The sequence below is a fragment of the Acanthochromis polyacanthus genome, chromosome 10, assembly GCF_021347895.1.
Source record: "Acanthochromis polyacanthus isolate Apoly-LR-REF ecotype Palm Island chromosome 10, KAUST_Apoly_ChrSc, whole genome shotgun sequence".
Classification (NCBI taxonomy): Eukaryota; Metazoa; Chordata; class Actinopteri; family Pomacentridae; genus Acanthochromis; species Acanthochromis polyacanthus.
The window spans coordinates 33,338,920-33,411,008 of record NC_067122.1 but is presented as its reverse complement, the minus strand read 5'-3'; the positions used below and the strand labels follow the sequence as shown (position 1 = coordinate 33,411,008).

At 41.5% G+C, this 72,089-nt stretch overlaps 1 protein-coding gene across 3 annotated transcripts; it reads left to right on the top strand.

The window, feature by feature from the left end:
* The first annotated feature begins 33,145 nt into the window (after positions 1 to 33,145).
* pcdh10b (protocadherin 10b) lies at positions 33,146 to 50,857 on the top strand. Of its 3 annotated transcripts, none has more exons than XM_051954051.1 (5): positions 33,146 to 36,181; positions 37,168 to 37,226; positions 37,464 to 37,570; positions 45,415 to 45,765; positions 49,412 to 50,857. In XM_051954051.1, exons 1-5 carry the CDS (start codon positions 33,668 to 33,670, stop codon positions 49,429 to 49,431), a joined length of 3,051 nt encoding a protein of 1,016 aa, XP_051810011.1. In that variant the 5' UTR covers positions 33,146 to 33,667; the 3' UTR covers positions 49,432 to 50,857. The 3 variants fall into 3 exon arrangements, with proteins under 3 accessions (XP_051810011.1, XP_022066789.1, XP_022066788.1); XM_022211097.2 differs by having other exon boundaries at positions 33,147 to 36,016; positions 45,415 to 45,572; XM_022211096.2 differs by having other exon boundaries at positions 33,148 to 36,181; positions 45,415 to 45,572.
* The last annotated feature ends 21,232 nt before the right edge of the window (positions 50,858 to 72,089 follow it).

The following is a 72,089-nucleotide window of genomic DNA, read 5'->3' as shown; positions in this document are numbered from 1 at the left end:
CGTGTTCTTAAGAACTGTGCTGATCAGCTGGCAGACATATTTACTTTCATTTTTTCGTTGTCTCTCCAACTTCATAAGGTCCCATCAATTTGGAAGAATTCCACTATTGTTCCAGTTCCCAAGTCTGCATCCCCCAAAGTACTAAATGATTTTAGACCTGTGGCATTAACTTCTCTTGTAATGAAATCATTTGAAAAAATTGTCAAGGAGATGCTTATGGCCTGTGTTTATGAGAACCTGGACCCACTGCAGTTTGCTTACAGGTCAGGCAGAGGTGTTGAAGATGCATTAGCCACCCTTTTAAATCTTGTTTTAACTCATCTTGAGGGAACCAAGACTTTTGCCCGTCTTTTATTTATTGACTTTTCATCTGCTTTTAACTGTATACAGCCACACATTTTAGCAGAAAGACTAAGGGACTTTCATTGCATTGATCCTGGCCTAATAGCGTGGCTCATGGATTTTTTAACAGAAAGACCACAACGTGTGAGGGTCAACGGTGTTTTGTCAGACACCCTCATCTCCTCCACTGGATCACCTCAGGGCTGTGTCCTTTCTCCTTTACTGTTTGTTTTATACACAAACGAGTGCCGTAGCCAACATGTGGGGCCTCACATCTTGAAGTTTGCGGATGACTCAGTAATTGTTTCCTTGCTGAGTAGTGACGACCCTGACCATGGCCCTGTATTGCAGGAATTCACTGACTGGTGTTCCACTTCCCTTATGCACATCAATGTGTCTAAGACGAAAGAAATGTTTATAGACTTTAGGAAACATCAGTCAGTCTTCCCTGCTCTTGTCATCAAGGATCAAGCCGTCGAGCGGGTCCATACTTATAAATATCTTGGCACTAATATTGATGACAAGCTGTCTTTCGACTTTCATGTCGATGCTGTTTGTAGAAAGGCGCATCAACGCATGTATTTTTTTAGGAAATTGCAGAGTTTTAAGGTTGATAGTACTCTTATGAAAATGTTTTATTCTTGTTTTATTGAGTCTGTTTTAACCTTTTCTTTTATCTGCTGGTACAGCTTACTTACACTTAAAAACAAAAATTACAGAGTATAGTGAGAGTATGCAGCAAAATTGCAGGTATTAACCTCAACAATCTTTCTGATGTACATAAGCTCAGAACCTTAAATAAGGCCCGCACACTCCTCACTGATCAGAGCCACCCCTTGGTTGGTGAGTTTGTGCTGCTCCCGTCAGGCCGCAGGTATATCCTGCCAAGATGCAGGACAAACAGACTTAAACATTCCTTTGTCCCTGCTGCAATTGTCCTGCTAAACAAGTGACTGACTAACCCGTTTGTGCTATCCATTGTTGCTATTATTGTCTGTGCTTGGTACTCTGCGATGTGATTGTTGTTGACTTGCTCTGCTGGCTGTATAGTAATTTGCCCCACGGGGATAATAAAGATTCCTTGAACCTTGAACCTTGAACCTTCTACTGACGGGGCTTTTAACTGAAAGCGAAGCCAAAAGGGCCTGGAAAAACTACTCAGTGGTTAAACAAAAAGCAAACTCTGAACTGTGAACCGTGTACACTTAAGTGTCGACAGGGCTTAATTCTCCGAATTCTCCGGAAGGGGACGCGAAAGGGTGGGAGGTGGTGTCCGTCGTAGGATGCGCTGGGCTGGCGTGCAGTGATCCTCTCTGTGGGTCTTGGCAGGGGTATGCTGATGAGGGCTGAGGTGTCCAAGCAGCAGGCAGCAGGTGCAGGAACAGGGACTGTCAACCCGGTCTCACGGGGATTCGTGAAACTGTGACGTAAGTTTTTGTTTCGGTTTCGTGCGCACCAACACGATGTCGTCATGTTTTTCGTGCAGCTCACCACGAACGAAACCGGCTGTGGTAATCACATCTGAAAGTGGTTTATGCCGGCGGATTCATGACGATCTAAGCTGTCCATCGGCGTTTGCGGCCGTCGCCGCGGCCGCCGCCACCGCCGCAGCCGCCGGACATTCTTTAAATTCCTATGCAAATTCGTCAGATTCATGACGATCTAAGCTGTCCATCGGCGTTTGCGGCCGTCACCGCGGCCGCCGCCGCAGCCGCCGGCCATTCTTTAAATTCCTATGCAAATTCGTCAGATTCATGACGATCTAAGCTGACTATCGGCGTTTGCGGCCGCGGCTGCGGCCGCCGGACATCCGGCCACAGCAGTGGCTGCGGTGGCTGCGGTGGCTGCGGTGGCTGCGGTGGCGGCCGCGGCGGCGGCCGCAACCGCTGATGGACAGCTTAGATCGTCATGAATCCGCCGAATCTAAGCTGTCCATCGGCGTTTGCGGCCGCCGCTGCGGCCGCCGCCGCGGCCACCGCCGCCGGACATCCGCCACAAACGCCAAATGGACAGCTTAGATCGTCATGAATCCGACGAATATGCATAGGAATTTAAAGAATGTCCGGCGGCTGCGGCTGCGGCTGCGGCTGCGGCTGCGGCGGCGGCGGCGGCGGCGGCGGCCGCAAACGCCGATGGACAGCTTAGATCGTCATGAATCCGCCGGTATAAACCACTTTCAGATGTGATTACCACATACACAAAAGCACACTCTTTCAATTTGGCTGTCAAAAGCTTAACCCAAGCCCGTCGTAAAGATGCACAGGTGAATTTTGGAAGCACACACACGGCTATTTAAAAGTCGCACCTACTCATTTAATGTTTTTATTATGTTTTTTCTTTATTTTCATGACTATTTACATTGTAGATTCGCAGTGAAGACATCAACTAAACATGAACACATCTGGAATTAAGTAGTAAACAAAAAAGTAATGTGAAATAATGTGAAATAAGTCAAAACATTTTAGATTCTTCTGAATAGCCACCTTTTGCTTTGATTACTGCTTTGCACACTCCTGACATTCTCTCAATAAGCGTCATGAGGGAGTCACCTGAAATAGTTTTTCCAACAGTCTTAAGATAAGATAAGATAAGATAATCCTTTATTGATCTCCAGAGGGGAAATTCAGGTATTGCAGCAGCACAGGGCAAGTATAAGTACTTGAAGGAGTTCCCAGAGATGCTGAGCACTTGTTGCCCTTTCTGACTTCCTTCTGCAATCCGTCTCATCCCCAGCCATCCGGACTACTAGAACTTTATGTGGCATTTATCTGGGGTCTAATCTGAGGTGTTGTTAACTTGTGATTTCTGAGGCTGGTGACTCCGATGAACTTATCCTCAGGAGCAGAGATGACTTTTGGTATTCCTTTCCTGGGGCGGTCCTTGTGGCCAGTTTCATTGTAGCGCTTGATTGTTCTTGTGTTTTTGCTGCATTTGGGGATACATTCAAAGTTTTTGCAATTTTCTGGACTGACTGACCTTCAGTTCTTAAAGTATTGATGAACTGTCGTTTGTCTTTACTTAGCTGATTGGTTCTTGCTAAAGTATGGATTCTAACAGTTGTCAAACAGGGCTGTCAACTGTGTACCAACCTGACATCTGCACAACACAACTGATGATCCCAACCCCATTAAGATGGCAAAAAAAAAAAAATCCACAAGTTAACCTTGACAAGGCACACCTGTGAAGTGAAAACCATTTCAGGTGACAATGTCATGAAGCTCAGTAAGAGAATGGCAAGACTGTGCAAAGCAGTAATCAAAGCAAATGGTGGCCATTTTGAAGAATCTAAAAAATAAAACATGTTTTGACTAATTTTATGCTTTTCTGTTCACTACATAATTCCATATGTGTTAATTCATAATTTCACGCCTTCAGTGAAAATCTACAATGTAAACAGCCATGAAAATAAATATAAACCATTAAATGAGAAGTTGTGTCCAAACTTTTGATTGGTAGCATATGTCAGTGTAGGTGCTATTTTTCATTGTTTCTATTAAGGTGGCATGGCCATGGCCATGGCCGCGGCGGCTGCGGCTGCAAACGCCGATGGACAGCTTAGATCGTCATGAATCCGTCGGTATAAACCACTTTCAGATGTGATTACCACAGCCGGTTTCGTTCGTGGTGAGCTGCACGAAAAACATGACGACATCGTGTTGGTGCGCACGAAACCGAAACAAAAACTTACATCACAGTTTCATGAATCCCCGTGAGACCGGGTTGGAACTGTAGCATAGGAGAAACGGTGTTACTGAGAGCATACAGAAGTAGAAACTATAGACTATAACGGCTGAGGGATTACTGAGGTAGTGTCACGATCCAGTGCCGGAGTGTGTGTGGCGTCTACTCTTGTAGGACGGGAAGGCAGTGCTGATTGGTTAGGAACACCTGTCGTCAGGGATCCAATCAGCTGATTGCAAGTGTCCACAGCTGAGCGTTGCCACAACACAGAGCACCACCTAGACACAAAGGAGGGAAGGAAGGGGGAGGAGGCACCAGGCAGAGCCGCCAGTGGCTGGCCTGACACATTGTTAACATAGCTGAAATTGAAATCAGTTTAGTTAAATCAATTGTAGATGTTAGTATTCCATTCACTGTTAGCTCTTACTGTATGAAAGTATGTTTTAGTTTGGAAAGGCTTAATAGAAACAATGAAAAATAGCACCGACACTGACATATGCTACCAATCAAAAGTTTGGACACAACTTCTCATTTAATGGTTTATATTTATTTTCATGGCTGTTTACATTGTAGATTTTCACTGAAGGCGTGAAATTATGAATTAACACATATGGAATTATGTAGTGAACAGAAAAGCATAAAATTAGTCAAAACATGTTTTATTTTTTGGTTTCTTCAAAATGGCCACCATTTGCTTTGATTACTGCTTTGCACAGTCTTGCCATTCTCTTACTGAGCTTCATGACATTGTCACCTGAAATGGTTTTCACTTCACAGGTGTGCCTTGTCAAGGTTAACTTGTGGATTTTTTTTTTTTTGCCATCTTAATGGGGTTGGGATCATCAGTTGTGTTGTGCAGATGTCAGGTTGGTACACAGTTGACAGCCCTGTTTGACAACTGTTAGAATCCATACTTTAGCAAGAACCAATCAGCTAAGTAAAGACAAACGACAGTTCATCAATACTTTAAGAACTGAAGGTCAGTCAGTCCAGAAAATTGCAAAAACTTTGAATGTATCCCCAAATGCAGCAAAAACACAAGAACAATCAAGCGCTACAATGAAACTGGCCACAAGGACCGCCCCAGGAAAGGAATACCAAAAGTCATCTCTGCTCCTGAGGATAAGTTCATCGGAGTCACCAGCCTCAGAAATCACAAGTTAACAACACCTCAGATTAGACCCCAGATAAATGCCACATAAAGTTCTAGTAGTCCGGATGGCTGGGGATGAGACGGATTGCAGAAGGAAGTCAGAAAGGGCAACAAGTGCTCAGCATCTCTGGGAACTCCTTCAAGTACTTATACTTGCCCTGTGCTGCTGCAATACCTGAATTTCCCCTCTGGAGATCAATAAAGGATTATCTTATCTTATCTTATCTTAAGACTGTTGGAAAAACTATTTCAGGTGACTCCCTCATGACGCTTATTGAGAGAATGTCAGGAGTGTGCAAAGCAGTAATCAAAGCAAAAGGTGGCTATTCAGAAGAATCTAAAATGTTTTGACTTATTTCACATTACTTTTTTGTTTACTACTTAATTCCAGATGTGTTCATGTTTAGTTGATGTCTTCACTGCGAATCTACAATGTAAATAGTCATGAAAATAAAGAAAAAACATAATAAAAACATTAAATGAGTAGGTGCGACTTTTAAATAGCCGTGTGTGTGCTTCCAAAATTCACCTGTGCATCTTTACGACGGGCTTGGGTTAAGCTTTTGACAGCCAAATTGAAAGAGTGTGCTTTTGTGTATGGCATCCCACATTGTGTCCACACAGAGTTGTGTGATGATGCACACATACTGTACAGAAGAGACAATCATTATCACGAGAAAGGCTGAGGTCATCCATCCGTCCTAATACACAAGTCATCCGAGGAAGACCCCTGGATTCAAACAGGAAATGCTCTTTCACCACCAAGAAGTCACAACTCAACACAGTTTACATTGCGCTGACCTGTCTACAGAGCTGTGTGGGAGACATGGAAGCCATTTGTTTTGCTAGGTATGTCAGAACAAGTAAGTTAATGACGCACTTAAAACGTGGATGTTTTAAGTGCACGTGAGGGGCTGCCACTCGCCGTCACCATCTCGCATCAAGCTAGCAAGTTTCAGCCCAGCCAGGAGGGTTTTGAGTGAGTTTTAATGATTGTGACATTTTACAAATGACTGCAAGTTTAGCCCAAAACTAGTAGCCAAATTGATTGTCGTAAACCAAGGACCCCCTTATACTCTATATCCATGGCTCTCTCCCTTGTGGCCCCACTTACCTCTCCACATGGGTGTGATGGCTATCTCCAAAAATCCAGGTCAATCGCTGATCTCCAATGCCATATCGCCGACCTCTACTGGATCCGAAATGAGGAAAAACTGCTGGACTCTGTAGTCAAACTGGGTGCAGGTCCACCTGCCAACTCAGCTGATTTGGACCTCACCATCCTGGCCACTGACATTGATCCGCCGGCCTCAACAAGTGCTGCCTCGGCCTCCGTCTCCCAGCTTGCCCCGGAGGGACTGATGCTTCATCCAGGCCGATCAGTGGACGTCGCGGTAGCATTAGACCTCCACCACATTCTGCAACACCTGGAGGACAGCAGAACATATGCCAGAATGCTTTTCCTGGACTACAGTTCTGCATTTAGCACCATTCGCTTGGGCAGACTGATCGAGAAGCTGGCAGACCTCGGCATCCCAACCCCCACCCGCAACTGGATTTTGGATTTCCTGACCGGAAGACCACAGGTGGTGAAGATGGGAAGACAGGTGTCAGCTGAGCTCATGATCAGCACAGGATCACCACAGGGATGCTGCCTCAGCCCCAAACTCTTCACCCTGTACACACACGACTGTGTCTCCACCCAGGACAACACCATCATCATCAAATACGCTGATGACATCACCATCCTGGGCCTCATCAAGGGGGAGACGAGTCAGGATACAGGACCCTGGTCAATGACATTCTTGTCTAGGGAGAGGAGAACAACCTCATCCTCAACACAGACAAGACCAAAGAAATAATGATGGATTTCAGGAAGAATCCCCCACTCCCTTCCGCCGCTGACCAGAGAGTCAGACCCGGTGGCTGTTCCTAAGCGGACAGTAAGATAGATGGATGTGTGAGTGTGTGTGTGTGTCTAAAGGTGGATGTGATGTGATGACAAGCAGCCTTGTTGTCAAGATTTTTATGTGTGGGTCTGAGTGTCGACACTAAGGCAGGGATTGGCGGAAAAGCAAATGTGAAAAGGGAGGATGCCCTCTGTCACTTAAGTCCTCTGCTTCATGTCAGATTCCTAATAGATCCAGTCCCAGCTGAAAAACAAAGACGAGCACACCATTCCCAGATTTTTTTTGTGATGCTCTTGCTAATGAAGATGAAATACAGCAGGGGAGAAACTTTGGAGGAATCATCACTATTAAACTTAAGTCTCATCTCTGATCGATAAACACTACTAATGTATAAGATAGGTCAAAAATTATTGGAAATTCTTGAACACTTGACTGGGTGTCCTGGAAAAGTGTGATCAGCATAAAAAATCCAGCAGAGCTCAGTATACAGATAGCGAGAGGGGAAGATAGGAGTTTTTAGAGCTGCAAGTGTTTTTAAAGTAATTTTGTATCTGCTTTGAAGAGCGTTGTAATCCTAAAACAAATACTGATCAAAACACTAAAGCCTTATCGCCTGATTGCTGACCTTATAAGGTTGGCAATAGCTGATGTAGTGTTCATTTGTAGTCACAGTGCCGCTATCTCACGATAATACAGAAATCTTTTTTAAAAATTCATGGATCCAGACTATAAGCTGAATCACTGCCAAAATCTAATGACGTGGTCCTTGTGCCATTTCTGACCTTCCCTGAAAATTTTATCCAAATCCATTTGACCATTTTTGAGTAATGTTTCACAGAAGGACAAACGTACGCCGATCGTCACATAACTCTGCCGCGTTCCTTGGCGGAGTAATAATAGACTGTCTTTTTGAAGAATGGTGTTTATCCCTCAGTTACTCAGTGAATGGCGTCCTTGGTGGCATGACTGGTGTCCACAGTACCGTGGCTGGCAAAAGGTGTGTTCTACAGGAATACTTGGAGAACCAGAAAGTCAGCAGAAGCCAAGGAATCCAGCCAGGTGAGGAACCAGACAGCAGGCAGATGGTGGAAACAGGAGATCCAGGTGACAGAAGCAGGCAAGAGTCAGTTCTAAACAGAGAAAACAGGATTACTGCAAGAACTAGGAAGAAAGGCTCAGACTGAACAGTTCGCAGAACTAACTGGAGGATGTTTCATAGTCCGGCATTGAATGGTCTCTGGCGCAGAGTGGCCTCTGGTTTTGTGGAGGAGCCGGGGTAGATGATTAGATGACTGCCACCTACCCGCGATCTGCTGATTACCAAGCAGCCACAATTGGTGCCAAGCCTCTGTGCCAATGCACACCTAGGAGAAAGAGAGACCAGGGCTGGAGGAGGGGAGAGCAATGTCACTAATCACAGCCTCTGGCTGTGGCCGTGACAATTTTCCTCCTGTAAATTTAGACACAACAAAAGTTATTGAATTTAACCCTCAATACGTCAGAAACAAGCCACTGAAGCAGATAGTTACTCTCAACGGCATTGCCTTGACTCAAAGCACCACTGTAAGAAACCTTTGAATTATTTTTCACCAAGATATGCTGTTTGACTCACGTAGAATATGTCTGTAGGAAGCCTTTTCGCACTTGTGCAAAATTTTCAAAACTACGAGGAACATCCTGTCTCAGTGATGCTGAAAAACTAATCCATGTATTTGCTACTTTTAGGCTGGATATTTCTCCTGTATTAGCTTCTCTTTAATGGCTCCCTGTAAAATACACAAGTCAAAAAATTCTTCTTCTAACATACAAAACTCTTAATGGCCAAGCTCTATCTTATCCTAAGGACCTTATAGTACCATTTTATCTGAAGAGAACATTACATTCTCAGACTGCAGGTTTAATTTTATGGCTCCCAGAGTTTCCAGAAGCAGAATTGGAGGCTGAGCCTTGACAAGAGTCCAGGTGGAGTTATGGCAGTCTGGAGGCAATGCAGGAACCGGACGGAAATCCAAACGGTAGAAGGAGTCCATGAAAGCAGTCTATGGTCTGGCAGGGAATGAATGAGTGAACCAGAGTTACATAGTAGGAGGGGGGATTGTGAACAGGTGAGACTGTGAGCAGGTGAGATGAGTGAACTAATTACTGCAGCTGACTGTCATTGCTGCAGTCAGACTGGGACAGGGAGCAGAGAGACCAGCCCGATGAGCGGCACGAAAAACATGACGAAATCGTGTTGGTGCGCACGAAACCGAAACTAAAACTTACGTGACAGTTTCACGAATCCCCGTGAGACCGGGTTGGAGAGACACAGGAGCAAGAGGAGGGGGTGAGAGAGAGAGAGAAGAGGGAGTGGCAGATGACAGACAGATACGCAGACATAAAGAAGGAGGGAGAAAGTGAAAAAGGAGAAGGACAGGGGCTGGAGCAGGGATTTGATCAGTTTTTGTTTTTGACAACAACTGTGAAGTCTTAGCTTTTGAGGCATAATCAAATCAAGTCTCTGCTTATAAATGCGTAATACACAGCCCCTGTGTAGCTGGATTTATACTTCACATAAAGGGTTAACAGCAATCCCTCCATAGACACCTACACTGCAAGTAATAGTTCCCAACAACATCTGAAACCTTTAGGAAAAACAGAAGCAGCGCAAAGCAGTAAAGTGTGTAGTAACACTAACATCTTAACGCCAATTTATAGGTCCAGTGTAACTTTGACATAAACAAATAAAAAAGATGGCAAATGTCTCTTATTTTTTCAGGCTTACTGGCATGAATGAAAGCACTAGTTTTTATGACAGAATAATACTAATCAAATATATTTTAGAAACATACCATATTTGTCTGTATTTACAATTAATTTTAAAGTTGCAAGACAAAGATTGCACTAACTACAGGTTAGATAGGTAGGTCTCAGCATATTTACACTCAAAATAAATGATTTGTGTATTAAAGCGTTCTCTTTAAATGCAACATTGTGATTTCAACAAATCATCTCCTTCCAGCTCATGCACTACTGAGGCCTACATGGTCTGTGAAAGTTGTTTTCCTCTTCTGTTTTCAGTAGTCAGAGGTGTGCATACTGTTTGATCTCCAGTCAAAACGAGCACCACGAACACAACGAATGCCCTAGTCAAATATCATTCAAATCAGCGGTAGTGGAGCCCAATCTGTGGCTTCACTAAAGCCGCCATTTGGATGAAAAATTTGCAACCTTACCAGTGACCAGTGCTCATGGACTGTCTGTGGTTTCAGACTGAGTTGAGAGTTTATTTCATGTTGAGCTTTACAGACCCTGAAGAGGAGATTCGAGATCTTGCAAAGAACTGAACAAAGCTACAGTATTGCAAAGAGCTACAATAAAGCAATGATACAGACATAGATTTTCTTATTTGGAGCTAAATGTTTTCAATAATGTCACATATTAGGAGTAAGAAATGGTGAGTTAAACTTTCAGTAAAAGTATAACAACACAAAAATAAACTGAGACCGAATTGCAAACTTAGTGCTCAGTCAAAGCTCCTTGCAGTGAATAATTATTGATGCATGAGTGGCATACAAAGCAGCTGCCTTGAACCAACTTACAAATGGAAAGATATGACCTGGGAATGGCAAGGGCATCCAAATAAAGCCTTACACTTCTAGTGTGACCTGCCTCTTCAATGTTTTTCAACCATTCTACTTTGCTGAAAAAGCTTTTTTTTAAATTACTATGTAGACGGCAAACTCATACACATTAGGCATTTACAGTACCTATATAGAGTTTTTTCCCTTTTATTCCTTTTCCACATTGAATAATGGTAATATTGTTTTGCTTAAAAAAGACTCTTAAGTCAAAGTGAAAGAGTAGTAATGTAAAATGAAAAGAATTAGCTGCATACGCATTCACAGGTCCACAGGGGCATTTTTACATGAGAGGCAACATGTTGCTTCTCAAGGTCACATGCTTGGTGGGTGTGTCACTACCGGGCCACTAGGTGGTCACATGACAAGCGCTTTACTTTCAGTACAGTGGAGACATTGATCCAATACGGTGGCACTGTCGTAAAATTTCTCTTTTGCTATGAAAACAGCTCAATAGGAAGTATTTCTGAAAACATTTGAGGTGAGAAATAAGCTATGCAGTTGCTGAATCTGTCTTTGATTTAGTTTAAAAATGGCTAAATTAGAGGTTTTACGAAAGCTTCATGAAGCGTCAGATCTCTGCTCAATGCACCTCAGTTGCATACACTTGCTAGCTGCCTGCTGAAAATGAGGTGCCGGCAGCTAGCTAGCAAAATGTGCCCTGTTGCTGGAAAGGCGACGTGACGCTACCAGATTGCAATGCAGAGCATTTCACATAGACAATGAATGGTAAGTGTTAAACTGACCAATTTTTATGGACACGAACCATGAAGTGACTCACTTAATTCAACACAGGTGCAACCAATTTGTCCAAGAAGTTCCCTAATTAGTGAAAGAAAGATTGAAAGAGTGCAGTGACTGTGTCTGAAATATCCAGTCATTGGTGAATCAGTACACCTGGCTAAAAATATATTATGGAGACAAAAGAACACTCCAAGTAACTCTGTGAAAAGGATACTGTATAATAGTATGTTAACTCATATTAGATCTCGGCTAGCGTTAGCCGAAGAGCATGTGGGGAACTCTATAGTCAACTGGAAGAAGATTCTTTTGTCTGATGATTTACCTTTTTGGCCATTCAGACCTGATACTATGTTTAACAGACACCACTGCACATCATCACAAGCACATCACCCCCTCTGTGAAGCATGGTGGCAGCAGCATCACAATGTGGAAATGCCTCTCTGCAACAGGACTTGGAAGGCTTATAAATGTAGAAGGTAAAATGAATACAGCAAAGTACAGGGAAATCCTGCCACAGCAAACTGGTTATGTCCTCTGGCATATTATCCATCCATCCATTCTCTATACACCGCTTTATCCTCATTAGGGTCGCAGGGGGTGCTGGAGTCTATCCCAGCTGACTCTGGTGAAGGCAGGGGACACCCTGGACAGGTCACCAGTCTGTCACAGGGCTACATATACAGACACACAATCACACTCACATTCACACCTACGGACAATTTAGAGTTACTAATTAACCTCAGCATGTTTTTGGACTGTGGGAGGAAGCCGGAGTACCCGGAGAAAACCCACGCATGCACAGGGAGAACATGCAAACTCCATGCAGAAAGATCCCAGGCCCAGGCCGGGATTTGAACCGGGGATGTCCTTGCTGCAAGGCGAAAGTGCTAACCACTAGACCACTGTGCAGCCCCTCTGGCATATTATGCGAGTGCAAAAAGTCATCCATAACTAACTCAGTATGCTATGGACGTCTGATCAGAAGATTGTGTCAACTCCAGGTGGGATGTGCACAACTAAAAGCTGCTGCATCTGTGCACACCACCATCTTGTTGCAATTTGATTGTGGATATTCAATGCAACAGAGTTAAACTTAGCATCTTAAGTTTTTAGGGACATCAAACACTATTTTGTGAGTCGTTCAATTCTGTCTGCTGCACTCTACTTCCCATCTAGTCTTAAAATTGAAGTGAATTATGAAGTCACACAAATCTCCTGAAACTGAAATAAATTTTTCTTGTTTAAATATAAAGTCTTTAAGTTAAAATGTCTAATTAGATAGAAGTGAAGTAACACTGTCTTTATTATTTTTGGTGTTATTTCTGTTTTGAGGTCAGTGTAATACATTTACTATTAGGAAAAAGTCCATTCTCCTTTGTAAGTGCTAATGGGACACCCGAGGCCTCAGTCTACAATACAGTACATATACATATACATAGCGTAATCAGCACAATTTGTACATACTGTATATATTCACAAAATAATACAACTGTTGACATTCTCTAGGGTTTACTTTTATGAACATCTTCCATTGATGCTAATACTTTGTAGCCATTAATGTGTTATCAATGTTACTTGTCTACTCTTATAATTTAAAGTTTTAAACCTTTAAAATCTAAATGTAATTAACAGTACAATTTATTTTGGTGAAACATAGTGTTGAAGCCAATAATTTAGCACACAGTATTGTGTGGTATCATATATATTATGTTTTACCTGTCTTCAGCTACAAAATGAATCACTTTCTCTCTTTTGCCACACTGCTGTTTGCATCGCTGCGCACCAAAGAAGACCTGAGAGCAAAGTCTTCTAAAATATGTGCCTGACAAAGAATTCATAATGGAGGTTAGGTTTCCTGGTAATAAAGTGTGTGCAGTGAAGGTGGTAATAACTCCTGACCTTATTAAATTAATTAAGCCACAGCTTATCATAATGGAGAAATGGAGAGAGAGATGGGGAAAAAATGAGTGTGGTGGTAGTCCCTCTGAAAGCCTCTCACTGATGAGGCTGGAGGAAAGGCACACCGACCAAATGCGTAACTTATTAAATTAGTGTTGGTCTCCATGGAATACATAATAATTGTCCTCCATGTCATTAAATTCAGCCTGCTTTTGGCTGTACCCCACAGACTTCTTTAGCAAGCCACGTGCCAGCATCCACAGCCTCAGTTGTGTGTGTGTGTGTGTGTGTGTGTGAGAGAGGGGGGGGGGGGGGGGGGGAGAGGCATTATTGTAATTTTGTGGTTTAAGTAATGTACTCACCAGCTATGTTTATGTCTATCTGTAGCTGCGTTTCCATTACTCTTAGATATGCGCAAAATGTAAATAGTGAAATAAAAAACTGGTAATGGAAACACCTGAATTTCGATAAAGGACTAAAATATCGCAAAAAAGTTTTTACGCTCTCATGAGGTGGTTTTTCAGACGTTTCGATATTGAAAAATATCGCAAAAGCGCAATGGAAACACTTTTTCTGCAATTATACGTCACCGGACGTGACGTACCTGGTCACATGACCAGTTCTCTCGGAGTAAACATGGCGCGGTACGTGTGGACAGAAGAGGAGGCCGAGACTTTTCTTGCCATTATTCTTGAGAAAAAACATCACTGCCATACTAGACAGCAAATAGCAGAGGAATGCAGAGTGTTAGAAGGAGATAGAAGCGTCCATCTTCCTGCAGTGAAATCTCGCGGGATGATATTTTACGAGAGTTACGATGCTTCTGCCCAGAACAAGCTTCAATGGAAACACGTTCAAAGCGCAAATATACTTTGTCGAAATTTTAGAAATATCGCTTTTATTTTGCGAAAAACTGTAATGGAAACCCAGCTTTTGTCTTGCAGGGCATCCTTGTCACTGTGCCAATGAGGGATGTTTGAATGAAGATGAAAGCCTTGTGTCTGTTAGGTAGAAAGGCTTTCCACATGCACCTGTTATCCTACACATTCCAGTAACTCACAGATTAAATTAATAATGTTGATTCCCTCAGAACAACAGTACCTTTTAAGGTCTGGGATAAAATAGACACGTGTTTTTTGTCGTCAGCTTGTTATGCCCAGTTGACTTGGTGGGAGCATCTTTAAAACAGCAACATATGTTCCTCTGGTCAGTGGTCTTAGTAAAGACAAACCATAAACTGGTTACAGTATGTGGTGGAATAAATCAGTGGCTTATTTGATTTAAATGATCTGCTGCAAACATCTTGCTGGCAGGTACCACAGGGCACCTTCAAAGATCCTGTAGAGGTCCTCAGCAGGTCGGAGCTGTATCAGTGGTACATAAAGGACTAGTAACATATTAGGCAAGTGGTCAAATGTTTTCATATTCTACACTCATTATACATTAACTGAAATATTTCAAGACTTTAATTTATTTTATACATTTTGATCATCACAACTTACAGCTCATCAAGCCCTCCCAAAATAAATCACACAATACTTGACTGTTTCCTAAGATCAACACAAAAATGGAGCTTTAGTGCAGAAAAATCCCAACTCTGAAAAGCATGTTCATGTGTGCTTTGTCAAAATTTGGTTGAAATAACTGTTGCACTGTGGCATGGCATGGAAGTAATCAGTCTGTTGCACTGCTGTGGTGTAATGACAGCTGCCTTCAGCTCTTCCTTAATGTTGGGTCTGGTTCATCCCATTCTCCTCTTCACAATACACCCCCCATTTTCTTAGTTATTGAAATTAATATAATTATATGAGATGCACCTGTATTTTTTGTTTTCCCCATTTAAAAAAAATAAAAAGGCAAAACGAAACAACAAAAAAACAGTTGAACAATAAAAAATTGGGACCAAAAATTGAAGTAACAAGAAGTTTGTGGGTTCACTGGGATCTTTTTTCTATGTGAAGATTGCATGTGCTCTGTGAGGGTTTCCCAAAGTGCTCTTATTTACTTCCATGTTCCAAAGACATACATGCTGAGGTTAACTGATGTTTTTAAATTGTCTCTAGGTGTGAGTGTCAATGTGGATGGTTGTTTGTTTGGTGTTTCAGAAAACAGCGTTCACAAGAAGCAAGGAGTGTGGCTGACATTTCATTCTAAAGTGTCAATGGCATGTCCTATTAACTGCAAGGAGTTTGACTTTAGTGAATTCCATCACCACGCTAATGCCCTCTTTTCTATATTGGGTTTCTTTCTGTTTTTTTTTTTCTTTTTTTGCATGATGAGAAGTAATAGGCTTTGTTAATGGAGGTATTTCGTAGCATTTGCTCAGGGTAGGAAGTTGTATGACTAATTTCAACCCAATTCACTTTCATTTAAATAGCACCAATTCACAACAAATACCATCTCATAGCACTCCACATAAAAAAAAGAGATCTTACAAATAATAAACAGAGAGCCCAATAGTCAAAAGTTCCCTTTGGATTCAAACAGTCAGCAACAGTGAAAATGAAATGTTGTTGTTCTCTGGCTGAGAAACAAAGCTTAGCATTTTTGCTCGATAAATAAGTTCAATCAGTATAATAAAATCTGCAGACTGTTTTAAGGCTGATAAATTCATCAACAAACTAACTAAAGAAGGGGAACAACACTAAGAACAGGTTTCAGATTGTCGCTGATCTTGTTCGATTTGCTAGGAATGACACTGGTCTTCCCACGAGAACTGAAACAAATCAGATGAAGCAGGTAAAATAAATCTGGTATTTATCCAGATCGCTGTGATAACTGCCTGGCTACACCATGAGGCCAGCTTTATTTACTGTTTATGTTTGGACAGTCCAGCAGTAAAGTACAGGTGAGTAATCACACCAAATTCAAACCAATACTGAGCAGGTGAACACACATGCTTTCAGCATGGGAACACACTGAAATACTACTTAAGAGGTTCAGTTCAGTCTTCAGATCAATGCATCTCAAAATTTTTATGCTGCTAGAACACTGCAGAACAGTCTGTAAAACTATAACACAGGATTTTAAATCCATGAAATGTTATCTTATCAACATAATTTAACTGATTAATATTAATAATAATAATAAATTATCATTTTGCTCACAATTGCAAAGTAAACAACTGAAATAAAGCCTTCCTCTTCTACTCCTCAGTTTACTGCACAAAGGTGGAATGAGTGCTGTCTCTCTAAAACAAGTCAATGTCAAAACACAAAGAGAAACACTCGGGTAGCGAGAGATCAAACCATGAAGTCATGTGAGAGGGAAGAAATGATTGAATGGCAGAAAAATGAGAGGTGTGATAAAGTAATGGTGGCTTGAAAATCATAAAAAGAAAGGTCTGAAAAGGAGACCAAACAGAAGATAACCCAACTAAAGCTCCTAACTGATGCAAAGGAAGAGTGCAATATTTCTATTCAAACAAACAAACCAACAAGAAGCACACAACAAATGTTTCAGAAAGAGTTGGTGGGAGCTGATAGCGATTCTGTAAACAATCGTTGAAACACTTCATGACTTTGATCTGTGACATACACAGAGGAGATACAGACGCATTCTGTTAATTAGCATGGTTAATTAGCTGCAATGAAATAATAATTACTTTAAAAAGAGATATGTAAATTAATTATTGATTACATTAATTAAGTCAAAGGGGGAAGGGGGCGTGGGGGTAATTAAGATAAATGTTAAATGTGAGGATAATTAGCTCAGGATTGAAGGGACGTGATGGTAATGCTGTAACGACACGAGGTTAGGGAGAGCAGCAACAGACTGTCATGTGGCTGCCCAGTTCATCACCAAACCACAAAGAGAAAGAGATGGAGAGTAATGAGTGGTGAGGTGGGACGGGGGGATTTTATTTTTTACTTATTTTACTATTAAGAATATAGGCTGGATTAGCAGGGAATGTGGACCACAACAGACAAAGATTTCAAATGTTGCCCTAATAACTGAGTGAGAGTTTAGTTCATCTGACATGGTGAATGTGTGAAGGTTTCTGTGTGGTCCAGAGTCATCCTCAGCCTCTATTTCCAAAGTAACCTCTAATGGCGCTGTCACACTCTAGCGTATAGAGCCAGTGTATGAGGAACGTATGGACTTTTTGGGGATATGCTGACATACGCTGAAACACGCTAGGGGTATGCTGGAATACGTTTCGACTACGCCGGGGTACGTCGGTGTACGCTGATCTATGCTGATGGCCCAAAATTTTTTGAACATGCACAAAAATTTTCAGCGTATGCCGACGTATGAATTTTACGCTCCTCATACGTTCCTCATACGCTGAACACGCTCGAGGTACGCTGAAGGTATGTTACTCATACGTCGAGTACGCTTCTCATACGTTGAAATTGAGTGGGTCAGGAAACCTCGCGTTAGAGGAGCATATAATGAACGTGTGTCTAAATAATGTCTAACGTTATGATGGTAGTCCTAACAACAGTCTAACGTACTCAACTTATGCCTAACATGTTCCGAGCGTACAGCCAACTTATCCCATGCGTATTACATGCATATTTCCAGCGTATGGGGGGTGTATAAAGTCTCACATTTCCAAATCTGCATCAGTTTGTACCAGCAGTTCAGAGACGGAGGTTGCTGTGCTGCAACATCACCAAGATTTGTTACAGTTGGCAGTTGAGTATGCTAGACACAGAAGAAGAAGGCGTAGAATGAGACGTGCAATCTGGGTGAAACCTTGGATTGGAAGGCGGCGTCAATTTGGCCTTTATGACCAGCTTATGGTTGAATTGAGAAATGAAGATCAGAGAGTCTTCAGGAACTTCCTACGCATGCCTCCAGAAATGTATGATGAACTGCTGGACAGGGTTGGTCCCAACATCACGCTTCTCATACGTTTCTCATACATCGGAGGTAAGCTGATATACGTTACTCATACGTCGGTATACATCCAACTCAAAAACACATCACATCGCATACGCTACTCATACGCTGACGGTACGCTAGGCTCACGTTACTCTAACGGTCATTAACCGAAAATCGACCGCATACGCTGAAAAGTCGTGCGTATAAACAATTTTTCGAAATATTCGATACGTTCCTCATACGCTGGCTCTATACGCTAGAGTGTGACAGCGCCATAACAGGCTTTGTTGCTCTCAAATTAGTTCAGTGGCCACACAGATGAAGCTCATCCACTTGCTCCTGTATTTACTTTTCTGTTTGCATACAGTAATGATGCAGGAATGATCTCTGGCCCTTTACAATGAGAGATGTACTTGTAAAATTAGTTTACAGTAAGAATATTTGTCAGTATTAACAGTTGTCTCTAGTTTCTACTGGTTGTTCACTGGTGGATGAAAAGTGCAATGTTAAAAAAACAAGGAGACAAAATATTACATCTCACCAAAACACTGTGCTTTATAAATGTGTGAAAATAGCAAGGATATTTCTTAACTCTTAGAAAGAACACCAAAATGCATTTGCATGTAATTGTTGATAATTCACTGACATTGTAATTTGCTTAACCAGGTTCAACTTCTTTGACCAATCAGCTGCTGTGATGAGTTTAGCCATCCATCAGCACACCCACTGAGCAGTGTAGGTACTCAACAGTTAATTGACTCATTAAAGATGCAGGGGAATGTCACCACTAGAGCACAAATATAATGAGCAAAAATGAAAGCATTTAAAGAAAGCAAGAGACATTAAAAGGAAAAAATGTACATTAACCACTATTTTCTATGAATTGAGCTTCCCCATCTGCTTAGGAAGAATGTATAATTTGCTCAAAGCTTTAGGACAGCTGCTAAAAGGATAATGGGCAAATAATGCATTGACGTCTGCTGTTTCTGAGGCAAGGAACATTTACCTTTGCCAGGAGTAGACAATCATTAATAGAATTTTTGAAAAAAACAAAAAACAATACAATCACATGGGAGCTGCACAGTGCCGTAGTGGTTAGCACTTTCGCCTTGCAGCAAGAAGATCCCCGGTTCAAATCCCTGCATGGAGTTTGCATGTTCTCCCTGTGCATGCGTGGGTTTTCTCCGGGTACTCCGGCTTCCTCCTACAGTCCAAAAATACATTGAGGTTAATTGGTTACTCTAAATTGTCCGTAGGTGTGAATGTGAGTGTGAGTGTTTGTCTGTATATGTAGCCCTGTGACAGACTGGTGACCTGTCCAGGGTGTCCCCTGCCTTCAGTCAGCTGGGATAGACTCCAGCACCCCCCATGACCCTAGTGAGGATAAAGCGGTGTATAGAGAATGGATGGATGGATGGACAATCAAACGGGGACATATTTTTTAGTGGGAGATTGTGCTCACTCCTCTGGATGCTTTGTATGTACAGGTTTATGAGGTCCCCTCTGATGGAAATGGAAGGTTTCCATTCTCTGATGAGACAGATTCCAAGTGAAAATGAGAACAGAAGGCAGCTTTAAATATGTTGACAAGTCAAATGATAATGTGATGGAGCAAGAGAGACAGTGGAAGTGGGAGAGAGAGGGTGATCAGAACGGATGGGAATAGGGAATAGATATGTGAGGTAACTCAATTAAGGAAGGCAATTTCCACCCTCCTCTCTTGCCCTGAAAGAACTAGAGCAAGTGAAGCCACTTCCAATGGTGTCAGAGGACAAATAGAACACAGAGATGGAGAAAGGCTCATATATTTAAAGAGAGAGAGCATAGAAATTAAGTATGAGTTTGTGCTGAATGTTGGAAATTGAAATGGAATCCAGTGTTGTTGGAGTAAGAAAAGCCCCACAACATGAAAAAGAATGAACAGATTACTATCTATGAGTAACAGCTTAAAAGATATTTTGTAGTCATGGGTTTAGTATCAGTTATTCTTCTTTACCGTTAAGTCCAATTATCATCACACACATTAAGATTTGTTTATTTCAGCAGAGATATTTTGAGTCTGATTGTGGAGGTAAAATGAAGGTCAGCGACAGATGTTTTAGATGTTTGTTTCTGTCGCAACGACGAAAATTTTTCCATTTATTTTTGGAATTGGCAGAATTAGAGGAGCATGATGGCTTGATAAAAAGAAGCTCAGTTCCTGTCATAACTTGATACATATGGCTGCTGGTCAGGATTCTTTTGAACGATATTTGCCTTTAGTCTAATTCTCACACCAGGTAATCCGATAGGCCTGTGTCAGAAATAGACACTATGAGTATGTAGCAGGTGTTCTCAGCTGTTATGGTGGCTCCTTTTTCAAGCAACAAGACGTTTGTCTCGTAACATACGGTTAATGTTGAGAAAGTGTGTATTTTAACTGAAACGATGATCTTTCCCTAAGCCTAACCAAATCATTTTAGTGCCTAAACTTTACCAAACAGTGAATGAAAATAAGACTCAGTACACAATATAATAAAAGTCAGTGACACAATAATACTCCAACATGCCATTAACTTCAGTCTCCTGAGTACATCATGTGACTAACAGCACCACTAGGCCTTTCAATCTCAATATGAAGGGCTTTAAAAGTGAAAAGCTCCTGCATGTCTGTCATTTTCAGATTTTAACACACTTGGCGCATTGAAGGAATATGTGTGCATCCCTGTGTGCATCCCTTTGAATCCAGCAGCTTTGACAGAATGATGGTATTTGACACTTGAGAATGAAAACAAATTGTACATGCTCACAAGTCAGTAGTGACTTCAACACAGTAGGTGTTAGAAAGCATTTAACAATGATTGGCATACATTAAAGAGTAGAGAATTTTCAAAGGCAGAGGACTCACCGGCAGTTTTATTCTGGCCACCAGAGATTCAAGAGGCTGCATCACAAATACCAGGAATATGTTGTATGTGGCCCCTTTACACATAGAATGTTAATCCTGATGCACACAACTCTGATAACAACTACCCAAAGTCTGTATGTCTCCCTTTTCTTTGTCTGTCTTGAATACATGTCAGCTTGTGTTGTACTTGATTTGGATAATTACACATTTGAACAGACATTTGCTTCACCAAATCAGCTCCATTCTGTGGTTCTGGTCATTTAGCAGGACACTCATGTTTACAAATCTAGACCTGTTGTTCATGTTTATATGGTGGCCATATGTTGTAAAGTTTTGTTTTGTCATTGCTTTTAACCAAACAAGCAAACGTCACACCAAAAACCTGAAGAAAAGTGTTATTTTTCCATCATAAAACATCAAAAGTACTTTAAGACTGCAACCACAAGTATTTTTGTTATCGATTGACCAGATGACTATTTTATTTAATAACTGATCTGTTCATTGCATGAAATATCTGAACATAGTAAAACTACCAATATGATATTAATGTCTGTTACTTTCGTGAAAAGAAACAATGAATTCTAAAAATAATCCTTCCTCAAAATAGTGTAAATACATTAAAAAACACAAAAAAGGGAAAAAAAAATACTAATGTGTTTAATTTATGTTTAATAAATAAAACATTATTAGTACTTCTTTTCTTTTTAAAAAAAATCAATATTATCTATTATTACCTATTAGCAAGCTCACACACACATGGACACTCACACCAACACACACACACACACACACACACACACGCACGCACGCACGCACGCACGCACGCACACATACACACACACACACACACACACACACACCTATCTGTTCTTTCTCCTCAGTCTCATTTTCTCCTCTAATTAATGATGCAGCAAAGACAGAATAGAGAATAGGGATACATTTCTGTGGCCTGCCTCACTGGAACATTTTAGCTGGGCATTTCATGTTCTAGTCTAATCCAGCCATGATTCATTAAAATCATCAATTTTGCTCAAAACTTTTGTAATATAAACTACCAGTCAAGGGTTTGGACACACCTTCTCATTCAATGCTTTTTGTTTATTTGTATTATTTTCTACATTGTAGATTAATACTAAAGATTAACACTTTTTGTTCACAACATAATTCCACATATACTCTTTTATAGTTCTGATGAGTTCAGTATTAATCTACAATGTATAAATCAATTAAATAAAAACCATCGAATGAGACGATGTGTCCAGACCATTTTTGATGTGAGGTGACAGTACTAATAACCACTGTGCAGTGGCAGACATTTGAAACTGTATTTAAAAAAATAGATGGAGAGAGAAATTTATTTCAAGACTACATAATATCTGCACCATAAAGTGGTGAGTGGGATTGGATCATGGGAAGGCTGCCAAACAGACCTGGTAAACCCAAATGTGTAGTGAGGGGGAACTGGGATCATCTGGCAGAGGCCTCTGTCCTTTGAGTTTTCAACTCCCACCTCTGCAAGAATTTCTCCAGCATCCCAGGGAAGGCTGGGCTATGTTCAAAGCCTCCATTAAGAGCTGCAGTTAGAAGGTCACTGACTGGTGCGTGTTTCAGTGGCAACCCGAAAACCTGCTAATGGACACCAGCAGTGAAGGAAGCCATCAATCTGAAGGCTGAGGCTTTTCAGGCCTGGTTGGCTCAGGGCTCTCCTGAAGCAGCTGACAGATATTGGTCAGCCAAGAAAGTTGCAGCTGTAGCAGTTGTGGAAGCTGATACTCAGGTGTGGGAGGAGGTCAGAGAAGCTATGAAGAAGAACTTTCAATTTGCCTCGAGGAAGTTCTGGCAAACTGTTTGATGCCTCTTAAAGGGGAGGCAGGGCTTGGCCCAGGCTGTGTACCAGCCCGGTCTCACGGGGATTCGTGAAACTGTCACGTCAGTTTTTGCTTCGGTTTCGTGCGCACCAACACGATGTCGTCATGTTTTTCGTGCCGCTCACCACGAGCGAAACCCGCTGTGGTAATCACATCTGAAAGTGGTTTATACCGGCAGATTCATGACGATCTAAGCTGTCCATCCAACCCGGTCTCACGGGGATTCGTGAAACTGTCACGTAAGTTTTAGTTTCGGTTTCGTGCGCACCAACACGATTTCGTCATGTTTTTCGTGCCGCTCACCACGAAATGTTTTTCGCTGTGGTAATCACATCTGAAAGTGGTTTATACCGGCGGATTCATGACGATCTAAGCTGTCCATCGGCGTATACTGCTTGTGTGATCGCGTTTGCAGCCGCCGGCCGCCGGACATTCTTGAAATTCCTATGCAAATTGGTAAGTGTACCACCGGCTTATGGTTAGGTTATGGTTAGGGTTATGGTTAGGGTTATGTTTAGGGACGATGTCATGCAAAATATAGCGTTGGATTCGCCACGGTTTTACATTAAAAATATAATATACACATTCTTCTGAAATACGTTCTGAGTGGCACGAAATGTCCGCCGTTTAAAATACATTGGTGTGCATTTCGTGGTGAGCGGCACGAAAAACATGACGACATCGTGTTGGTGCGCACGAAACCGAAACAAAAACTGACGTGACAGTTTCACGAATCCCCGTGAGACCGTGTTGTGTGTACAGCTGGATGAGGAAACTGCTGATCTGGACTGGGGAACATTGTTGGGCTGTGGAAAGAACCCTTCCCCTCTAGATTGGGGGGAAGTGCTTCCCCAAGTGAAGGAGTTTAAGTATCTTGGTATCTTGTTCACCAGTGACGGGAAAAAATGGAGCATGAGATGGACAGGTGGCTTGGTGGATATTGTACTGGACCATTATGGTGAAGATAGAGATGGAAGGGGAAGCTTCCAATTTACCAGTCCATCTAGGTTCCAGCCCTCCTATTGAACAGATCTGGGATTTGTTGAATTCACAAATAGATCACACAAAAGATTCACCCAAAACAAGTCACTGGGAACAGCTAGAAACGATTTGAAACTCAATTACAAACAGACTGTTGGAAAGTAAATAAAAACAACGGCAACAAGAATGCAAACTGTTATCAGGGCCAAAGCAGGTCAAACCAAATATATGTGAAAAAGGACTGTTTGGTTGTTCCAGTTTGTCATTTGTCTAATAGATAATAATACATCTTTTAGTTTGAAACAAGATTTTGACAAATTTCTAAAATATTTGTGTTTTCTTTTTTTATGACAGGTGGTCTAATAAATTTGTTAAGCACTGTATATACACCAATGAGGCAAAACATTGTGACCACCGATCTGATATTGTGTTGGTCCCTATTTTGCTGCTAGAACAGCATTGACCCATTGAGGCATGGACTCCACTAGACCCTGAAGGTGTGCTGCGGTATCTGCTGTGGCATCCTTGAAGTCCTGTAAGTTGAAAGATAGGGCTTCCATGGATCACACTTGTTTGTCCAGCACATCCCACAGATGCTCGATTGGATTGAGATCTGGGGAATTTGGAGGACAAGTCAATACCCCAAAGTCATTGGGCTCCTCAAACCATTTCTGAACAATTTTTGCTTTGTGGCACGGCACGTTATCCTTTTGAAAGAGGCAACAGCCAACAGGGAAAACCTTCGACCAGGCAACCTTCTTCCATGCTCTGTGGTCCAGTTCTGATGGTCACATGCCCATTGTTGGCGCTTTTGGTGGTGCACAGGGGTCAGCATGGGCCACCTGACTGGTCTGCAACTATACAGCCCCGTAGACAACAAACTGTGATGCACTGTGTATTCTGACACCTTTCTATCAGAACTAGAATTAACTTCTTCAGCAATTTCAGCAATATGAATGAATGAATGAACTTGCTCTTATATAGCGCTTTACTACTCATCAGAGTACTCAAAACCCTTATACAACAATTGCTTCCATTCAACCATACGCTCACACATTCACACTCTGGTGGGGACGGAAGCGTGGCTGCCAATCCGCGCCTACGGCCCCTCCGACCACCACCAACATTCACATGCATTCATACACCAGTGAAGAGCACTGGAGGCAAGGTGGGTTAAGTGTCTTGCCCAAGGACACAACAGCACATGACTAGGCGAGAGCGGGAATCGAACTGCCGACCCTTCGATCATTGGACGACCCGCTCTACCACCTGAGCCTCAGCCACCCCCAATAGCAATAGTCGCTCGTCTGTTGGATCCGATCACACGGACCAGCCTTCACTCTACATGCCCATCAATGAACTTTGGCCACCCATCATGCTGTCTCCAGTTCACCATTGTTCTTTCTTTGGACCACTTTTGATAGATACTGACCACTGCAGAGCAGGAACACCCCACAAGAGCTGCAGCTTTGGAGATGCTTTGACCCACTCATCGAGCCATCACAATTTGGTCCTTGTCACACATGCTCAAATCCTTATGCCTGCCCATTTTCCCTGCTTCATCAACTTCAAGGACAAAATGTTCACTTGCTGCCGAATGTATCCAACCCATTAACAGGCATCAGTGTTATTCACTTCACCTGTCAGTGGTCAAAATGCCTGACCAGTTTATCATTTGTGTTTTTTCTTGAGGGGAACAAAGGTCAAATTCTGCAAATTCTTGTGCTGGGCACTGAACGGGCCAAAGCAGGTAATCTGCAAATACCTAACTTGTGTCAACACAACAGCAACAGTCGATATAAGATAAGCTAGTATTAGCTGAGCAGGTTGCAACCCAGATAGCAAACTATGGGTGAATCAATGTTGAATCTATGTTGAGACCTAACGTCGAAATTATACAGAAAGTGCAAGGTTGATAAAATGTTGAGTCAACGTTTGCTTTTCAACCATAAATCACACTTTACCCAGATAGCAAAAGATGTTAAATCAATGTTGAATTAGGGTTAAGAAGGTTGAATTGTGGTTACGGTTGAAGACTGATGGTTGGATCAATGTTGATTCAACAACATTTTGTCAACATTGAAGTTTGTGTTTAAAAGATACCATTGAATCTACGTTGTATTTTGGTTTAATTAAAATGTTTGACAGGTCAATGTTTAATTAATGTTGAATCTATGTTTGCAAACATGTAATCTATGTAAGCAAACGTTGACTCAACATTTTATCAACCTTGCGCTTTCTGTATAATTTCGACGTTAGGTCTCAACATAGATTCAACATTGATTCACCCATAGTTTGCTATCTGGGAAGTCAGTAAGTGAGTAAGTTTGATTCATATAAAACCCTTTAAGAAGAAATTTCACAGCAAAATTAACCATAAAAACACTAAGAAGTAACTAAGACATTCATTGCAGACCACCAGATAAAAAACAGGAATCAAGATGAAAACTAAACAAAGCAAGTCTAAACAAATGGGCACTGAAATGCTTTGTTAAAAGAGTCCAGAGTATACAAAGATCTCAAGGTATAGAAACAATTACAATGCTCATTGCAGGAGAAAATAAAAGCATATATAACCATCAGCATCTCTGTGACACTCTGAAAGGCAAGACAACCATGTCTGCTACTTAACTAAATGCATGGTTCAAGATTTTTAAAAAATTGTATTATTTACTGATTAAGATACAACTTTAAAATGTTGTTCTGACTGCTTAATTGACCTGATAATGTTGATAGTTGCACCAAGTTAATGTTGTGCGTGACTTGAAGTCAAATATCATTGTTAATTCATGTAAAACTAAATTCAATTCCAGGTAACTTAATGGAATTGACTAATTATTCTTCACTTTGAGTTCAGGATTTCAAGTCCCCTCCCTTATCTTTACCTGCCTGGACATTGTCAGATGGTGTCTGATAACAAACAATACTTTTGACTGCAGATAAAAGAAAAAAAAGCTAATCCCTCAAAGTCAGTGTAGTTTTTTGGTTGAATATAATTTAACTGCAGATTTTCATAGCTTAACAGCACTGGTGCAAAGTGTTGCATTGTATATATATATATATTTTATAAATGCTGGTCAATTTAGGTGGACAAGGAGCAATGCCTTCCATTTGGAAATATTTTAGGATAAGTAATGATGGCACAAGTAAAGCATACCTCCAACTATGTAATTGCTTAGTTGTGAAGAGGAGTACTAAACAATTCCTCACACACATGCAATATTTGAAAAACGTGTGAAGAACCAACGCAGTGGTGAGCTAGCACCAACCAACTTTACAGAAACTGCTGAAGAAGCGAGAAAAAATGTCCAAATGCCACAGAGAGTAACAATAACAGAAGTTATTACACAATACAGTGTCCTCGATGAGCAGCAGTTCTGAGTTGGCCATTATATGGGATTTTTGTCAACTAAAAGATTCCCAGCCATTACTACTTCACAGGACTCGATTTGTCGAAGTTCCACCACTTCATGAAAAGACACATCAACATCTCAGCCTTAAGCTTCATCACAGATATTTGGACTGTCAGCCCAGTGTCTTTCATCATTGTGGCTGCATAGTGGATTGATGAAGATTTTATGAGAATTGTATTAAAGCAAAGCGGCTTTGTTGTTCACACTCTGGCCAAGCCACAGCAGGTGCTTTTGATGACATCCTTTAAGCATCAGGAATTCTGAATCATGAGAGATGTTGGATTCCTTCATCTGCTGTGTATGAGTCTTTCAGCTTAAAGACATTTTGCAGATGCGGTGGTGGTCCTTGGAAAGACCACAACTTCTTGAAAAGACAAATCATTACAGTTTCCCACTCTGGCCAAAGTGCCATGCACATACCTCTGAGTAATCCACACTGTAGTATGGAAAGTTAAAAGACAGTTAGCTCAGTGTCACGTGTTGTAAATGAAATCAGGAACAGGCTCACAGCTGATAATGCAGAGAAGCTTCATTTCATCACAAAGGACCTTTCTGAAAAAAGGCTTGGTCTTCACCCACAGCACTAAAATATGATAGCATATAATTTAATTTGCTCTGCTGTGGCTGCATGCTTTGTGTTACTGAAATTTGCTTTATGGGTATCAGGTTACATCTGAGTAAAACGTGGTGCCAGTCCAAAGTTTGGGAAAATACACAGATGAATGTTAGCATGTCAGTAAGAGCGCCATGCTGAGGGAAAATAAGAACATGGATTGAAAATACTTTGTGTCTAGATAGAGATCAGGTTGAAATACAGTCTACGTATGTGAGCTGCTATCATACATGATGTCTGAGTGCCACTTCTCTGCAGTTTTAACTTTCTTAGGATTCTAAAGTTAAAGTGTTTGATGTTTGGAAGGACTGTCACTCTGGTTCCTGTTGTCTGATGTCCATCTGTGTTCATGTTGCATCCTCTCTATCCCTCAACACATCCCTCCATCTGTCCACTCTGCCTCCACTTGCCTCTATCAGTCTTCTTATGCCTGTCTCTCCATCGCTGTGGGGAGCCTTGTGTTGGCTTCACACCGTCTGCCTCTCGCCAGCTGACTGACTGACTGAAGCTCCCACTGCTTGAGTGATGCCACCATGACAGCACCATTCTGGACACTAAGTGTGTCGCTGTGTGTGTAAGCAAGTATCAAGTTTTGTTGTTTTGTTTTTTTGCTAAGTTAGCGCATATGTGGCTAGAGCAGCAGATGATCTTTGACAGTGGCTACTGTTTGCATGGAAAAGCTGCCTCTCTGTTGGTTTTATTAAAAATTAAAGCGCCCGTAAGCGTGGTACTTTGAGGTGTCACATGCAGTCTGTGAAATGGTACTAGGAGCAGGGCTAAATGAGCTGAGGTGACAGGCAAAATCTGGGAAAGTAGACAAGCTTTAACAGCTTCCAGATACTGCTGTCAGTCTGTGGCACTATATTCCAGCTCCAAATGCCATCAGTGAGATGAAGCATGTTCCTCTTCTTTCTAAAAACTTTCCCTTGAGTATGAGTGCACCTCTGCACAGATTCACAAAATGTTAACATGCTGCCCTTTGCTGTCTGTTCAAACTTTCTGGCTCTAAAGTAGAATACACATCGAAGCTTGTTTTTTCACTTGTTTGTTTTTGGTAAAAATGAGTGTCTAAGAAATGAAAATGACATGGAAGTAATTCAAGATTGAAAGACAGCAGTGTCCTCAGCTGGCAGGCTCTCTCTCACTCTCTCTCTCTCTCTCACACACACACACACACACACACACACACACACACACACACACACACACACACACACACACACACTGCTAGCCCTTATTAGCCCACTGTCTGACACCCAGGCTGGTCACTAACTGACATGCACACACTTTGCATATACACAATGACATATACAGCAGGCACATCAACACACATGCATGGCAACAAGCAATTACATGCCAAAATGCAAACTCACACACACACACACACACACACACACACACACACACACACATGCACACACACAAACACAGACATACACACCGACACACAGTGCGGACAATGGCAGACTTTGTCAGAGAAAGGCCAAGAGGCATGGGAAGAGAGCAATTTGCCAAAGTAAATTTTCTACTGCACAAACGCAAAGGGACACACACACACACACGCACACACACGCACACTGTCTGATTGAAATATACCAATTGTCAATAAACAACCTGAAGTCAGAGGTGTTAAAACTCATCTTGATTTTCTTAAATAAACTCTCCAGTCAGATTTAGATTTTTTTTTTAATGGCATTTTCTTCAAACAGTGGTGATGCTTGGTGCTGGTTTAACCCATGAATACAGAGTATAGCTGGAGAACAAAGAGTTGAATTCTTGGTTTCTCCCTCACCTCCACACAGCTGGCTAGTCACAACATGCAGTGGGCGTGAATGTCGGGTCGTCACTTTCAGAAAGTTACACGTGAACACACCCTGTCCAATATAGAAAAGGAAGTACTATGTGTGTTTGTGTGCAAGTTTGCACTTGTGTGAAAGAGACCTCCTCGCTACTGAGAGTTGTGTGTGTGTAGGACACAGATTTTTGTGTCCTCGTTTCCAGTGTGTGTCTCGTGACACAATGAAAGTCCATTAATAGACAAATGTCGTCTTCTCTATCATCTAAATTTACCGCGGGTGTGACACCACAAGAGTGAGTCCACTTGTGTGCTAATTGATAGTACGTGTTTTAAAGTAGGAGGTGAAACAGTGCTTGGTTGCAGTTTAGATGGTGTACTTTGGTTTAAAACACTTTATGATTACAAGCTGTTTGTCTTGCTCTAATTATCTTGTGGCTATGATTGCTTTAGGGTACGCTCTTAAGACACTAGGCTTTTCTTTTCTATATGCCAGCTACAAAGCGTGGGAAACTGGGAAATGTGTGACATGGTCATTATTGCTAACCACCAAAAGACTGCAATTACTAGTCACTACACTGTATTTTTAACTCAAACAGTGACTTGAGAAGAAAATGTTATGAGCATGTAAATCATGACAAGATGACTGCTGATGTTTCATTGTGTATAAGTGAGAGTGGCAAAGGGACGCGCATGGTCAGTAATAATCATATTTGCATAGTTATCGTTCATGGCTGTGAATACCATTCTGTCTTAGTGCTCAGCGTGAGCAATTGCACATGAAGAAAGCTTTGATTCCTCTACCCTCCCCTGTCGCCTACAGGCTCGCTCTGGCTATCTGAGCAGACAGTGATGCATGTCTGAGTGCACCACTGACCTGATGGAACCTGATTTTAAAAAATCTCTCCTTGGAGCCAATTCAGGTTTCCCCTTCAGTGACCTGGTCTGTGCAGCTCTGACAGCCTGCAGACAGCGTGAATCATGCACTTATGCCACTGTGTGCGTGTCAGTGTGTTTTATTCACTGCATGTCATGGATGTGAACATGTGGGCATTCAGAGGAGTCTTCATTGTGTAGGGTGCAGCTGTGTCTATGGTGTAGCGTCGTAGTCATCCACTAGGGGGAGCACTCGGTCTGCTCTCCTTCACTCAATGAACACAGACCAACACAGCTCACACTAAAAGCACAGATTTCCTGTTAAGGACAATGTCAAGCATCAGGTCAAAGAGGTGAGGCCAAAGAAGGAGATGATTTATGAAGGACAGAGATGGTAAAATTGGAATCTAGGAGAAAAACTCCATTCTTGCAGACTGTTGATATAGTTATTTATGGCAATTTAGTCTACTGGCTATCATTCAGATGTATGAATGACCACTTCAACATAGACAAAATATCCAGAGCGCCACAAAATTTAGAAGTCATTAATTGATGAATGCGAACTTTGAGAGACACACACTGCCATCCAGGTAATGAAGACAACTTTAAAACAACGACAGAAATCAAATAGAATTTCTTACACCATCAGAATAACAGAAATAGACAAAAGGGAAATCAGGGCAACAAATATGATCATAAATATGAATTCTAATAGTTTATGACACAAAAAGCAACATTTATTGTATTCATAGTATTCTGAATCAGAATTGGAAAATGTATGATTGTAATTTGTTTTGGCAGTTCACATTCAAGACTGATACATTTTGTACGTTCAACTTTTCATGCTGTGATTCAGAACCTTAGAATTTGATTCTAAAACAATATTCAGTTTTCCGTTTTTATGCTTAGCATGACATTTGTGGGGCTGCTCAGTGTCGTAGTGGTTAGCATGTTCGCCTTGCAGCAAGAAGATCCCTGGTTCAAATCCTGGCCTGGGCCTGGGATCTTTCTGCATGGAGTTTGCATGTTCTCCCTGTGCATGTGTGGGTTTTCTCCGGGTACTCCGGCTTCCTCCCACAGTCCAAAAATATGCTGAGGTTAATTGGTTACTCTAAATTGTCCGTAGGTGTGAGTGTGATTGTTTGTCTGTATATGTAGCCCTGTGACAGACTGGTGACCTGTCCAGGGTGTCCCCTGCCTTCGCCCGAGTCAGCTGGGATAGACTCCAGCACCCCCCATGACCCTAATGAGGATAAAGCGGTGTATAGAGGATGGATGGATGACGTTTGCCTTATACAATTGTTATTGTTTAGGGCTTAAATTTTCCGAAGCCTGTGGTGTTAAAGTGTCAAAGCAGTCTGACTTACTTTGTGCATTTAACATAATAAAAGATCTTCACAAAGACCTTTTAGCTTGCCAATGAAAATGTCTCTGTTTAAACTGCTCATGAGGTTTGGTCAAGTGCTTCGGCATAAATGATTTCTTTCTTTCATCATCTGTCAGATTATTTGTCAAATTTGTTTGACAGGTCGTAAGACAATTATTAATATAATTTCATCATTACTCATATCTAAAAGTTTTAGCTGCCACCGAGAGGATTTTATCTGTTAATATCACTATTAACATTATCTTCATTATTTGTGATGACAAAGCTCTGTTATGAGCACAGTTTAAACCAGCACCAGAAACTGTCACAGACAAAAGAAATGAGTTGACTTCAAAAGAACTGATTAAGCCTTTTTGAAACCTTCTTCTTTTTTCTTTTTTTTTTTTGCAAATTGAGGAAAGAAAGTGTCAAATAATACAGAAATACGCCATGCCACAAGGCTTGTTTTAAAAAACACATGACTGTGTGTAGTGTCTCCTTACTTCTTACTTGTTGTTCTGTCATTGCAGACGGATCGCTCTGACTTACTGCATACAACCATCCCCCAGGTTTACATCGAAGTCTTGACTGCAAACTTCCACTGATTGGACTCTATGCACAGACCAGTCAGACTCCTGCTTGCATTTGCACCACTAGGGGTCGTATGTGGTCCGCAGATCTACCTCTTGGTCCTGCTGCTCTGTGGCTTGAGGAGAGATAAAAACGTTACTACTGTTGGGTGTAATTATAACTCACAGCCTGGAGAGCAGCACATGAATGGTGAATGATTCTCTGCATGCATTATCCCGGCGGGCCAGCATGTCTTTATAGGTTCACCCAGGCCAACAAGTCAACAAGTCCTACATGCTGTCTAATCACGTAGAGCTTCATTGGTAATGCGCTTTATAACGGACAGGTGGGGCGAAGGATCTAAATTTCGCAGTTAAGGGCTTATTAGTTCTCTTTCCCTCTTTTCGTTTGCGTTTGGTATTTTTAAACGGAGACGGTCCTATCTCAACGGGAGGTAGAGAGATGCAGAAAAGCAGTGAGGGAGACCAGAGCCGAGCTGACGTTGACGGACACCCCGTGTAACCAATGACGAGAGAGCTTTCAGCGTGATTTACAGCCGTGGGGGCAGAGAGAGGAGGTGCTACGCGGAGGAAAAAAGCAAATAGTTGAGTGAACAGCACCAGTAGAGAGTGGAGTAGAGGAGACCGCAGTGAGGGAGCAAGGTGCCAAGAATAGACAGCCAGAAACACAAAGAGGACAAGTCTAGCATTTATTTTCTTTTTTAGACACCATGGCTGAAGAGAAAACGTTTCTCATGTCTTCCGTAAATGGATTGTAATTTCTTTTTCCAACTCTTTCCCGCACTGCTTTCATCCCTCCTGTGCTGCGCTTCACTGGAATGTGCGCTGTAGCTTCTCCGGGACACATCTGAGGAGCAAGACAAGCAGCTGGAAGAAAAAAAGCCTCGCTATCATTAATATTCCGTTTAAAAAATCAAAATGTCTTTGTTTTGATGGGACACATTTGTCCAGACGCCTTAGGCATTTTTGGTGACTTTTGCGCATTTTGGAGATTTTTGCCTGTCAACTGAAATGGGTGATGGAAATTGACATTTTGTCCATTAACAGAGGATAATAAGGTTTATGATATTTTTACCCAAGTGCACTTGTGTTTCCGGCGATGATTGTGTTTCTGATCGTCCTCTGTATCACGGATGGAGTGCTCTCTCAGATACGCTACTCTGTCCCGGAGGAGGCGGACCATGGCACTTTGGTGGGGAATATCGCAGAGGACCTGGGGCTGGACCTCACCAAGTTGGCTTCCCGTCGCTTCCAAGTGGTACCGAACTCTCGGACGCCGTACCTGGAGGTGAACCTGGAGAACGGCGTCTTGTTCGTTAACGAGAAAATTGACCGGGAGCAGATCTGCAGGCAGAGCGCCAGTTGCCAGCTCAACATGGAAGTGTTCTTGGAGAACCCACTGGAACTGTTTCGGGTCGAAATCGAGGTAGTGGACATTAACGACAACCCACCCAGCTTCCCGGAAACAGACATCACGGTGGAGATCTCAGAGAGCGCCACACCGGGCACCCGTTTCCCTTTGGAGAGCGCGTTTGATCCGGACGTGGGCTCTAACGCTTTACGCACTTATGATATCACCACTAACAATTATTTTTATCTGGACGTGCAGACCCAAACGGACGGAAATAAATTCGCGGAGCTCGTGTTAGAGAAGCCACTGGACAGGGAGCAGCAGGCGGCGCACAGGTACGTTCTGACCGCGGTGGACGGCGGTCAGCCTCCTCGGACTGGCACCGCGCTGCTTGTTGTCAAAGTATTGGACTCCAATGATAACGTGCCCGTTTTTGACCAGCCCGTATACACCGTGAGCCTCTCGGAAAACGCACCGGTGGGCACCCTGGTCTTACAACTGAATGCCACCGACCTGGACGAGGGACTAAACGGGGAAATAGTTTATTCGTTCAGCAATCACATCTCCAACCGCATAAAGGACCTGTTCAGCATAGACCCGCGCACAGGACGCATCGAAGTGCGCGGAGAGGTGGATTTCGAGGAGAGCAGCCTGTATCAAATCTTCGTTCAGGCCAAGGATCTAGGGCCAAATGCTGTGCCTGCTCACTGTAAAGTGCTGGTCAAAGTAACCGACGTGAACGACAATGCACCGGAGATCACCTTCAGCACTGTCACAGAGTCAGTGAGTGAAAAAGCGGCTCCCGGTACCGTCATTGCGCTGTTAAGTGTGACGGACCGCGACGCAGAGGAGAACGGACAGATCCACGTGGAAATCCTCGGTGATGTCCCGTTTAAATTAAAATCCTCATTTAGGAATTATTTCACTATAGTGACCGACGGTCCGTTGAACCGGGAGCAGGCGGACTCCTACTCTGTGACTGTGGTCGCGCGGGATAAAGGCACGCCTTCACTTGCCACCAGTAAATCTATTCGTGTCCAGGTGTCAGATGAGAACGATAACGCGCCCACATTTACGCAGCCCATATATGATGTATATGTGACAGAGAACAACGTGCCAGGGGCTTACATACATGCTGTGACCGCTCTGGACTCGGACATTGGGCAGAATGCCCTCATCAGCTATTCCATCCTAGAGTGTGACATTCAGGGCATGTCAGTCAAAACATATGTGTCAATCAACGAAGAGACGGGATATTTGTATGCACTCAGGTCCTTTGATTATGAGCAGCTGAAGGATTTCACTTTCATGGTGCAGGCCAAAGATGCAGGTTCCCCAGAGCTTTTCTCCAATGCCACTGTCAAAGTCATTATTGTGGACCAGAACGATAATGCCCCCCTAGTGCTGGCTCCTCTGGGAAAAAATGGCACTGCCAAAGAGCCCCTGCCCCGCTCAGCTGAGCCTGGGTACCTGGTGACCCGCATTGTGGCCATGGATGCAGATGATGGGGAGAATGCTCGCTTGTCCTACAGCATCCAAAGAGGAAATGAAAATGGCATGTTCAGAATGGACTGGAGGACAGGTGAACTCAGAACAGCAAGGCGGGTGTCAGCCAAGAGAGACCCCCACCAGTTGTACGATCTGCTGGTTGAGGTCAGAGACCATGGCCAGCCACCACTGTCTTCCAGTGCCAGTGTGCTGGTGATGCTGGTGGACAGCGTGGCTGAAGGCCGCGGCAATGGGGAGAGAGGTGGCACTACCAAGGCCAAAGATGGCACCCTGGACCTCACCCTCATCCTTATTATCGCCCTGGGCTCCGTCTCCTTCATTTTCCTGCTGGTCATGATTGTTCTGGCTGTGCGTTGCCAAAAGGATAAAAAACTCAACATTTACACCTGCCTGACCAGCGACTGCTGCCTGGGCTGCAGCTCCTGCTGCTCAAGGCAGGGCAGGGCACGCAAGAAAAAGCTCAGCAAGTCAGATATCATGCTGGTGCAAAGCGCTGTTAATGTCAGTGGGGCTGGTACAGCTCAAGTCCCTGTGGAGGAGTCCGGGAGCTTCAGCTCCCACCACCAAAACCAGAACTATTGCTATCAGGTATGTCTGACTCCAGAGTCTGCCAAAACAGACCTCATGTTCCTAAAGCCGTGTAGTCCATCTAGGAGCACAGACACCGATCACAACCCGTGTGGGGCCATAGTGACAGGGTACACAGACCAGCAGCCTGACATCATATCAAACGGCAGCATTTTATCAAATGAGGTAAGAGTCCCTCTCATACCTACAGTTTAACCCCCTCCCATTTCACATTCAGCATGTCTACAACTTGGTTGATACACAGGACCTCCCCTTCAATACATGAAGCATGGCTGTTTAATTTTCTTCAGATACATTCAGTCCTGATACAAAATTTGCATCATACAGGAGAGTCCATAAATTTTTCCACAGTTTAGTGCGATGTCAGATCTACAAACGAGTGTTATCAGGTGCTAATACAGACAGTATAAAATAATGTCCCAATCCTAAATATTTCAGGAAAAGAATGAAATCAGACACAGTAATTTGGACCACTGGTTGGTGACATGTTGCCTTGACAGTTCTTAGAGAGGTTGACCCTGAAAAAGCAATGACTGAACGTTGTGCTGTGCTCCCGTGAATGTGAAATAAAAAGTAGAAACACAAGCTCATAAGGAAAACGTATGTTAGCTCAGAGGCTCTGGTTGCTGTGCAGCATCTGTGTCTCTCTGTCTGTCTGTTTGTGTGTGTGTGTGTGTGTGTGTGTGTGTGTGTGTGTGTGTGTGTGTGTGTGTGTGTGTGTGTGTGTGTGTGTGTGTGAGAGAGAGAGAGAGAGAGAGGACCAGGCCCCTGGGAAAGCATTTGCATCAAGTGTACTGGTCACAATGCTGCTGAGTCTCACTAGAACAAAGATACGTCTCTGGGTTGTGCCAGGCTGAATAGGAGGACTACTTAATCTTGCACTTTGGCAAGATATCTGTAAAGCCATGCTCCCCCTCGCACTGTGGGAAAACACACCTCTTCAAACATACTCTTTTTTACCAGATATGAGTGATATGTGTAATGGCTGAACACTCATTTCATAGCTAACATCAACATGACACTGTGTGGGTTGCATCATCTCTGGCTCGATGGTGGCGATGTTCTTTTTTCTGTTGCCATTTTCTCTATGCTAATCATGTTACATAAGGCGCTCAAGTGACACACACTGAAAACCGCCCCTTCTCTTTCAGACCAAGCACCAGCGAGCTGAACTCAGCTACTTGGTTGACAGGCCGAGGCGTGTCAACAGGTAAATATGGAAAGAGATTCTCACTCTAGCTTTTGTACTGCTCACTCTGTCACATCCACCTGTAATATCACTGTGATCTGTTGCCTGCTTCTAGTTCATTCACAGAGAACTCTCATCACTGTGAGGATGCTCTGGATGATGAGATGGTATCAGAAAATAAAAAGGGGTGTGAGGCTGCCATTAGATGAAATCAGATTGCTAAATGAGACTTTGACATAATGTTCTCTTTGGTTTCAGTTCGGCCTTCCAGGAGGCAGACCTGGTCAGCTCCAAAGACAGTGGCCATGGAGACAGCGAGCAGGGAGACAGCGACCATGACGCCACCAATCGAGGACACTCCTCTGGTGAGAACTGGCTTTGTCTACGACCTGCCTGTTTTTAAGATAAGATAAGCCTTTATTAGTGAGGAAACCTGCAATGTTACAACAGCACAGATAGTGCAAACATTTAGGAAATGTCCTTAAAATAGAACAGATCAAGATATACATAAGTACTAATTATAGAAAACACAGGATTGCACAGATTCTTTCATGAATGGAAACACTGACAGGAGTATTAGCATTGCACAAATTGTTAACTATACTTCACTGCTTTTTGCTTTTTATGTAAGTTGAGTTTTTAAACTGCATGCTGGCAGCATAAATGAATGGCTCTCTAGCATTTCTAGGACTGGAGGAGGAATTGCTGATGAGCATGTGGCTACTATGCGGTGTAGGTCCAGGAGCAGATTGCATGTCTCTTCAGTGCTGAAATCTGGACTCCTCTTCCTTAGTTACAGCACATTGTGGTGGCCTGGAAAAATGGAAGCTCATTTTAATTAGTGCTAGCGTACACGACTGGTGGTGCTTCACTCTGAGACAGTCCAAATTTTCTCTCATCACGCTGGCTTGTGATTTCCTGTTATCCTTTTATACCTGATAATAAAATCAGATCCTGTCCCTGTGGACTGATTTCAAGTTCTCACCCTTAATGGGGGCATGACTTTTAATATTTGTTACTGTCTTTTCTGGCACGTGATGCTTTAATGTCGGCGGGCAAAAAGCAAACGCTGTGCTGCTGTTTGTATGTATGTGGCTGTGTTAATGAGGAGCCTGCTCCCTGTGAGCTCAGTCACTTAGTGCTGTGGACCACTTGACGAAATGTGACAGGCTTTTTAATGAGGCTGCGCTCACACTGGAGTGCTGGGAAGTGGACCAAATAGGTTGTGGCCACAGCAAACAAAACAGACGATTCATTTGTTCATTAGATTGATTAATGCATTCATTCATGCATTTACTCTCCAACTGCACTTTCTCCTTACTTGTCTTTTTCCTCTCCTCCTTCCTGATTACATCCTTCCATACCAGTCCGTTTTTTTCTGTTTTAATCTTCTCTGCCTAAAGGAGCCCATCTATAGTCGTACAATAGAGACCCACTGAGTTATGAATACCGGTGTTTTATGTCTTCATTCAGTGCAGAGCTTTCTTTGGTTCCGGCCGTCTGTGGATGCAGCCCGTCATCATGTCTGCCTAGCCACAGCAGGGGCCCTTATAGAGCCAAATGGAAATTGCCTGCCACGTCCACAGTCACTCCAGTATGCCTGGATAGTTTACTCAGAGCTCCATAAACAGAATCACACAGAGACAAACACCTGCTTTCAGGTCTAATAAGCTGAGAGTTGATGTGCTGCAGGTTGGACTAAGCCTACTGCTTTATGTGTACGGACACACTGTTATGTTTGGTCACCCTCTTCCTTAAAAATAGGGAAGGTTATGAATTGAAATGTATATGCGAGTCTTTGTATTAATATCAAAGGATAACTTTTTGATTCCTTATTCTGAGGAATATAGACCGCTTTTTCCTTTTATCATTTATCAGGATGAGCCAAAGTGATTGAATGTTAATTTTGTGCAAACATGAGCATCCATTGATAAAATGTGTTTACATAAAACACTTTGATGCAAAACACAAATGAAGGGATTGGACAATAAGTAAAGAACCTGCTAACTACTTGGCTGAGCTATGAAAGTGACCTTTTGGCCACAGTTGAGACCGCAGTGTTCTGCAGCTTAATAACTTTATTCAGTTCTGACTGGTTTAAATGCAAATGTATTCAAGAATATGCACCATGTGAGAATAAGATCAACCAATATAATAATAATCACTGCAAATAAAGCAGTCTTAGTTCATACTCAGCTGTATTCACAGTTGCATGTGTTGTGTCTTTGCTCGCCGCTGTGGGACACTTTTATTCCTGACTGAGACAGAGACATCCAGCTGTTTTATGTGCTGTTCAGAGTGTGCTGGCCCTGACTGTTAATACAGTCTCACACACAAATGAATGCCATGTTGTACCTCCACTTTAAAACACTGACTTGGAGAACCTCACTGCTGACTTTGAGTACCCTTGGAATGGGAAGCAGGATACAGTTACTTTGTTACAGATATTTCCGCTGTTTAATGCCTTTAAACAGATTATTTCTGTGCATTAGGTCTTTGTTTGATTAGGATAAACACAGGCAAAGAACGCAGGCTTTACACTCTGAGTGCTAATTGAGTTTGTCAGCAGCAACAGTACGCTCAAAGTGCATCAGTGTTTAATAAATGCTAATGCTAAATAAACATTTGTCCATGTCATCCATCACAAGGGTATGTTAGCCTTCCTCTTAGCTTGGACAGGGCACTTCATGAATATATCACTTGTGTCTTTTTGTTACTGAGAGACTGTTTTGTCCTTGTAGTCAGATTTGTAGCAGCTTGTTGGTTTTATGTAAATTTAATGAACCATGAATTAAAGCATTAACATTACAGCAGATAAATACTCATTTAAGGTAATTTGTTTGAGCGCTTAACTGACTGCTTGAAAGAGGTCTCACAAAGGAGGATGGTGCTGTTTACCCTCAATGGCCTATTTTTATCTGTCTTTTTTCCTTTTACCAGAGTGGTTATTGTATTTTTTGTTGACACAGGGATTTGTGTTTTTTTCCCTGCGGCTGGCTGATTTGTCGTGCCAACATTTTCTGCAGCTTCAGGCACTGTGATCTGTTGTTCCCTGATCAAAAGCCACTCAATTTTTCCTCATCAAGGATGCCCTTAAAGAGTCACAAAGGTTTGAGGTAATCACCTGTAATGAACACAAGAACAAAAAGAAACAGTACTGCTACAAATCAGATTTTTTGTTTGTTCCGATGGAACGACATCTGTTTGAATCCAGTTCTGGAAAAAATATCATTGCCAGCCCGGTCAGTGTCAAGACTGTTTTCAAGGCGTCTTAGTCTGAGGTGTGGGAGAGAGATGGGAGGATCTGCAGTAAAGTTCAAAAGCAAGATTTGGATAAAAAAAAAAATGTTGCACAGTATATGTCATCAAAGCTGCAGGGTGTACGTATAAATAAAGGTATGGCAGTAATTTATGATGTGTTATTTCGATAAAATATTTATACACATGCATACACTAAGTGTACTATAAGCACTTTCATTTCTGTCACAACACCGACCCGAAAAATCACCACTGCTACTCCGGCTGCATCAGTTTTCATGTAAAATAGTTACAATGTGCCTCCTGAAAAAATGTAAAATCTTCTATTTTGTTCTTTTCTAAGGTCTACTATACTACTGTAGAAAACGATTTGAAAATGTGTTTATAGAGATGAAAAAAATTTATATTTTGAACTGAATGCAGCACGCAAAGAATAATGTGCCATAAAACAGGAACAGCTGATTCTGTCTGACCAACAACCAAAAAGTCCAAAGGCATTTAGTTTATAATGAGAGACAATGGCAGAAAATGTATCCAGATCTAACCAAGTAAAAGAGTCAACCACTACTTAGCTTCAAGTAAAACATCCTGCATTCAAAAGGCAGATTCTCACATGCAGTAATTGTGATTCCACAGACATGTTTTCACTTTCGAACACACTAATTTATGAACCAAGAATATTTGCCTATAAGATGAAAACTTATGTGTCAATGCGGTACATAAAGTACATGCACTGAATGCTTTCTACTCTGACATGCATGGATTTTCCCTCTTACAGATACCTTTTCACTCCTATATCTCACTGGTGTTTATTTTAGCTCACTTCTTCTTAATCCTAATGTTGTGTTTAACATACATGCATTTTTACTCCCAAATTAATGTCTGTTCAGTTTCACATGGAGAGATTCTCTGTGGCTATGAAGTGTCTGCTGTACTGGTCATTTGGTAATGCACTGCGTTGTGCTGTGATTCGCAGAGAAGTCATAAGAGGGTTCCGTGCAGTTGATGTGAAACAATATCGGGTTATGATGTCATATTTTTGAAGCTCGTTATGTTTTATCCAGTATGTAAAACCCTGCTATTACAGGTGCAATGAGTAACTACTAACAATACCTGTCAAATGACTGCAGTGGAGAACAAGTACAATATAAACTTATGAAGGAGTAAATATGTAAGCTAACATATGACTGAGATAATGAAGTAAAGTATTCCACCAATGTTATGAGAAAACTTGAAATAAAAGTAGTAATGAGTACGTCTTTAATCACATTCCGTCTGAGACACCCAGGTTTCATGTTAGTGTTAATTTGTGGAGCTCTCTGCAGTGCTTGGGCTGGTCATGATCTCTGATTTAAAGTAGTTCTGTATATTTTGTGAACACAGTGGAAGTACCACTCATTTGCCACTGGACCCTCAAGAACCACGAGTCCGGTCCTATGAGTCCCATCAGGGACCCCATTTCTAGTCGTGCTACATGTATTAAGTACATTTTATCAATATAGCCAATGTCACACACTTGGAAAAGATTGAGTCCAGGCGCTTATCCACTTTTAAATCCTACCCCCACCCTCCATCCCCACTCCCATCTCTCTCCTGCCATAATGAATTCCTACTTAGGCCTGCAGTTCACGTTATCACCGTGGTAACAGCTCGCTGATCGGTAATTCATTTTTGAGACCTCTGCATACCAATTACCAAATGAAGGTTATTATCGAGACTTTGCATTTGCCCTGCGCGAGCACCGTGCAGAATGCTAAGATGAGATGAGGTGTTAGAAGTAACGAGGGTCAATGCGCTTCAAGAGCAGATTACCCTCCTCTCACTCTTCCTCCTTGGCTTATGCTTATGTGTAACTTTGTGCAGAACATGTTGACAGCTCGTTTTCACGTTTTCAACCTGTTTAAGCAGCAGACAGATACGGTACTCTGCAGCCAGGCAAAGTTTCACAACGTACTGTTTGCTCTCAGAAAATTGTTAATCCAAGTGAAGAGATGAAAGTCTTTGATAGAACCTTTTACATACATTTTAAGCAAAGCCCACGCTCTGTGTTTTATCTGCTGTTCTAATGGAAACTGTATCGTGCAAGGAAAGCACCTTATTGTCAAGTAATATCTAGTTGTCTTGATCTGGCTTTGTGGCTAAAATTACCCTTCATCTCTCTCTGTCTCTGTGTTTCTTGCTCTCTCTCTCTCTCTCTCTCTCTCTCTCTCTCTCTCTCTCTCTCTCTCTCTCTCTCTCTCTCTCTATGAGTATTATCTGTCTGACAGAGTGTAAATGCCACAGTCCCTGCTCCTGTTTTGACAATTAACACAGTATCCATTCTGTAATGGAAGCAGAGTTCCGTCTCCTCTATCCCCGATTTCTTTTTTCATAGCTCACAATGCAGCATTGTTGGCATGTGCAGGTGCACTGATACCGTATGTAAGTACCCAGCGTGTCTTCTGGTTGCTCTCCCATCAAACTGTACAATAAGTTGTTTCCTCACATGTAAGAGGCCATATTAAAACGTAATGTGTTGGTGTATTTATGGCATGTTGGTTAATATTTAATAAGAAACTCTCTTGTTAGGAGACTGGGCACTTTTCCAAGCTGTTAGTGATGGCAAGCCAAATTAATCCGCTTTGTAACAAAGCAAATTCCCCCTTTGCTGACCGCTACAGACACACACAACAAAACACACACACTCTCTGCTTACTGGGACAGCAGTCTTAGCCTAATCAGTCTGTATTCAGAAGGATTAGCAGCAGATAGCTCTAGCTGGACAGTTCAGATTTTAACAGCGACTCAGACACTCGGACACACACACACACACACACACACACACACACACAACAAGAGGATTTAGGCTTCAAAAACCATGCATACACAGGATCTAGGCTGTACTGCAAAAAACATATGGGGCAATGAAAACACAGTTTGGCTTACGGCTTACACTCGGCCTAAATAGCTGTGTTGAGCAACTATCGTTCTGGCTAACTCTATATCCGTCTGGTCTCTGACAAAAAGTGATTTTCTCACAGAAAATTCCTGTCATTAAAAAGCCTCCACAATAATCACTCCACATGAAAGAGCATGTTCAAACTGGTTTCCAGTTGTACCTGCACCCGGCTTTTCAAAGAGGACAATAGGTTTTGAAAGGGGTGAGAGTGGAGGCCCAGGAAGGAGGCGGGCTGGTAATCTAATACTATTAAGTTTGTGATTTGGTTCATTTAATGCTTGGACTAAAGGGAGCAGGTTTGCTTGGAATAGCTGCGTGACTACACACATCCCTGAACTACTGCAAAAACACACATTTTCTTTGTTTTGTCATATTTCTGGGGATTTTTTTTACAGATGTTTGTTGGTTCATGTAAATGCCTACGGCTGACACGCAAGCATCCAGTTAGAGGGTTAACATCAGGCTGAAGATCGATGTGAGGTCACAGTGTGGGAGCCGGCTGTCTGTTCACACCCCTGTATGGGCAGTTATATTTTTTGTAGAATCTGAGTTCCGTTATAGTGTTTTCCTTTTTTTTCTTTTTTGTTAATTTGGTTGGAGGGACTTTATATTCTGCAATTAAAGGCTTACATTTCAACGTGAAAACAACGCTAGACAAGGAATATGGACCAAATTAAATGTGACAGAATTCAGACATCCTAAAAAAGTTTTCGATCTCAGTGACCTCAAGTTGTCAGATTTTACACCCATCCCATGGCTTGGGTTGAAAAAAAAGACTTTCTAATTGTGTTGTTTGAGTCCATTGGTACCGCAGCCTTAAACTGGAATCAATTCTAATTCAGAACCTCAAAAATGTTAAACAGAATTAATTAACAAACTGTGGAACTACACAAAATGAAAAGTCGTTAAGTCCTGCTTCTCTTTTTTGTGTAGCAGAGAGTTCAGTGTGTGAATGCTTTTGTAAAACTGAAACCTTAAACTCATTTGAAGAAACAGGTTTAGAAAGAGCTATCAACAAGATCTGTTTTGCCTTAAATGTCAAAAGTGGAGGTACTTATTTCCCAGAATATGTCCCTTGCTGCGGTTCAAAATAGAAGTAGATACTTCGCTCTAAAATGGAGTGGAGTACACATAAAATGTAAAATATATTTTGAATAACAGTGAAATCAGGAGAAAATGCTCTTCCTGAACACAGAGAAGTGCATGTTTACTGCAGTGCTGTAATAAACAAACTAAAAACACAGTGGTCTCATGGCTTATTAGTATCCCTCTTATTAGCAATGTCTTCATAAAGCTGTAAGGAACATTAATGTCAAAATTCACAACAAATCACACAAAGCAACGTTGTGTATGTGGTTAAAGGAAAAGAGTCACGCCTTAACACCAATGCTATGTGGGAAACAAAAGGAACATGATCTTTGCTAATTGGTCGATAACATTTAACAAGTAAATAATCAATAATTATAACTGTTATGTAAACATAGCAAAAAATATAATATAGCATGTAAAAAATACTCAAGTGACTGTACCCCAGATTTTTATTATGTCCATTGTTACTGTGAATTATGCTTTTACAAGGCAGAGCTAACAGTTCCATAAGTCGCTTTGTTCTGCACTGCTTCACTGAGTGTGTGTGTGTGTGTGTGTGTGTGTGTGTGTGTGTGTGTGTGTGTGTGTGTGTGTGTGTGTGTGTGTGTGTGTGTGTGTGTGTGTGTGTGTGTGTGTGTGTGTGTGTGTGTGTGCTGAGAAAGGTTTTTCTATCCATTGTGCGGGCAGCTTTGATCTTAACGGTGGTGAAACTGAAAGCCCTGACATGAGGAATCAAAGAGCAGGTTGCATAAATACATACTGGGAAATATGTCAGATCAAGTTATGCATGTTTGTGTGTGTGTTTGCTTTTGTGCATTCATTGTGTTTCCTCTCCTGTTTGTCCCAGAAAAGGTAAAGACTTAAATACCTCTCTCATGTCTTCCTCCTCCTCACACCTCTTGTCTTTCCTCCCCTCTTGTGCAGGCGCTGATCTGTTCTCTAACTGTACGGAGGAGTGTAAAGCCCTGGGCCACTCTGATCGCTGCTGGATGCCGAGCTTTATGCCGTCCGACGGGCGCCAGGGCCCAGACTACCGCAGCAACCTCCATGTACCCGGCATGGACTCAGTCCCAGACACAGAGGTATTTGAAAACCCAGAGCAAACGGCTGATAGGTCATTCTCCACCTTTGGCAAAGAGACGCCTCACAATCCCCAACACCTCCACCACTACCACAACCACCATCACCTCTACCACCACCACGGCTCCCTAGAGAGGAAAGAGTTGGAAGCATTTCTGCCTAGCTCCAGAGCAGCTTATAACCCAGCTTTTTTAAGTGAGTATTCTGTTTTGCTCTGGCCATAGCGCCCTAACCGCTCTCTGATGTAGAAATCAAATTGTGTGGAAAAAAAAAAGATTCCAAATTGAATTTTCTTCCTGCATCGGCTGGTGGAAGGAAGTATGAAATTCATTTCAGGTCTGACCTATGTTCTCTCTTGTCAGAGTGTTTAACTAACTCTTCCCTCTTTCTCAAGCATCTCCATTATCTTCGACTGTGATGATCTTATCTTCCCTCACCCAGCATTTCAGTTCATTTGCACATGCACACAAATACAAACCTCCAGCACGCCGGCCTGTGGGCCTTTTCAGATTATACATGCCAAAAGCAATTATGACCTATAAGCTCACTTTGATGTGGGTGGAGATATTAACATTAAGAAAGCTCTGTCTCATTATGGAAAAAGACTCCTCTAATATGAGAAACACTGGTCCTCTCACACAGCCTGGCAATGAGAAATGGCTGTTTTTAATCAGTGAAGAAGGAGAACGGCATTAAGTGAGCCTAACATTCTGTTTTGGTGACGTCACAGCGTCAGAGCAAAAAGCAATTCAGGACTGCTGAGGAGAAAATTATAAAAAGAAAGGAAAAGGCACACTTCCTAAGTAATTATTGTTTCTAAATTCTCATTCAAAGGCCACAAAGAGATACATCCTCAATCACTGCAATTTGGTGATAATGCTTAATTATAATTTTGTCAAGCAGCGCCTGAAGAGGCTCCCTCTCTCATCATCCAACACAGCTAGCTGAAATTATCAAACTGTCAGAGCCCTGCTGCTTCCCTAGCACCATCATTTAAAACCACAGCACGCTGTTTGGAACAGTAGGAAAATGCTTTCCCCTCTTTTTAAATCATGTTTTATTCATTTGCTTGGCTTTTTCTTTCTTTGCTTTTATCCTACATCAAAATGTTTGACTATGTCGAGCAAGCAACCAACTGCTCACATGAAATGTCTCAGTCTTTGTAAAAGGCTGCGTTAGAGCACAACATGTGCAGCAGCTTTGTCACAGAGGATGTTCACCAGGTCAAAGGTATCTTCATGTGCACTGATGGGTATTTCAGGCTGGTTATGACAGGGAAGAAAACACTGAATATAATGAGGAATTACAGAAATCACAAGACTAAGCAGCAGAAGATGAGCGCTCATTGGAAAAATGAGCAAAAAATGTAAACATAAAAATCAAAACATGAATAAAGTATAACATTTATGGAGCTCTAAGGTAATACTGCTGAATCACATGTCGACACATGATATCAGAGTTACTCCACATGTTAAATTAGTTGATTAATTTGTTAAATTCAGATGGAAATATTTAAAATGAACTGCATTTCAAACAGATTGTGCTAACATTCCAGTGTTATTGAAGTAAGAGGAAATATAAAATAATGAATCAGGAATAAAAAGCGTGAATCAAAAAAGTAAAAATCCAATCTTGTATTGATGGAAGTGTTTGTCGTTCAATGATAAGAAGATATCAACACCATCTAATGGAATATACAAAGCACAATGTAAAATTAATCATGATATAATTGTAGAAATGAACATGATATAAGTTTTTTTTACAGAAACACTCCGGTTTTGATCAATGAAGGTGTCAGTGTGGCAGTTCAAACTAAATAGAGGCCCTATAGGCCTTTAGCTGTTGTGAGCTGTGGCTCTCTCTGCTTGTTAGAGTCCGAGTGCCAAAGGTGCACAGACCCTATTGAAAACCCACAGGCTTATTATTTAAACTGGATTTGGAGCTTTTGCTGTCTAGTTGTTGTATCTGCACAATTAATATGCAGTTTTCAGTTAAATTAATTCATTTTTGTGGGTCTAAAAATAAATCACAAAATAAACGTCAGCCACTTAAATTGCACTCCTCAGTGAATTTTGGCTAAATATGTAGTTAGTGAACTGTAACTTAGAGGAACAGTGAAGCTCTGTACTCTGAATGTGTCCAGCCTCTGAGCTACTGCTATGACTGAAACTACTGCTCATGTAGGCACAGCTTCATAGGATTAGAAGGAAACAAAATGTCACAAATGATGATACTTGTAGGCGGCAGTTGTAAAAATATGAGACGAATTCAGATTCAGAAAACTTTATTTGTTCCCAGAAGGCAATTAAAAAGCCATATAGAGCAGGCACTGAAACAATGATGGAAGAAATTTAGTAGAAAATCAGAAATGAGTAAGTAACATTAAAAAAAAACAAATAGGGATATATATATATATATATATATATATATATATATATATATATAAGATGAGAAATAACACAAATTTAGTAACATACTAGTGCAGATACAGCATAATATTGATGAAAACCAATCGTATCGTAGCAACACCGTCAAAACAGAATAGAAAAGTAACTACATGTGAACTGTGCTGATGATATAATAAAACAGTAACTGTGCAGTTGTACCATATTTCACAATTACAGACTTTTTAAAAGCTAAGAAAATGAGCTGTGGCTTTTTCCATAGTAAAAACTTCTTCATATTGCTGTTTGAAATTCCAAAATCAGAAATGATTGGAGAAATGCCAACCTGCCAAACTTCTCCTGCAACCAAACATCAACCAAAAACAATCATTAAATAAGTTTCAAATTATTGTAATTTGCTCCTTTCCCCTGTGCGGTTTTCAGCCTTCAGTTTGGTCCACTTTGTGTTTATGTTCTGCTGCTGCAGTTCTAATAGTTCCTGTAGATGTGCTTATTATGTGCGTGCGATACGGCTCTCCAAGTGAAGAGCTCCCAATATCGGAGTGTTTCCCACGAACACTGCCACTCACTCCTCTTTCAAAGTACATCACTGTGGCTCTTATGCTAATGAGGGGGTGTGGGGGGGAGTGAGGATGGGTGGATAATGGCAGCGGGGGCTGGGTGGGGAATAAGAGAGGGGAGGGAGGCGGTAGTGGAGGAAGGGCTAGAACGATGATACCAAGAGGCTGAAGCTCTCTAATCTGATCAAGTCTGCAAGTTATACACAGAGACTCTTTGTCCTGGGAGGTGCAGGCCTGGAGGGGAGATGAAGAGGGGGCGGGGTGATAGCCAGAGGCAGAGATTAGTATCATCAAAATGAGACAACATGGAGGCTGGGGATACTGGAGGGACCATGAATGAGAGGTTACACTTTGGACACATTTTTAATCATTTCCAAAACATTCTACATCAGTTTTGATGTGTTTTACTCAATTTTCAGACTTTTTTTTGTTATATTGGATAAATTTTGAATAATTCTGAGAACATTTTGGAGTTTTAGTAAACCTGTTGAGCTCAGACTCCTGCTTTTGTTTTTGTCCTAAATAATTTGGCAATATTTACCAGTTCACACCACTCCTGCAGTGCTACCATTGCCACACCCCCACTTCCCCAACCCATAAACTGTCACACACAAATTATCCATGAGCCGTTTCACAGGAGTGAAAGAAGCGGCTCAGCTGAGGGATGTGAGACTTCCTAGCCCTCTTTTTTTTGCATGTGTGAATCCTCTAATTCTGTGTGAATGAGGCCATTTATGTGCTGTTTTTGTCTCTTTTTGTTTTCTGCCATACTGCTCAGACACATTTGAATTCCCCACCCACCTTTCCCCCCTTTCACTCACAGACGTACTCACACACACACAGCTAACCAGTCTTTGTGCTTTTCTATGCTTGCAGCGAGGAAAAGGGTTTGCTAGCTCCTTTCGTATGGACATACCGGAGACTGCGTGACTTTGCACAATCACTCCCAGACAACCAAGGCTGTAAAATAAAGAAAACCATCAAGGTTTCAACCCATTTTGTCCTCCCCTGCCCTCATCCCTCCTCACCCGACAAAAATAAAAAAATAATAAATCACACATAAATACACACAAAATGAAGAGCAGCCCCCTTAGGGAACTCAGCATTCTCTCTTTCTGGAACTGCTTGGAGCACTGCCCAGTTTTTGGAGACAACCTACTCTCGGGATTAGGAGCCAGTTGGACATGGAGGGGTAAGGTGGGGTGGGATGGATGCAGGCTGGCAGGTAAATGGAAAGCCTTACAGGGAAAACCCCATTGTCTCAGCAGGACTGAGAAGCTCATAGAGGAGGAAGAATGGGGATGGTGGAGAGATAAAACTGGACACTGACGTCTCTCTCCTTTTCCAGTCTGTGTGTGCCTGTTTACAGCACTGATGCATACATCTTTGAGGGAGATAAAACAAGATGAGGACTACAAATGAATGACGAAAGTCAAACTCAAATGAGCCACCCAGAGAAACCGCCACTGAGCCCTTTAGGCGTTTGTACTCACAAAGGTAGACGCCAAATTGTACAGGAGAATCTTTGTGCATTTCAAAATGCAATACCACTGTTTTAGATTTTTCTATTCTGTTCGTGTGGTCAGGTGTCTCTATTCCAATCTACTTCAATCTTTGTAAGAAAATATTGTGGGCAGGATATTTTTTGTTTGTTATATTTTATATCTATATTTTTCATTCTAAGTTGTTTTCATTTTTGTTTTGTTCTCTTATCTTTTGTTGTTGTTGCTTTCTGTTTGGTTTGTTCACCACATTGTGGGCTTGGACAGTGTTTGGCCTACACTTTTCTAATTCTGAGGCGTAAAGTAGTTTCTACCATGTGTGAGAAGTGTTTACTGTACTCTTTTAAAAAGTTTCAAGCTGAATATAAAACTCTATATATAAATCTATCTATATCTACTTGTTCTGAAGGCGTGCTATTTGTTTGCTGGGTTACACATTCTGATACAGAGGTTCCACTGTTGTTTTTCCCAGCGGGAGACGTAAAGAGAGACAGAACAGCCTTAGCAAATGTAAACTCAAGTTCTCATTGTTTGACATTATTTCATCTAATTTTTTTTTTCCACTTTTGGATATTGATACAGATCATGTCTATAAATAAAAAGGAGGTAATAATTTAGATTGAAGTCCATAATAATTCTGTGTTATTGTAACCAAAACTTTAAGGGGACATTTATAAAGAAATAGAACAAAAACGTGATCTAATGCGAAGAGTGTTGTACACAGTGGAGTTGGAATCCCGTATAAACACATTTCTTTCTCACACATTACAGACACAAACACACCAATATGCCGACAATAAAATGAAAAAAATGGTGAAAAGGATGGTCTCGCCTGCTTTTATTTGAATGCATTTATAAGCAGAAATAAAAGTCATGGTTTTTGTTCATTTATCGGCAAATATGTCAAACGGTAAGAATAGAGTATCAGCTAAGGCAGGTCCAGCACCGGCTCGTAGAAGCACCCGGTGTCTAAATCCAAATATAACTGCTCATTCAAATTAGTACAGATGAAGTGAAACACAGACAGCCTTGGGCCCAGCATGTATGTCTCTACTTTAGGATCTGCAGTGCATCTCCTGGCCAAAGATGAAGATGTGATATGCTGTGCACACAGAAGGCAATATACACAAAAATATAGGGAAGTGGTGGAAGGTAAGTACATTCTGTTACTGTACAATTATGAGGTCATTTATGCGTGTTTTCATTTCATGCTGGTTTGCATTTAGACTTATCTGACCGTTATAACCAGGACTTTCTGTGCAAAGTTTATATTTACATGTATATAAATTACAAAAGTGGTGTTGGTGGAGGAGCTATTCTGACATATTCAAGAAAAATGTTACAATAAGTAAGTACTATCAGAAAAAATATAAACGCATGATGACATGTAAGCCCAATTTAATACAGAGGCTTTTAAAGGTGAGCTAAATTATTATTTCACAATTTTCAGGTATTTATTATTTACCCAAAATCACACGTTTTCATTTTGTCTTCTAAAATTACTGTCCAGTGGTGCATAAGCTTTAACAGAGATTTAGGTGAATGTTTAGTTTCTAAAATTGTAATGAGAAGCTACCTCCTAGTGTTAAACAGATATTTTCCAAACACATAAATTGCACATGAGGTCGTATTTTTTCATTCATGTCTCTGAGCTGTCATGACATTCATGTCTCACAACAATCCAACAATGTTTACCCTTAATAGCTGTCAATAACAAGTGAGTCAGTGTAGCATTGCATACAGTTTGGTAGCTAAGAGGAAGATGATGCACATGGAAAATCAGTTTTGGAGCAGGATGACGCGGTGCCCTGCACTGTCTCCCACACCACAGCAGACGTTTAGTACACAGGCTTGTCTATAGGGGGATTTTTTAGTCTTGTAAACTTTTTACAAACTGATGTTTTATGTAAAGCCTCCTAATCAAACAACACGTTTAAGAGTCATGAAAGAGTGGAGAGTAAAACACTTCATTCTCTTTCATAGTGGTTGATGTACATTATTAAAGCTTTCCAGCATAAAATGAACACTTGTGGTTATTTTATATTATAAAAGGAAACATGACCTCAATATGGTCACTAAGTTGTATTACCAGCAAAAACCCAAATGCTTTATCATCCTTCACTGTCACGATGACACACTTTCTTTAATCCACTCATCCCATTTTACAACAGCTATGCAGATTTGGTGATCTTGTTGTGTGTTTTTATCTTTCTGAAGAAGATATTGCAGCTGTAATCCTACATAGATTATGGTATTTACCGATGTGATGAACCAGTAACGAGGTGGAGTTCAGATGAACACACTAAGTCATCCGTGGGCCTGCTTCATTTCCTGGTACACATGGAATATTGATTGATTTGTTCATCCAACACAGACAAAAGGCTCAAGTCTTAGTGCAAACTATAAATATGACAAGGAACCCGAGAGAACGGATAAATACCACAGATGAAATTTTTCAGTTCTCTGTTATTGTTTTGGGTTTTTTTTTAGCTCAGAATCCCATTCTGAAGTTAAATATAGGACGACAAATAAGGAGAAGCAGCAGTGTGAAGTGTGGACCCGGCCCTTTTGTTGAAACATAATGAGGGCAGAGCTATCAGAGCAGCACCGTTTAGATTGAGGACAAAAGTTGAACAGAGAGCAAGTGCAGTATAATCATATCTATTTTCTTGTTAAATGGAAGCTATTACGTCTGACCTCCACTCAACGCTAATCTCTGTCAGAAACCAAAAAGTTTGAATTTTCATGTGCGTCTGTGCACACCAGGCTCCAAATGAGAAAAACCATTAGAGTATAATGAAAGATAAATTAAGAACAAAAAAAGAGACTTACAATTCCCTAAACAAATGGGAGGACTCAATGAGAGGCGGACGGTGAAATAAAGAGTGTCTTCTCTCTTTCTATTTCCAGTGAGTTGGTCAGGGGATGAGGGTAATTGTGATAGTGGGTTTCAAAGTCACTTCACAAAGGCAAAGCGGATTATAAGCGGGGGCTGAACTTTTTGGTGTCAGAGCTCTCCTCTTTTGCAGATGCCGACAGACAAAAAATAGGAAAGACAGAGTCATCACGGTGAATCAATGCTTGAATTCCCTGCTGAACAGTGCGGGTGGACATAAAGCCACAGGCCGGGGACACAGTCTTCCTAAACGGACTCTTCAGATGTGGATGAATGACTGATGAACTTTTACTTTTTAGAAATCTCAGAATAAGAGTCAGGTCAGGAAAATTAGAGAACAAATTTGTGTTCTTTTTTCCTTGCTTCGTCCTCTGCCAGGCATTGCTATCGGTTTAGCCTATTACAGCTCTGCCATGACTTCCTGAGACAGACCTTTGCACTCAGCAGCACCAGAAAACGATGCATCACTGCTCTACTCTCCCACTGGCTTCAAATGATTATTCTTCTGGTTTGTTTTCAATCCGTGGCTTCGTCATACAGGTTTTGTTTTCAAAACATGCTTGGATAGCCTGACACTGCACTCCAAAACCTACAAAAAGCAAAATTAATAAAATTGAAGCTTCCAATCTTTCACACATGAGATATGCTCCCAGACCCTTCCTGACATACTGACCTCTCTCCTTCTTGCCATGTTGTCACCTGTGTTGTTATCACTTCTGTTACATGTTGGCAGTGACGCTGGACAGAGCAGCTTCGCCCCATCACAGGACTGGAAGCAGTGAGAGGTGGGACGGTGGGGGGCGGGTTGGGGGGGCGGGGGTGTCTGAGGAGGTGTTCAGTTTCAAACCTCTCCACTGTACGTGGACAGAGAGTATGTCAGTCAAATTGCAAGACAGATGAGCCTCAAATTAAAGCAGACTGAAACAGATTTCCCCTGGTGGGGCAAAAATGACAAGCATGCTCCACCTTCATTATCTTTCTTTTTTCCATTTATTTTGAACATTTTTGCACATTTTAAATGCTTTCCAGTCAAAAAACGTTTGGGGATTTGACGGTCACGTCTTTGAAAAATGTACTGTCCTCCAAACAAACCTCTAATAATGACCACTGTGAACATGAACATTCATACACACCCATGTCTCAGATTAAACCCACTGATGAATGTTCGTGTCATTGTTCTACAGTAGTTGGAATCTTATCCTGCTGTCTCGTTTAGAATATCTAACTGTGCCCAAAGCTTACATGCAGTATGTAGGAATTTGGCTGGATATTGATCCTAACTTGCCTTTGACACGAATTAAAGTTAGAAATACAGGTGAAGCAAGTTGGTCAGATTTTTTAACTGCTTCTGTTGCTCAGTTACTTGAGTGGGTATTCAGGCGTAATAGTAAGGTGTTGCCCTTACACTGATATAAAGAGGTGCATGCTTGACATGGACATAGGTGAAATTGAAGATCTTAGTTGAATCTGCTTTGTGTATGGCTCTATTAGAAGATGAGAGTTGAGAACAGCACCAGTTTGAAAGCAGACCGCTCCAAACAGGAACTAAACAGAACTACTCTGACTTCAAGTGACAAACAGCGTTGTTGCAGTGAATGTACACAGCATGTTAGCTTTACAAGAGTGAGGAAGGCAAAACTTGAAATGTTTTTCTTTCATTCAATCTTTGCTTAAATCTCGAGGAATAATTTACAATAATTCACGAGTCCAGTCAACAGAATAAAAAAGCAACAGTCAGTGAGACAACAAAGAAATGAGCACAATTAAAAACAGTTCTATTCAGAAGCAGTGTAGTCTGCTGTCATAGATTTAGCTTCACCCACAGATACATTCACACCAAGCTGCAGTGTTTGCTGCAAAATATTGTAAGTGTGTGCAGCCCATGGCAAGCGAACAAAACAAAATAAAACATACAAACATAACTACTAAGAAAAATGAACTTACATTTTTAACACTTCGAGCTATCAAGAAATCAAGGCTATTTAACATTTGAATCTGCTCTGCTCTGCATATGACATTGCTAGTTTGCTGTGCACCTCCTTCTAACATTTTTTTCAGCTTAAAATGGTCCTTAGCCTAACTAACAAGAAAGATTCAGAAACTGTGTTTCAGATTTGAGATACATCTCTTCTGGTTTGTTGTATTGAAAATGTTTTGACAGGTTTAAAAACCTGAAAGGAAGAATGAGGACATAGTGGGAAAAGAGACAAGTTTGCTGCAGCTGTCCTGGTCTGGAATCAGCCATCATGTTGACACATTGGTTGCTTACAGCTGGTCACACCCCCAAGAAAAAAGATGAAACTTTCTCATAATGACTCATATTGACACAGATAGGTATGGTTTAATTCCAGAACTGTAGACTACGGGGTAGGAATGCATTTTTTTAACCTAAACCTCTCACCCTAGCCCTTAAAAAGAGCAGGTATTTAAAAACCATCTGCAACTGTATCATTAGAACCTGAACTCTGAAACTGTCGTTGACATCTTGTAAGGAGCTTGTATTTTCCCAGAAAAATAAATGAAGTTTTGTTCATTCTTTTGTATGGAGGCTGTTTATTGTCATCACAGTGATTAATTGGGTAATAACTGGTTGAACCATGTCAAAAATAACTACAATTAACAATTTAAAAATTCAATCCATATTAAAGGAATTCTCTGAAATACAGATTTTGAAACAGTCTCCAAACAACAAATAATATTTAGAGATGTCACAGAGTTAGGCCTTATCTATGGTCACTGGACACAGTTTGTCTTTAGAAGCATTTTAGTTCCATACCTTCTTTTCCTCTTTCCTACCGATCTTGCCCTTTCAAACCGTAGAAAGTAACTGTTTATTAAAACATAATCAAAGCAAATGTTAATATTGTGTGTCTTTAAGATTCCAAGAAATGCATGTATATTAATATGAATGAATGATTTTTTTTTCACATGATGAATAAACACGATGATCTAAATATATATTTTAAAAAGGGTGAGGTGGTGTTTACTGCGTTTTCCATATTTAAAAATGTTAATTTTTTCTTTTGTTTTTCTTTTCAATTAGAATAAAATGTTTAAATATTTTGTATTATAATGTAACCATAATAAAAAATATACTAATTACAATTAACATATAAAAATGTCTACAATAATTCCACTGACCTACTTTGTCCTCCAAACTCACAGCATACTGTGGTGTATGTATTTATATTTTCTATGCATTATTGTGTTTGTGTTTATGCATCACTTTGCAAAGAAAAGATTCACTTTCTTGAGATGACAAACTTTAATTGAATGGAGCATTCCTCACCTATTATCTGCTCTGTCTGGTGCCACACACACATCCTACAGCAACGACTTTATCTGTGGATAATTCCCACCCCTCCTCCCCATCCCCCAAACTTAAAAGAAAACATACTTGCTCTCTCCCTCTCTCTCTCCACCAACACTGTACGTTTCTTGCTGCCCCAACTTGCCCCCGTCTGGACTGGTTCCAGCCATCACGCCCTCAAGGGAGGGAGTGGAGGAGGGAAAGAGGTTGTAGAGAGCAGAGCCACCCAGGATGGTGGCTGCTTAGTGTCACACATGTCTAAACATTCAGACAGTGATAAGGACTGACTTGTCTAAATGGTGTTGTCCAGCTGGGGCCTGCTGTGGTCGATTGCTTGGCTGAAAGCAAACAGACTGTGATCACTGCACTGGTACTGCCTTTACTTGATACTGTAGTTAACCTCAGTATAAGTTGAGTCTGTTTCCTCCTTTTTGTGATACAAGACGAGACCAGTCATCTCTGCTCAGAGTCGTTCATTACCATGGGTAGGCTCATGGACCCTTAAAAGACCTTAAATGGCCCTTATACTCAAAGCCCACAAAATGCTCACAAAAATATCCTGTTCTTTGGTCACTGGCTCAGATTGGCTCACAATGACATTTTTTTGCTCTTCATTTATTTTGGCTGGTTTGTATTTGTGTGGATTTGTGTATATCATTCTGCAAAGTGTATTTCCACAGTTCCATTTGAAAACGGTCCATCAGCAGCATATTAGGTCATAGAGGGCCAAACATTAGCTTCAAGTGTGGCACTGTAATTGGACACCATAAAAATGTGTCTTTATGCGATCCTTAGTATGTTAAGTACTTTTTGTTTGTCTGATTTCACAAAGTAAATTCAGGCGCAATAAAAAATGTTTCTGCCAATGAAAATGCTTTTTGTCATGCCCGTTGTTCCTGCCTTGACCTCTTTCTAGTTTGCAAGCCTGTTCTCTTGTTTTTACTCTCTTTCTCCTCCTCTGCCTTTCTCTCTCTGTCTGTGGCTGTTTGACGGAGTCGTGAGGAGAAGAGGCAGCTATGCAGAAGGCTTGATCAACTGACATCCTATTCTACCATAACAGCCCAGTTCTGACTGGTACTCAGTCAAAACATAGACTGAGTAGCACCTGACCTGCCTTTCTCCTGACGAAACATTCAGATTTACTTTAGCCAATTCCTTCTATCCTGCTCCAGCCATGGCCTACTCTGACTTGCCCTGCTGGCTTTGGAATCCCAGGCTCGGAGCCAGATTATGATTGCTCTGAGTATCCAACAAAATCTGCAGTCAGGCCTTGCCTGGTTTGTTCTCTCCTGGTGTTTGCTAAAGCTAAATCCCTGTATCTTGCTTGTTAGCTCTTGTTTTAGCCCCATTAGCATTCCAGTAATGCTAACCCATGGCCTCAGTTTTGACTATTGACTCTGACCCTTGTAAGTAAGTTACAAAATCTAACCTTCTGAACCTTGTTGTCAACCTTTGATTAATAACTGTTCTGTGTTCAAGTTAATGACTTTGAATGTTGTTGCACCTCAGAACTAATTAGCTCACATCTGTTATTTAGCTCCCAGCCTGTTCAGCTCTTGGAAACATTGTTATTTTTCCTGTCGTCTTTTGAATATATTGTTGTAAATAAATTCCTTTTATTTCACCTGTGACACTTTAAGGTCTTAAACTACTTACACATACATGTTTGGCATTGCGTAATAAACATACACCGAACCGCCACAACACTGACCAGTGACAAGTGAAGTGAACAACTCTGCTCATCTTGTTACAATGCTATACTCTGCTGGGAAATCTTGGGTCCTGACATTCATGTGAATGTTACTTTTCTACTTTGTTACTATTCGACATGGACCACCCGCCTAATCTTTATTGCAGACCAAGCATACTTGTGCTCATGTCAGGAGCGTGCCCTAATGACACCCTGCCAGACTGCAAAAACTGATCAGGCATGGCTCAAGGAAAACAACAAAGAAACCAAAGCATCAACCTGGCCTTCAAACTCACAGATCTCAGTCTAATCAAGCATTTATGTGATTTGAATTGAACATGCCACAGGACCCAAATGATTTCCATCCAATGTCCAGATACAACAGGAGCTGGTCAGACCTGTTTTGGCAGCACAAAGGGAACCTACACAATATTAGACAAATGGTTTTAATGTTGTGTCTGATTGGTATACATTTAATGTGCTCGTCCTGTTCATACCAGGCTGCAGTTAAAGGTTAATGCTTGCTGAACACTGTTTGCATGCTTTGTAACTGGACTTAAAAATGTGGTCATTAAAAATGCCTGTTGCAGTGTTTCCACTGGAGATTCAACACAGCAGATGGTGTGGATAAAGTGGTGTGACTTTATAGCGGTTCTTTATTTGGTCTTCTTATGAAAAGTTAATGCAGCAGCCTACATTCTATGGTAATGTTCGATGCAGTTTCTCTGAAGAGAGAGAATGGATTCCACTTGCTGGCAAGATACACAGTGCAACACAATGCATCCTTTATTGTCTTCATTTCAATTAAATAGAATTAAATATTTGCCATAATTAAAGTCAGTAGATTTAATATGCAGTGATGTAACAGTGTGAAATGTGTTAAAATGATGTCTTCTTACAAAAAAGAACAACAAAACAAATCTGTGTAAGAGTCCCTGAGGACAAAGCAGAAAGTTATTCTGTGGGTCTTGTTTTGGGGCTGTTCATTCCGATGTATTTAGGAATATACATTTCTGTTTCTTTTTTTCTTTTCTTTTTCTTTTCCAGACAGCTTAAATTCACAAAGCACTGTGGCAAGAAAACCCCACCTCACAAATGTCAGACTGTGTGCAGTTAAACTGAGAACTGTGTGCAGTTAAACTGAGAACAATTAGTGCTATTTTTAAAAATAAAGGGTGCTCAAAGTTTGATTTAAACTTTCTATCTTTACTCCACTCTAGAGAAATTGATTAATGAAAAAAATGTGGTCATTGTTTTTTAAATCCTCACTTTATTCTGTTGTCTAAAACATTTTTACAGGTTTTAAAAAACTACATTGTAAATAGACGTACATTACTTATTGTATATGAAAAATATTACCCAGTATGTCTTGTATACATCCCCTGTCAAAGGTTTTAGGACGCTTTCTCATTCATTTGAATGAGAAAGCGTCCTAAAACTTTTGACAAGGGGTGTATCTGTATATATCAATCAATCAAAGTTTATTTCTATAGCACTTTTCATACAAAAAGTAACACAAAGTGCTTAACAAGTTAAAAACAAACAATAAAAAACAATAAAAAGACAATACCCCACATCCCTCCCAAATCCTGCCGCCCGCACCCGAGGCAGCAGCAGCAGGCCCCGTCAGGCCCAACAGGCCAGCTGGCTCCAGGACCATTAGGCCCAGGCCCTGCCAAAGCCCCAGATGCAGACGGCTCCCCACCGAGGAAACACTGGAATCGAAAATAGACGTGTTAAAAACAACAGGTAAAACTAAAAATTGAAGAATAAAATAGCTACTAAAAGATAAAGAATAGTAAAATAGTAAATAAATAGTAAAATGAATGGTAAAATAGATAGTAAAATAAATACTAAAATAGTGAAATAATAAAGTATTCAAAATAATAAAATAAATGTATAAATAAAAGCAGAACCAGGGAATAAACAGTATAAATCAAGGCATTAAGATAAAATAAAAGCATTATATAAAAGCCAGTTTAAAAAGGTGAGTCTTGAGCCTGCGTTTAAAAGTCTCTATGTTCTCTACAGCCCTCAGGTATATAAGGTATATCTAAGTGTACTACCATTAAACACTGCTATAAATATCCAAACTGTGTTAGTTGTATACGATTACTACGCAGGACTTTTCTTTTGCGTTGCTCCACATGTGATTGTAAAAACACATTTCACAGATGAATAGAACTTCTTCAGCTACTATAGATAGGCTCATTGTCTGCTTTTCATGATCTGTTCAACTAAATTCTATATCTAGCTAGTGCACCATGACTTCAGACATGCAACAGAAATGCTGCAGAGTCAACCATTTGACGTTAACTTAGAAAATAACTGGACTTTTGTCCAAACATAAGAACAACATGCAAAACTGAATGCATGTACACATAACAAAATGCATAACTAAAAGATACAGTGTGTCAGAGAAAATTACATGTAATAAAGAAGCTCTGTGTACACTGAAGGGGTACAAAGTGTTATTATGAAGTTACAGAAGTTGCAGATTTTTTTTTGTATTATTTCTTTTTCATTTTTCCATTACACTAAAAAGTCTGAGCAGTCATTTACAGCTAAACAAGGTTTTCCTTTTCTTCAGGACACATTCTTCCTCGTCTACACCTCCATCTTATTCCCATCTCTGCCTCTCTGTCTCCTTTCATTTTGTGGCATACCATATGGCTTCCATCAGCAGCGAGTTCGTCTGTTCTTTCTCTGATAACAGACAATCTGATCAGTGTCATTAGTCACAGCATGCTTTTCTTCTAAGCTCAATATAAACATGGACCCTCCAATGTATGCATGCATACATACCGGTACATATAAAAGGAAGAAACATTTAATTGTAAAGAAATACATCACTGGGCCTTTGCAAACAACAGTTCCCACTGGTACACACACACACACACACACACACACACATATGCATAGCCATTCCTCAGGACTGACCACCATACATTTGAACAGTTGGAGAGGCATGTGGCCTGAATTGAAGGCAGTGTGGGGGAAGCAACAGAGGAGGGATTTAAGATGAAGGGGTGAGGTGTCGCTCCTGCCAGAAGAAATGGTGTGGAAGTAAGATGAAAATGTTCAAGCTTAGAGCACAGAAAAAAAGAAGAGTGAATGAGGGTTTTTTTCACCTGAATTTTAGCAAGACCTAGTTACTGTTATAGCAAATTAGTGATGTTATAGAACATCCACTTAGCAGTTTTCTCTCTTTTTCAGGTCAAAGGAAAGTTGACAAAATAATAATAGTAATAATAATAATAAATTGTGATGTACTGAGAGGCAAATGAACCCACTATAACAATCAGATTTGTTCAGTTATTGAGAATTAAAATGTGACCTGATCTTCATCTTAGTCACATGTAAAGATCACCACCGTGTGCTTAAGCCAATAGCACATGCACACCTATAGACTTTGCATATTTATTGAACATGCCCATTAAACCTTCCCAAGGATAGTCAAACAAGAAGTCCATCAACCTTTGAATGCATTAACTGGTAGAATGACTTTTGGCAAAAATAACACCAAATCATGGATTTCCGTTAGCTGCAAGTGAGACCTTCACAACATTTCAAAAGAAATTTGGACCATCCTTTGTTACAGAATTGTTAATATTTTTATTATTAGAGCTTGGTGATGTCTGTCTCAAAATTGAAACATACATCAGTCATCAACACCTCAGACTGAAAATAATAAAAATAATTCTTTGTCTTATACTTCTTTACAACTGAAAGAAATGCTTAAAGTATAGCTGTCAGGTTTTGTCAAGAAAAGACTTGAGAAAAACAGCAGGCAGGCTGTGGTTTCATGGAGGCCCTTTACTTGTCCTTCGTGTCCATGGGGCATTAAATGCAAATAACAGAACTGTCCAATGTAGATCTAATCTCCTCTAGATTTTCTGTTTAGAAATTAGTATCTGCTGGATCCACTTCTGATTTGTTCCCACTGTCAACCTTTATTGTGAAAGTGCAGATACAAATACAGTAGGCAGGTTGTGCAAAAGAATAGAGAAACTTCAATGGAGAAACTTACAACTTACAACTGAATGGATAAAATGTATCTTGTGATCTACAGAAAATTACATTCAAAAATAGAGAAGGTGATGCAAAGAAAATTATCAAAGAACAACAAACATAAACCAAAGGAGCAAGGAGAAGAATCTGGCTGGAGAACAGGAGAGTGAGAGAAAGTAACAGGATGAAGTGACAGCGGACGACGCAGTACTGAACTTACATACGCAGTTAACTGACTACGGAGACAAGACACAGTTGACAAAGGTGAACCTCAGTGGAGAAACTGAAAGAGGAGGGAGACAGACAGAGTAAATAGGTAAAATCCCAAGTTACACAGTTACATTTTCATTTTTTCATTTAACCTTTATTTAAACCTCAAGGAATCGTTGAAGTCAAACCCTCATTTAGAATGATATCAAGAGTACAGTCAACAGAGTAAAAGACAATAATCAACAAGAAAACAAAGACAAACACAGTTAAAAACTAGAAAAGCACTCAGAGAGTGCAGACCTCCACCAAGGATAGAGAGGAAAACAGGAAACCCATGCAGTAAAGGATCATGAGCTGGAATCAAACCTGTATCTCTGACACAGTTCTGTTTATGAATCACCTTCTTAACCAGTTGAGCTATCGGGACACCTTGCTCCAATTTGTTGGACGACATACTAACCTATGATGTTTTTGTCATATTTTGGCCCACATACTAAAAAATAAAACATACTAAAAATTTCAAAGTGATCCAGAATCCAGGATCCTTTCCTGATAGCCACCATAATTAAATCAGCTCTTCCTCTTACCATAGTCTACATCCCCTCAAAGTTTCATCTGAATCTGCCCAGGCTTTTTTGAGTTATCTTGCTAACAGACGGACGGACGGACGGACGGACGGACGGACGGACACACAGACGCCGGGTGTCACATAACTTCTTTGGTGGAGGTACCAATCACATTCAGAAGTGTAGTCTATAATCAGCCATTTAAATTGATCAACAGATGCAGTTGCACCAAGCTTTGGTGTTTTCTGCAAAATATTCTAACCGTGTGGAACAGAAAGTCGGAAAGGATTTTTGTTGTCCCTGTCCGGAGTTTGAATGGGTCACTTGAATGAGTTGAAAAGTGATTTGGGACCTATTTAGAAAAGAAGTTATACATTGTGGCACTTTGCCATTCAGTGCATCATAAGTTCACAGAGGCGACTGTCTGTCTCACCTTACTGATAGAAATGGCCAGCCAACTTTTTCATATGATAAACTGTGATGAATGGAATAGCTGTCACAGGTAATAAATCTGAGGGCTGAATGATAAACTGAATCCAGAGTGGAGACAGAGGCGTTTTTGTAGATGGCATCGCCATAGTCTTGGACAGACAAGAAAATGGCTTTGAGTATTTGTTTTTTTTTTAAATATAACATTGGAAAGTGACTGTGTTTCTGTAAAAAAAAATCCAATTTCCCAATTTTGACCCACTCTTCTCTGAAGAATATAAATTCAGCCACATTAGATGGTTTCAATCATGAACTGCCCTTTGAAATTCTTGCCACAGCATCTGAATTAGATTCAAGTCCAGAGTTTGACTCAGCCCCTCCGAAACTTTAATTTTGTTCTTTTTGAGACGATCAGAGGTGGACTTACTTGTGTGCTTTGAGTCATTATTTTGCTGCATAAGCCATTTGTATTGAGTTTTCGGTCACAAACTGATGGTGGATATTCTTCAGGAAGATTTTCTGATACAGAGCACAGTTCAGGGCTCAATCAATTATGACAAGTTGTCCAGGACCTGTGGAAGCCAAGCTGCCATCGCACTACTACCACTATGTTTCACTGTTGGTATCATATTGTTCTTGCAAAACGCAGTGCTAATCCCACAAACTTGGAAATGGCTTTGTAGCCCTTTCCAGTCAGATAAATGTCCATAACTTTTTCTGATTTGTCATAGTTTATGTCATGAACAGGCGTTGTGAACCCAAGCAGCAGGAGAAACAGACAGGCGGGTGAATAATTATGGGTTTAATGGGTTTATAAAAACAGAAAACACTCCAAGTGAGAGGCACAGGAAAATAAACAGGACAGGGGCAAAACTGCCTCCCCAGGAGGACCTGGACTACCTGACTGCTTCGCTCAACCTGGCTGCTTGCCGGATCACTTGATCCCTCCACCCAGACAAGTACCGGTTGGACCCCTGGCTCTTCCCTCTGGCCGCCGTCACTCTCTGCTGATTGCCGTCAACGCTGATGTGTGCCTCCCCGACTGCCGGTCCCACCTCCTTCCTTCTTTTAGAGAGTTCAGTCCTAGTTTGATTACGCACCCCTCCCCCCGTCCTGTTTTGTTTAGTTGTTATTATTGAAATAAACCCATTTAATTGGAATCTGTCTCTGCCTTACTGTGTGCTCTCTCTTTGGGTTGCTTTGTATCAACTTTAAAGTGCATTAGGTGTGCTTTGAATGTTAACATTACCAAAGTATATCTAACCATAAAGAAAAGATACCTAACCAGCAGGATAGAGAACTGAGGCCTACTGTGTGTGTGGGCAAGCAAATCTTGCTTTACAGCATGGGCTTCCCCACTGACAGATGGCATCCCATCCAGAAAAAGAAAAGTTCCTCTTTGGCACAAAATGACAGAATAAAACTGCTAAATCAGAAAAAGAAAGCCAATGAATATGGGGAGCACATTCTTTGGTCTGTGAAGACCAAAAACATAAAAAAAAAACCCATACATTTGTTTGACTCAGCATGCTTGGGGAGAACCTGTTCAGAAGTGCCACAATGCATGCACAATCCTGACAGTCCTGACCTGTCAGTACGCATGCCAGCCAACTGGTGTCATTGTTGACAGAGCATGATGCCACTCAGCTGTAATCATCTGTTCAAAAATCTTAGGCCAAAAGTGATCTGCAATGGGATGCTGTTCTGGAATAAAGTGTTATTTCTGCTTAGAATGGGGAAGCATAGATTTCCTATTTGTTGAAATATTTACATTGTTGTTGATCAAAAAAAAGTGACGTGACTACCTCATTTGCTGAAATCACTATGGTTGCCTCTCCTACATTTACATTTCCTGATTACATCCATCCATCCATTCTCTATATACCGCTTTATCCTCACTAGGGTCATGGGGGGTGCTGGAGTCTATCCCAGCTGACTTGGGCGAAGGCAGGGGACACCCTGGACAGGTCACCAGTCTGTCACAGGGCTACATATACAGACACACAATCACACTCACATTCACCAATTAACCTCAGCATATTTTTGGACTGTGGGAGGAAGCCGGAGTGCCCAGAGAAAACCCACGCATGCACAGGGAGAACATGCAAACTTCATGCAGAAAGATCCCGGGCTCAGGCCGGGACTCGAACCAGGGATCTTCTTGCTGCAAAATGAAAGTGCTAACCACTACACCACTGTGCAGCCCTTCCTGATTACAGATAATCTCAAAAGTTATACTTTTTTCCAGGTTAACTCAAGGCATGCATAACTTCAAGCAGTAATATTGGAGATGTGAATAGAGTGGACCAGAGCTCAGAATGAAATTATGATTGAAATTCAGTCAAGATGAGCTGTCTCTGGAATAGCCAACTCTAAGCCAAAATAACAGCCACTTTTTTTCCTCTTTATTTGCTTTGTCTTAATTTCATCAATTCAAATTTAGTCAAGATTGGACTGGGGCTCCAAAAAATGCCCTAGATGTTTTAGCCATACTAGCCCATGACAGCCAGTTAGTGAATAGCCTGCATTCCCTGTCACAACAATGCACATACAGTAGGACAGTAGGAAGTTTGTGAACTCTCTGTAGATTTCTACATTTCTGCAGAAATTTGACCCAGTATAAGAGCTTCAGAAGTCCTAAAAGTAGATAAACAGAACTCAGTCTAACAAATTATATAAAAACACAACATTTGTTATTTTTTTTAATTGAGGAAAATGATTAAATAATCCTTATCTGTAACTGGCAAGCGTATATGAACCTCTAGGATTAGCAATTAATGTGACAGTGTAAAATTCTTATGATTAGTAAAATGTAATTCCTACTCTCTTTTGTACAGCAGCTGTATTCTCTAATTTCATGTTGCAGTGAAGACTAATTTTTCTGAAATATTGAAGTAAATAAAGAAGCTGTTTGGATGGTCAGTTGCTGCATTTCTTCATCAAAGAGACAAACCACCATTGCAATGCTTGGCTTTACATCTAAGCTTTGCCTGCTCACACCTGACTCAGCTCAAAACATTAACTGTGCTAATTTGCTAAAAACATTGCAGTATATGTCATGTTGTTAAGATGAAAAACACAAAAAGTCAACAAGTGACTCATATCATGAAACTCCACCAGGTCTGTTGAATGAGCCAGTTCCTCTTGGTTCTTTGCCCAATTTTGTTTCCTTCCAGGAGCATCTATTGTCAAAATTCTCAATGTTACATAAAAACTGCGAGCAAGCAAGCAAACAAACAACAACAACCATGCAAACAAACAAACAAACAAACAAAAAAACAGCATAGAAGCAGCAGCGCGTACCCAAGGCAAGCACTAGCATCACAGTCTGACTGTGTAGGTGCCATATGCAGAGATGTTGTTGTTTATGTTTGTATTTGCATCAGCTGTTTGTTTGACACCTTTCATTCACGTTATGGGGGGTGTGGTCAAGGAGCAGTGGTCTGACACACTCTCCAACATCCTGCTGCTGGCTCACGGTCCGTCCCTCTTTAAACCACTGCTGAACAGGTGCACCTAGTTATCTAGCCATAACAAACTGCTCTTTGTCTAAGTTGTCAAAGTCTTCACACCTGCGATACATTTATTAAGTGTTTATCAAATGTTGATTTATATCCCAGATCCCAGACATAAACCACTGCAAGATACACTCACTGGCCTTTTTTTTTTTTAGGTACACCTTGCCAGGAGAAGGTTGGACCCCCTTTTGTGTTCAGAACTGCCTAAATTCTTTGTGGCATACTTTCAACAAGGTGTTGTAAACATTCCTCAGAAACTTTGGTCCAGATTGACGTGATAGCATCATGCAGTTGCTGCAGATTTGTCAGCTGCACATCCATGATGCCAATCTACCGTTCCACCACATCTCAAAAGGTGCTCTGTTGGTTTGAGATCTGGTGATTGTGGAGGCCATTTGAGTACAGCAAACTAATTTCATGTTCAAGAAACTAGTTTGAGATCATTTGGACTTCATGACATGGTACATTATCCTGCTGGAAATAGCCTTCAGAAGATGGGTCCACTGTGGTCATGAAGGGATAGACATTGTTAGAAACAATACTCAGGTAGGTTGTGGTGTTTAAACCTTGCTCAATTGGTACTAAGGGCCCAAAGTGTGCCAAGAAAATATCCCCCACACCATTACACCACCACCAGCCTGAACCATTGATACAACACAGGATGGATCCATGATTTTATGTTGTTTACATAAAATTCTGACCATCTGAATGTCGCAGCTGAAATGGAGACTCATCAGACCAGGCAATGTTTTTTCAATCTTCTGTTGTCCAATTTTGGTGAACCTGTGCAAATTGTAGCCTCAGCTTACAGTTCTTAGCTGACAGGAGGGGCACCTGGTGTGGTCTTCTGCTGCTGTAGCCCATCTTCTTCAAGGTTTGGCATGTTGTGTGTTCAGAGATGGTATTCTGCATTCCTTGGTTGTAACAAGTGTTTTTTTTTTAGTTACTATTGCCTTTCTATCATCTCCCACCAGTCTGCCCACCACATCAACAAGGCATTTTCGTCCAAACAACTGCCACTCACTAGATATTTTCTCTTTTTTGGACCATTCTGTGTAAACCCTGGAGATAGCTGTGTGTGAAAATCCCAGCAATTCAGCAGCTTCTGAAATGCTCTGAACAGTCCATCTGGCACCAACAGCAATGGCACACTTTTAGTCACTTCTAACCCTTTCTTCCCCATTCTAATGCTTGGTTTGAACTTGAGCAAGTTGTCCTGACCACATCTCCATGCCTAAATGACTGAATTATGGCCATGTGATTGGATGATTACCTATTTGTGTTAACAAGCAATTGAACAGCTGTTCCTAATAAAGTGGCCCGTGATTGTAATTATCTGGGAGTGCCTGTAATGTTTTGACTCATCAAAGTAGGGCCTGCTCCTTCCCCTGTTAATGAAATCACAACATGCAAACCATATGACTAAAATAAAAAAAAGTACCTCTACAGGTAGTTGTAACTTAAATTACATATTTTGACTGGATACAGCTGAAACTGACTAAAAAGCCCCTCAGTTACTTACTTGACCAGATCAGTATCCCACATGTTTCACTGATTTGATGCAATACTTAGATTAAAAAGTGTTCCTTTATTATTTTTTTTTTTGAGCAGTGTAAGTAGGTAAGTTTTTCAGGATAATTCAGACATATTCACCACAATGTCAGAAAAATGCAGGATGAGCATGGTATTTGTCAAACATACAAGCTCAGACAATACAGCAAGTGATGCATGGGTCATTTCATGTGAAAACACACAACTTCCAGAAAAGTGGTTGCTGCACTATTGACAATTTTCTCAGGGTTTTATGTGCTGAAAGATAGTTACAATAGAACTTTCCATGCAAAATTATAGGTCTCCATCTCTACTAGTTCCAAAGTTATGACCTCTTCAAATTTCTGGAATTTGGACCTAAACCCACCCTCTAAATCCTCGCCTAGGATTTTGCACTATTTAACTGCTTATTTCTCAGCCTCTAGACATTGTTCATGGCTCAAGGCAATGTGTCACAGGTGGTAGAGATCTATAAATTTGTGTATAATAGCTTCTATCGTGGTACTACAAGCCTACAAAATCCCGGTTTGACTTATTTCCTCCTTCATGGTCAACCATACACTTGAAGTGAACCCCTATAACCTGCTCATGAATTTGTATTTGGCTATAATTGGTGCATTACCTATAGCCTATACAAGATCATTTTAGATGACCAGTATTATTTTGATACATGTAGTCATTTTCTACATCTGCAGGTGTAATTCTAGCACACTGGCAGGTTCACCAAATGGTCTTTACTCCACATTCTAAAGTTACAGCTTTGCCTTGTACTCCTGTAAGTATTTCTGCAGTACGATAACTTGTGGCTTTCATCTTGCTGTCCAAGTTTCACACCAATAGAACAGGGATCAAGTTCTGCCATGCTTTTTGGCAAGTGAGATAGATAGATAGATGGATAGATTAAACCTTTATTAATCCCACAGCAGGGAAGTTTACATTGTACAGCAGCAAATAGAACACTTATTTACAGCAAGATTTTAATGTAATTGCACAGCATCAATATTTACATTTTTTATTGCAGTTTGTAAATTGGTGAACAGAAATTACTGGGAGCAGGCTTGATTGTGAAGTCTGACTGCAGCAGGAAGGAAGGACCTGTGGTATCTCTCCTTTAGACACCGCGGGTGAAGCAGTCTGTCACTGAAGGAGCTGCCCAGTGATCTTACTGTTTCCTGCAGGGGGTGGGAGGTGTCCTCCATGATGGACAACAGCTTTGTCATCATCCTCCTGTCTCCCACCACCTCCACAGGATCAAGGGGGCAGCCCAGGACAGAACTGGCTTTCTTTACCAGTTTGTTTAATCTCTTTCTGTCTGAAGCCGTGATGCTGCTGCTCCAGCAGACCACTCCATACATGATGGCTGATGCTACCACAGAATCATAAAAGGTCTTCAGAAGTGCTCCCAGCACCCTGAAGGACCTCAGTTTTCTGAGCAGAGGAGTCTGCTCTGACCTTTCTTGTAAAGTGTGCTGGTGTTAGTAGTCCAGTCCAGTTTCTTGTTTAAGTGAACACCCAGGTACCTGTAGGAGTCCACAATCTCAATGTCCGTTCCCTGGATGTTCACTGGTGTAGGAGAAGTGTGTCTGTTCCTGCTAAAGTCCACCACCAGTTCCTTGGTTTTCACCGCATTGATCTGGAGGCAGTTCAGCAGGCACCAGTCCACAAAGTCCTGGTTAAGTTCTCTGTACTCCTCCTCATCTCCGTCCGTGATGAGGCCGATGATGGCAGAGTCGTCAGAGAACTTCTGAAGATGGCAGTTTGTGGTGTGATGGGAGAAGTCTGCAGTGTAGAGGATGAAAAGAAAGGGGGTAAGGACAGTCCCCCGTGGGGCCCCTGTACTGCAGACCACAGTGTCGGACACACAGTCCTCTGCCCTCACAAACTGTGGCTGGTTGGTGAGGTCATCCAGCAGCCATAATGTGAGGTGAGAGTCCACTCCTGTCTGCTCCAGCTTGTCCCCCAGAAGCGCAGGCTTGATGGTGTTGAAGGCACTGGAGAAATCATAAAATATGATTCTCACAGTGCTCTTCGTCTTCTCCAGGTGAGAGAGACATCTGTGCAGGAGGTAGATCACTGCATCATGAACCCCGATGCCGGGCTGGTAGGCAAACTGCAGCAGGGCCAATGATGAGCTCACCAGGGATCGCAGATTACAGAGGACCGACCTCTCCAGGGTCTTCATCAGGTGGGATGTTAGTGCCACCGGCCTGAAGTGGTTGAGGTCCTTGGGGTGCGATATCTTCGGCACCGGTACCACGCAGGATGTCTTCCACAGCTGTGGTACTCTCCCCAGCTTCAGGCTCAATTGAAAGTATGTTCTACAATCCTGCTCAGCTGATCTGTGTAGGACTCGAGGAGCCTGGAGATGATGCTATCTGGACCCGTAGCCTTCCTGATCTTCAGTCTGCTCAGTTCTCTCCGCACCTGGGATGTTGATAGGGACAAGCTGGGGCAGGGGGGCTGTGTGCTGGTTGTGAGTGTGGGGCCCTGTGGAGGAGGGGAGGTGTGATGGTAGGAGAACGGTGGAGCTGTAAGGAGGGGGAATACAGTGGGGGTGGTACAGTCAGGAGGGGGTACAGACAGATGCAGTGGTGGCTGCTGCAGGGTGGACTGGTCCGGGGGAGGGGTGGCTGACTGTTCAAACCTGTTAAAGAAGGTGTTCAGATCATTCACCCACTCCTGGTCCCGTCTCAGTTCTGTCTTGGGATCTTTGTGGCCAGAGATGGTTTTCAGGCCCCTCCAGACCCCGCTGATATTGTTCTGCAGCAGCTGATCCTCCATCCTCTTCCTGTAGCTGCATTTCCCCTCTCTGATCTTTCTCTCTGTGCAGATCTCATCTCCTCCTTGTCTCCTGACCTAAAAGCCCTCCGTTTCCTAAAAGCCCTCCATTTGTTAGTAGGTTAACCCTCCTGTCGTGTTCGGGTCAAATCAGACCGATTTACAACTTAAAACCTTCATAAAAATTGTGTTTTACATCTGATTGCCTCAAGGCCTCATGATATCCTTCATACTATGCAATTAAACACATAAAAAAGATTTTCACCACTTTCATTGAATTTTGAGTGTTTTAATCAACCTTGTTACACCTGTTGTGTTCCCGGTCAAAAGTGACCGCCATAAGAAATGAATGGGTAACCAGAATATCTTCGTCCATCAGACAGAAAATATTTCCATAAACAACTCACTCACTCACTCACTCACTCTTCAGTCCAAACAATGTCTTTTGTGGGTACACATCTCTTTCCCGTGCTTATGTGCCGTTCCTCCCATGTGAACCGAAGCAATGTATCAAATCTTCACACAGACCAGACAGGTGTCTGTTATGTGAACCCATCTCTTTCCCGTGCCTTTGTGCCTAACCCCCACGTGAACCACACCTTCCAGACTAATCAATGTATCAATCAGTGTATCAAAGCATTGGCATCAATGTATCATCTTCACACAGACCCCATATATATAGCTTGATGTCTTCCTTGCACTCCTTTTACTCTGAGAACAATGAATAGGCGACTGACCAAGAGGTTCTCTGCCAAAGAGGTTCTGGTCCAGATTTTTGGACAGGATGAAGAGGGCACTGAAATTGAGCCAGAGATAGAGGATGTCTCAGAAGAGGAAGACAACACGGATTTTGATCCAGACTTTGAGGAGACAGACCAGTCAACCGATGGAGAGGGAGAGGCATCTGAAGATCAGACACCTGAGGAGACTTTCCGGTTCAAGAGTGGACACTTGCTCTGGTCTTCAGTCCACCAGGACAGAGGAAGTAGAGCAAGAGTGGAAAATATCATAAAGATGACGCCAGGGCTAACTCGCTATGCAACATCTCGTGTGGATGACATCAAGTCCAGCTTCTAACTCTTTTTACCAGAGT

Coding starts and splice junctions, on each gene's coding strand:
- pcdh10b (XM_051954051.1), top strand. CDS start 33,668: ATGATTGTGTTTCTGATCGTCCTCTGTATCACGGATGGAGTGCTCTCT. Junction 37,227..37,463: donor AGGCCGAGGCGTGTCAACAG/GTAAATATGGAA, acceptor CTTTGGTTTCAG/TTCGGCCTTCCAGGAGGCAG. Junction 37,571..45,414: donor CAATCGAGGACACTCCTCTG/GTGAGAACTGGC, acceptor CCTCTTGTGCAG/GCGCTGATCTGTTCTCTAAC.